A 60820-nucleotide genomic window follows, 5' to 3' on the forward strand; every position below is an offset into this window, starting at 1 on the left:
CACAGGGCCTCTCATCTAGTTGCAATCATACATTCCTCTGCTGGAGCTGTGGTCATCTGAATGCCCATCTGGGCTGGATGTCCAAACTGGCTCACTACTGTGACCTGTGGTTGATGCTACCTGTCAGCTGGGAGCTCAGCTGGGGCTGTTGACTGAGGGCACCTACACGCAGTGCCTCTCGAAGCAAGAAGAACAGGCTGTGAAAAGGAGCATTCCAGGAACAGGAGTTCCAAAACCCCAGGTAGAACCCGTAAAGCTTCTTATGGCTGAGCTACAGAAGTCCCAGGGCATCACTCTGCCATATTCCATTGGTCGAGCAAGTCATTAAGTGCAGCCCAGATTCAAAGTGGGGAGGAGTAGACCCTTCCGCCCCGTTTCAATGGGAAGATTAGCAAAGAATTTATGGCCATCTTTAATTTACCACATTTATTAAACAATAAAATATATATTGAGCACCTACTACATGCCAGGTGCTACTGTACGTGCTGGGGATGCAGAGGCAACAAGACAAAGTTCCTGCTCTTTTGGAACTTACTTTCTAGTGTGGGGACACAGACAACAGACAAACCAGGAAATAAGTAAAGCTAAACAAAAATATTTAAATTAATTAATGGATTAGGTGATATCCCTGTTTCTCTAAAGTCCTGGGAGCTTTTTAAAATTTTATTTATTTATTTATCTATTTTTGGCTGCGTTGGGTCTTCGTTGTTGCACGGGCTTTCTCTAGTTGCAGCGAGCGGGGGCTACTCTTCATTGCGGTGCGCGGGCTTCTCATTGCGGTGCCTTCTCTTGTTGTGGAGCACGGGCAGTAATTGTGGCTCGCGGGCTCTAGAGCGCAGGCTCAGCAGTTGTGGCGCACGGGCTTAGTTGCTCTGTGGCATGTGGGATCTTCCCGGACCAGGGCTCAAACCTGTGTTCCCTGCACTGGTAGGCGGATTCTTAAGCACTGCGCCACTAGGAAATCCCAAAGTCCTGGGAGCTTCATCGGTCCTTGGCTGTGGGCACCCTTGCCTTTGTGCCTTGGGCTTCAGGTGTTACTGTTACAGCTCGTATCTTTGGGGGGATAGGCCGTTTCCATCTTAGCCATCTCTGAGGGTTCCACGTAGAGTGACATTCAACAGCGACTGTACAGCAAGGTGGTTAAGAACATGGGGGCTTTGGAGACGGATGTCGTAGGTTCAAATCTCACCTCTGCCAACCTTCTCATTTTGTGGCCTCAGCAAATAACTGAATTTCCCTGTGCCCCATTTCCCCCATCTGTAAGCTGAGGAACTAGGGCCAATAACTGAACCTACTTCCTAGAGTTGCTGTGAGAAGTAACACTTGAGAGCCTCTCGTAAAGGTGGCACATAGTAGGTGTTTTATCAGTGCGTGTTGAATGAGCTGACGTCTCCTCAGGCCTCTGACTCAGCTCTTCCGCTGCAGGCGCTCCAGCCGCCCACCCACCCACAGCTGACGGGGCTCCATGGTGCTTGTTCACACACAGGCTTTAAGTGGTGGTGATGAGCAGGCCCACTTCACCTGTCACTTCAGGACAACTAAGCAGATGTTCCCCTCAGGGGCTGTTCGCTCACTAATTAGCTCAGCCCCGGGGAAGGCCTCCGGGTGCTGGCTTAGTCCTCCCATGGCCGAGCTTCACGGTGCAGAGTCTGAGCTCACGGCCACACGAGCCCTTAGCCTCACAGGCTGCAGCTTCCCGGCCTGTGAAACGGGATGCCAGCGCCCCCCGTTCCGGGTGGGGCGGGCTGGTGGCGCGCTGTGGCTCCTGCGCCTGGCCACTCTGTGGTTAAGCCCAGTGGCTTACCTCGTGTGCCTTCCAGCCCCGGCAAGTAGGTTAAGGCCAGCCTGGGAAGATTATTTGCAGGGAATTAGAGCAGGATTAGGACACACTTCTGACTGCTGGTTCAGGTGGCTCATCCGTAGCTGCCATCTGCAAAGGGCTGGTGCTACATTTAGCTGACAGCGAGCACTGACGGGGGGGTGGAAAGGGTCTCTTATGGGCTAGAGAAGCCACTTGAGCAGGGCCCTCGGGACTTGGGGTTGCTGCCCTGCTCCCCGCTCCCCCTCAGGCCCTCTGACCAGCTGCACCAGTTCAGCAGAGGATGGGCGGGGTGGGGGGAGGGGAGCTGGGAACGAGGACACCTGAGTGGGTGCTTGTCCTGTCACTCACTGTGCGACCCGGGTGAGCCACCTTGCCTTTCTAGGCCTCTGTCTCCTCACCTGTCTGGGCCTATGACCCGTCAGAACTCCCTGCCTCTAATGTTTGAGAGACCATTCAAATCAGAAGGCAGGAGGTTGAGGAGGAAAGATCAGCTGGGGATTCCTAGTGGGTGTGAAGGCGACAACAGCAGAGAAAAGCCGAATTGACACTGACAGGGAGACAGTGAGAATTCAATGTTGAGTGAATGAATAAGGAATGAATGAATGAATGAATGAATGAAATGGTAAATGTGATTGATATATAGGACATTTAAAGAGCAACAGTTTCCTCCCAAGGCTGTGAAAATAATATAACTAAATTTGCTTCTGAGGGCGAATTATATAATCCCCATAAAATGGATAAAATCAGAATTATTCATATACTTAAACAATATGAACAGTAGCCCTTATCGAGCACTTACCAGACATCGTTCTTTGTGTGTTACAACTATAACCTCATTTAGTCCTCACAGTAATATAAAGTAGTTAATATTATAACCCCCAATTTAAAGATGCGGAAACCGAGGCACAGAAATGTCCGAGGCTAACCCTGTAGTCTTGCTTCAGAGCCCTTAGGCGAACATTCCCCAGGTTAGCCTCATAGTAGCTAGAAAGGCTCTTAGGTCAGAGCAAGCCCTGGCCACATGTCCCTGAGGTGTGTACTGTTTACCTGAGACCCGCCTCCATCACCCCTTCCAGATTAAGAGTCCTCCACACTGAGTGGGGTAAGACGTCTGAGCTTCGGACTCCCCAGCTTGTCCAGTTAGAAACCTTCGGGTTCCCCAGTGTCCTGCGCCAGCTCTGCCAGGCACCAGGTTCACAACCCAGCTGCTTGCTGCCTGGAACCGGTCCACAGTGCTGCCTTCCAGTCACCAGCAGGGCTGTGGGGCAGGACGGTGTCCCCCGACCCTTCCTGTGCCACATGCAGGCCTGGACTCACTCCAGAGCCCTTACCTCACCGCCAGCAGAACATTTCCTCAGGATGAAAACTCAGGGGCAGGTGCCAGGCTTCCTACAGGATGATCCCATTGACAGACCCCAAATCCTGCACGACGCAGGGGCCTAGAAGTTTGGGAACGAGTTTGTGGGGAGCTCAGGTCCTCAGGCTGGTTCCACTACTTAAAAATGACCTCAAACAGATCACGGCCTTTACTCATTCCCCATAGCCTCATAGTAGCCAGAAAGACTCTTAAGTCAGAGCAAGCCTTGGCTACACGTCCAGGACGCACGCTCCTGGTTGGCAGCAGAGGGCTGGAATATCAGATGAATTTTTTTTCTGTCACAGGCACATGACTTCCAGCCCACACAGTAGCCCACAGAGGTAAATACACTATTTTTCATCAGTTCTAAGACATGCCATTATTTTATAAGCCACTAAGAAGGGGGAAATACTACTAGTGAAATTTTGACGTGCAGACAATTTTAAGACTCATCCCAATTTCAGAGGCGTTAAAATGTGGGAAAATGTGCTTTTCGGAATCAATGAAATATGCTATAATCCTCATTTGAGAGGTCAGAAAACCAGGGCCTTGGTGTAGGTGAACGTATTCGAAGTCACATGGTAAGTGAGGACGTGTGGTTTTCAAGACCTGTTCTGACAACAAATCCTGTTTCTGCTATGTGTCCCACTTCTCTGAGAGGTCATGGAAGGAAAGGAAGTGGGAGGGCCAGCCTTGCAGAGACGCACATTGATCAGCAAAGGATTGTTTATGGGATCAAACTTTGCCTCATGCCCCTTCGGGATCCTCTAATTGCAGGGAGCGCAGAGGGTCACAGGAAGACCTGTCCCTGTTCAGGAGGCAGGGCGGGGGAGGGACACTGGAAAGGCAGGCAAGCCCCAGTGAGGGGAGCAAAGAAGGAGGGTGGAGACCCCCAAATCTCAACCCTCCTACTCATCACCTGGGTGGTCCCTGCCCTGACCCCATTAACAGAAGAGGAAACCATTTCTGAGGCAGATCGTCAGCGAGATGTATGTTGAATAACAATGCACTTTGAAAACTGTGAAGCACTAATATTTAATTTCCTAATATTACAAGTGAAATTTAATTTCCTACTATTACAAGTGAAAATACACAAACCCGGGCTGCTGTGCAGTTCCATCTCAGCATGCTATGACCTTCAGAAGAAACCCCAAAATGACTGGAAAGCAATTTAACTCTTTATTTATGCTAGTCTCTTCAAAAATTCCAAAATGGGATTCAATGTCTCTTGTGTTTGTCCTATGTGATACAAGGTGTATCTCTTACAGCATCACCCAGTAGCTGCCTTGAAACTGCATTCAGGCAGTTCAATCTCTCTTCCTCCCTCCCCTTTCTCTCTCCCCAAGAATTCCCAAAACAAAGGACAGAGGGGGAGGGGGAGAGAGAGAGAAAAAGAAAGCCTAGCCCACAATGGCCTTTCTCTTTTCTCTCAGTTCCTCCCATTTCGGTATTTACCCCTTTTCTCTTGTATGCAGATCTCTGCCCCTTTGGAAATAACTCAACCTACATTTTCTTTGCCCTTAAAAATTCTGCAGTTCTATTCCCCATCATCATTAGCACACCACCACCCGCCCAGGCCCAGGAGCTGCCCACATAGCAAAGGATTAGTTCTCTTGTGGGTGGAGTATGGGGAGGATGTTAATACTTTTTTTCTGGCATATAAATAACCATCAATGACCTACCTCTTCACCTATCACATAGCAGCTGTTGGATTCATGATGGGCAGGTAAATATAATGCAAAGTATAAGTTCTCCTGGTGACTAAGCTCTTATTATATACATACAAATATTCGTCAAGATTCTCCCCAAAATTATCCCTCAGAAAAGGGAGCTGCCTTAGGTCCTTACAAATGTTACAGGAAGCTCTCCTTCCCATGTTACAGGAAGCTCTCTTATTTAAAATATTAAAATACTGTTTAGAGAAGACACATCAGTCTGAAAAAAAGTCGGTGCTGATTAGGGATGCTTCTAAGCTCCTGATAATCACCTGATAGAAACAATAACAAAGGAGACACTTAACACAGATTTATTTAGTCCGTAAGGGGAAGGGCCTTGCAATTATGTGAAATGTTGTTTTTTAAAAAAAGCTTTTTTAAAAAAAAAATTATTTATTTATTTATGGCTGTGTTAGGTCTTCATTGCTGCGCACGGGCTTTCTCCAGTTGTGGCGAGCGGGGGGCTACTCTTCATTGCGGTGCACGGGCTTCTCATTGCAGTGGCTTCTCTTGTTGCGGAGCATGGGCTCTAGGTGCGTGGGCTTCAGTAGTTGTGGCACGCAGGCTCAGTAGTTGTGGCACACAGGCTCTAGAGCGCAGGCTCAGTAGTTGTGGCACACGGGCTTAGTTGCTCCATGGCATGTGGGATCTTTCTGGACCAGGGCTCGAACCTGTGTCCCCTGCACTGGCAGGCAGATTCTTAACCACTGAGCCACCAGGGAAGTCCCCCCAAAAAGCTTTTTTACAGACCACTAAAAAGCAATGCATTTACCAAGGCTGGGCACCTGCTGGGTCCCCACCAATCTCTGGCATCCTGGATGCCTCTCCCCCTCTCTTGGGCTTTCACACGCAACTCCACATTGCGCTGGGGGATGAGCTCACCCAGAGGAGGCTGAGGTCTTGCAGCCTCTACACTCCCTCTCTGTGGGGGGCAGAACAATGGCCCTGAGATGTCTGTGTCCTAATCCCCAGAATCTATGAATATGGTACCTTACGTGGCAAAAGGGACATTGCAGGTGTGATGAAGGATCCTGAGATGGGAGATTATCCAGGTGGGCCCAAAGTCATCACAAGGGACCTTTTAAGAGAGAGGCAGGAGGTCAGAGAAGATGTGACAGCAAAAGCAGAGGTTGGTGTGATGCAACGCAGCTGCAGACCATGGGCCCAGCAATGCAGCAGCCTCTAGAGGCTGGAAAAGGCAAGGAAATAGATTTTCCCCCTCAAGCCTCTAGAAGGAACGCAGCTCTGCCAACACCTTGACAGTGAGACTCTGTCAGATTTCTGACCTCCAGAACACTAAGATAATAAATTCGTTAGTTTAAGGGGGAAAAAAGGCAAGGCATTTAGTACTTATAATGCAGAGGTCATGAATATGTGTCCACAGGAGGAATTGTTCCCTGTGTTTCCAATGACAGCGTCACACACAGTTTCAAAAGAGTTTGCATCTCTACCGACATGGGCTGAGGTGGTAAACTGTCAGAGGACTCGAACGAGTAAGGACAGAGATACAGATGTCAATGAACCTCCAGCAGAGCTTGGATGAAATTGCTCCATGAAACCAGATAGGGCAAAAAAGCCAATTTCTAAATTAAGATATCCTTTTTATATAATGTGTGACTTTTAGATATGGAGGGTACAATAAAAATTGAATCATAATATGTATAACTGATTCACTTTGTTATAAACAGAAACTAACACACCATTGTAAAGCAATTATACCCCAATAAAGATGTTAAAAAAAACTGGAATCATAAATACATAACTATTTTATTTATTTCTCCAGAAGTTTATATATTCAAGTTAGCCAAAAACATTGGTCTTTGTTTCCTTGGTTGTTTGGTTGGCTGGTTTTGTTTGAGCATGTTTTAAATGTTTTCATTGGGATAATGGGAAATTGCTTTATACTTAGAGTTATATGAATTGGGCATATATGGGCATAATAGGAACAGAATTAATGGGCCTAGAGTTTATGTTTTAGTCTGAAGGGAACTAAAACCTGCACTTACCTGCAATTTTAGGTTGATGGCTCCATATTTGGAGGGATGCATATTTGTTTCCTGGGCTGTGACTTGAAGAACAGTCGTTGAAACATTTGAGACACGCAACCGGCAGGTGAGCCCCTTACCATTGTCACTGGAAGCATTAGGCTGGGAATTCCTTCTCTCTGTAAGATCTACAGAAGACCTTATTGGAGGGGGAGGGAAAGGCAAATTCAACTAGCGTTGTCCTTTTCCATCAGAGTTTTTTTTTTAGATAAGAATATTGTTATTGTTTAATACTTGGAAGAGTTCTAAGTATTTGCAGATATCAGTAACCAAGGTACTTTCTTTTTTTTTTATTTTTATTGGAGTATAGTTCATTTACAATGTTGTGTTAGTTTCAGTTGTACAGCAAAGTGAATCAGTTATACATATGCGTATATCCACCCGTTTTTTAGATTCTTTTCCCATATAGGTCATTACAGAGTATTGAGTAGAGTTCCCTGTGCTATACAGCAGGTTCTTATTAGTTATCTATTTTATATATAGTAGTAGTGTGTCAATCCCAATCTTCCAATTTATCCCTCCCCACCCCTTACCCCCTGGTAACCATAAGTTCGTTTTCTACATCTGTAAATCTCGACTTCATAGATAAGTTCATTTGTACCCATTTTTTAGATTCCACATATAAACGAAATCATATTTGTCTTTCTCTGTCTGACAGCTTCACTCAGTATGACAATCTCTAGGTCCATCCATGTCGCTGCAAATGGCATTATTTCATTCTTTTTATGGCCAAGTAATATTCCATTGTATATATGTACCACATCTTCTTTATCCATTCTTCTGTTGATGGACATTTAGGTTGCTTCCATGTCCTGGCTATTGTCAATAGAGCTGTAATGAACATTGGGGTGCATATATCTTTTTGAATTATGGTTTTCTCTGGATAATCCCAGTAGTGGGATTGCTGGGTCATATGGTAGTTCTATTTTTAGTTTTTTAAAGAACCTCCATACTGTTCTCCATAGTGGCTGTACCAGTTCACATTCACACCAGCAGTGTAGGATTCCCTCATCAGAGATTAATTCTAAAGAGAAAATGTCTTACCTGTGAGATCAAAGCCCTGGCTTTCCCAGGGTCCTTCAGAGAAGAGCAGAGTGGTGTAGGGCAGGAAGCTGGGGGAGAGTAATGACGCCCCCCCCCCCCCTGCAGTGGAGGCCTGAGTTCCCCATGCTCTGCCTATTCCCTGCCTTCAAAGAAGTAACCAATGGGGCTTCCCTGGTGGCGCAGTAGTTGAGAGTCCGCCTGCCGATGCAGGGGACACAGGTTCATGCCCCGGTCTGGGAAGATCCCACATGCCGCGGAGCGGCTGGGCCCGTGAGCCATGGCCGCTGAGCCTGCATGTCCGGAGCCTGTGCTCTGCAACGGGAGAGGCCACAACAGTGAGACGCCCCCCTACCGCAAAAAAAAAAAAAAAGATGTAACAATGACAATCTATCTCCCGGGATTCAATGTCTAAAGAATTTTCCAGATCAAGCATTAACAAATTCTAATCCAAGCTACACCCTACCTCTTTCCAATAATTCATCATCTTCCCTATCATTAAGGAACTTTTAGAAATCCAAACCGAACTTGCTTTCCCCTCTACAGGGCCTGGTTAGTGTTTCTCTTGATGACAAGAAACAAAAGGAAAAAAAAAAAATTAAGGAATTTGGTGCCATATTTTGAAATACTAAAAAAATTTAGGAAAATCTCTGATTTAGCAACATTTCTACTCAGACTTCCCCAAAGAGTCTTGATTTGAGAGAAGAGTTGACTAAAAATTATTCAGTGGTACAGTTGTGTAGTGTTTTGATTTTCAAAGGGCTTGTCGATCTATCCTGTTTGATCCCCTCAATGACCCCTCGAGGTAAGCAGGGCAAGTATTACCTCCAATTTAGAGATCAGAGAAGATTTAGGTTTAGAGAAAAATGAGAACTAACAAATATTTGTTTGGCTCTTACAATTGTTTGGTCCTATGGGGTGGGCCCTCTTTTGTTAGAACTCTTCTAGTGCAAGTTTCAGAAAAACCAGCTCAAACCAGCTTAAACAAATGAACAAACCAAAAAAAAAAGGAATTCATTGGTTCGTATAAGAAGTGCAAGGGGTGAATTCAGAGGAATTCAGCTCTCTCCTCTCCCTCCTCTTGAAACGGAGCAGGACCCTGTGGTCCTCGCCCCCCATGTCCTCAGCCTGCCTTTTGTCTGTGGAAAAACTTTAGCCAGACAATAAGTTTAATCAGAGAAGTGAGAAAATGCAGAAACAAAGGAAAACAGTCAAACAAGACTAAGTAATAACAGTCATTAAAGCAAAGTCAAGGACCTTAATTCCTCCTCGAGGGCTCTAGATCATATTCTGAACCGTATCCCGTGAGCTGTCATATAGATACTGAGATCCCCACCAGGCGGAAGAAGTTACCTACATGATGACCAGACTGCTGCCATGATATCAGCTGCCACAATTCTGAGAACTGGCCTCAAAGAAATGGGAACAAACCGACCCTGGCACTGAGGACTAACTGTACTTAAAACAGTCAAGGTGATGCTGATCAGACCACTGCAGGACCAATTTCAAGATGATGGTCAGAGCTGACTGTGCTCTTTCTGCGTGCAGCCCCCTCCCTCCGTCTATAAATCCCCCCCCCCCAATTGTCAGTGGCGGGAGTCAGCCTTCAGACAGGCGTCCGCCCCATGCCCAGCTCCCACAACAGGTTGCCAGCCTGTGAAATAAAGCAGACTTTCCTTTCCACCAAGCTTGCCTTTCTTGGCTTTAGAGCAGCGAGCAGCCGGACCCCACTTTTGGTTACACACACACACTCTCTCTCTCTCTCTGTTCCCCTCACCCCTTCTGTTTCCAACTTTAGCTTTCTTCTGTGTTGCCTTCATTCTCAGGCAGGCTGTCCCCCAAGAAGCAGAGATGACCGCCCCAGGATTAGATGCTACCAGTTTAGCAGTCCAGTGGAAAGCAAAGTCCTTTCTCACCACTGTTTCAATAAAAGTCGGATGCTGGGCCTCTTCAGCCTGACCTGAGTCACATTCCCAACCCTGAACCAATTACTGTGGCTCTGCCTTGTGTCAATTGCTCCCGGGGGCATGGTCATTCCCCTTCCAGTCAAATGACAGGAGACCCAGGAGAGGATGAGTCTCTCAAAGGCAACCTGGCGTTGTTACTAGCAGAAGGGGGAATGGTTGCTGGGTAGACAAAAACTACAGAAGTCTATTCCATTCATCATTTTCATTATTCAGTTGAGAAAAGTGAAGTACAGAGGCATTGTCCTGGGTCTTATAGCCAGATCTCAGACCACAGAGCCCCTGGCCTCTTTGCACATTGGTGGAGACAAATCCATTGACATGCCTTAAAGTGGTTGAACTGATACCTGAACTTGGGCCATCTGCTGTTCGGCTCTAAACTCATGCTCATTGCCAGAAATACGAGCTTATATAGTCCTACTATGCCTCACATTGTTAGCTCACCTCCCACCACCATCCCAATAAAGCAACCTACCGTTTAAAGAGAACATATTCTCAGGTCCAGAGTAAGTCAACCGTCAAGCCTCTGCATGCTCTTCCTTTAGACCTGCTGGGAGGCAACGGGAAAGCCAGCCAGGCCCCAGCCTCCATTTCTTCCTGAGGTTGGCCCTGCTCCACCTTTGCTCCCCAGCCAGTAGGAGGAGCTCAGTAGTGTTCCCCCACTTCCTTCTTTCTCTCCACCACTCTGCTCTTGGGTGTCTATCCAATCAATACAGTTCTGATCTATCTAAGAGACTGCCATACCTGTGCTCTTGAACATATAACTATTTAATGCCGGGGATGGGACCTTATTTCTTTTCTCCCCGCACCCTGAAGGTAGTCAGCTTTCCGTAAATGATTCTGACTTGCACTAACCCCACTTTGGTGGTATCTTGAGGGTTAACATTCAGTAGATTAAGAGATGGCATAATGATAGGTATTACTCATTTCTCTTTCCAAATTTTCTGATCACAGATTTTCCCAGAAGCCACAGATTGCTCCAGAGTGGATGGGAACAATTCCATAAGCATTACATTGGGTATGAATTGGTCTTAGGGTTATTTTTCTAATCAAAGCATCTTTCAGTTGCTTTACAGTGTATTTTTTAGCAAACAATTTCTCCAAATCATGTCTTTTCTTAGCCTAGTTCCTCACAGTAAAAAAGCCCCTCTTTTACGTTTCTCTTTCCATTCTTTGAGATACTCATTTTTTTCTATAGATAGATATAAATGAATTAAATATATTTCATTTTCCTCAAATTTTAATGTGTCTTCTTTAAATTCTATCCCCTAGTTCAGGCTGAGAATAGGGAGTTAGAATATCCAGAGCATTAAAGATTTATCACTTCCATCGTAATTTATAGGACTTCTCTTATTTCTAAGGAATATCTCATTTGCTTAGGTGATTTTGCAGAAGAAAGGGGAATTAATATTTTCTGAAGCTCTGTATGAGTTTTCAAAAATCTGTTGGATGGTGAGTTTTTAATAACTCCAACTAATTACCCTTTTTAAGATTAGATGTTAGGTAGAAGCCTTTAGGTTTCCCACCATTGAAAACTACTAATAAAACCAATTTATAATGAACAAAATGTGGTTTCAATACGAAGATGCCTCCAGGGGACAGCCATTTGTACAAGAAAGATTTTCTGCAATTCAGGTCTGAGGAGATCTATAGTAAATCCTTCCAACAAAGGAATGTTGGTTGGAAGTACTAAAATTACGCGAGCAGTTTTCCCCTTTGCTGAGAGCAGTGGGCTGAATTAATGTGATATTTTTTTCTACCTACTGGGTTGTAATGGTAATGAGTATGGGGAGGGCCTTGTGGAGGATGAGAGCTGTGGGGACCCCGGAAAGTCTTCATTTGCCAGGTCTTACTTTTATTACCTATCCCCCACAGTGCCCTGGATCTAAAAAGTAGAATGTCGTGCCCTAGGCAGCGCAATATGTTTGACTTGGGTGATACAGTCATAATACAGGCAGGGTCTTGTAAATTATGCAGACTAATCCCACCCCAGGTCCATTTTATGGATAAATAAAGTGAGGATCACAGAGGACCAGAGACTTGGCCAGGGTCCCCTAGAAAGTGGCAGTACCCAGCTTTCCAAGTCTCCAATCAGCATTCTTCCTACACTGAGACTCATTTGTTCTCACTCATCATGCTTGTCATCCATTTTGGGTGGGCAAGCTGAGGACAAGACCCAGATTTTTTGAACATGTCACCTGAAACCACACTTAATATCAGAACTTGTCCAGACTTTAGCGTATATTGGAAATGAGATGGCCATAGATGGACAGGGGTCCATTAGCTGCAAGAGTAGAAATGGGAGGGCAATGAAGCCAAGGGCAGTGATGTTCCAGGAGAAATGCTTCCATGCAGCCTCTCTACCTTCATGCTCTTTCCTCCTCCCCTCTTTCCCCAGTACCTCCCCTACTGCCTCTCTGCAGCTCCTCTGTACACTGGCACTGAGGATTGCTGAAGAATGGGGAGGTGGGAATTTTCATGTGACACCCATACAGTGTCCTTTTAGACGGAGTACTCACTGAGGCAAAGAATTAATAAAACTCATGAATCAAAAACTGGGAAATTTTTCATCTTCAGTGCAGACCTAGGTTAAAATCCTCCCTCAGCCATTTGCATATATGGTTTTACAAAAATGTAGTCATACCTTATATATTACTCTGCAACTTATTTTTTCTCATTTTAATAATGTGAACATCTTTCCAGGTCAGTATGTAACATAAATGTCAATCAAAGTTATTTTTTTAATGGGTGCTAAATATTCCACACTGTGGAATAATCAATTCAACACCATAATCAACTCAACCGCTCCCTTTACATGGATGTCCAGTGTTAATCAGGTTTGCTATTCAAAAAAATGCAGTAATAAAGTGCTTAGGCCAGTGCCTGCGGTAAAGGCACACCAAACGTCAGGCTCCCTGTCTTCCTTAGCTATTGGTGCCTTCACAACCAGAAATGGAATTAAAACAGGAGTCAAAGGTAACAACTCCAAAGACTCACTAATCATCTTGTACATCTCTGCTTCCTGAGTTCGTAAGTTTTTCTTACTTTCTGAATTTGCACTTGACACCAGTCCTTTTCCTACTGTATTTCAAAGGAGGACATCTCAAAATGTTAAATCTGTCTGGAGCAGCTCTATCAGCAGCAGAAAAGTGCTCCAAAGATGGGACAGGGGAAGCAGCAGCATGCTGTGGAAACATTTTTTTTTTTAACATCTTTATTAGTATGGAGGTCCCTTAAAAAACTAAAAAAATGGAAACATTTAAAACAAGGGAAACATCGCATGATTCTGGATTAAATATCAGCTTTAAGCTGAACGCTATTTCTATTTTGAAATAGTGGTGAGGAAAGCAAGTTGAAGACCTGGGAATAAACAGATCCTAAAGTTTCAACCCAATGGACAGAGAAACATGGAGGCTTCCTTCTCTGAAAGATAGGAAATACACTTGTTTTATATCTTCGCATTCTTTCAATCCATACAACTGTTTCCTTCCTCTTTCCTCAATATCTATTTGTTGCCATGTTGGGATAGGCCTACAGGTGTAGTCAATCTTTTGAAGTCTTTAATCTATCATAGGAGTGTAGACTTTGGAATACTCAGAAAATCTGGATTCATATCCTGGCTATGGTTGTTATTTACTAGTGATTGACATCTGGGAAATTCTTAGCGTTGAGTCTTCACTTCCTCATCTGTACAGGGGGGTAACTTGTTAAATCTGGCTGCTGCGAGGGTTAAATAAAAGTAATGCAGAGCAAGTGTGTGACACATAGTAAGTGTTCAATAATAGTCCTCTTCATTCTGGATCGATGGAAACACAGATCCTTTCTCTCCCTGGTGTACTAGTGTATAGCATACTATTGTTAACAGCTTATATTTCTGTTGTCCTTCATCAATTTCCATAGGATTGCCAAAAGATATTAATCCTTTCTGAGCAATTGGAAGAAAAATATGCTTATACTGACCTGATTTTTCAGGAAACCAAAGTCATGGAATGAAGAATTCACCCAAGACTAAAGCACTGCCGCTTCTAGGAGTGGCTGCAGGAGGCTGATGTTTGTGGGTAAGTTTGGTACAGTTGCTCGTGTGCTCTGCCTTTTCCCACTGTGAAACATGGTTTTGTTAATTTATTTTATTTTTGGCTGCATTGGGTCTTTGTTGCTGTGCTCAGGCTTTCTCTAGTTGCGGCAAGCAGGGGCTCCTCTTGGTTGTGGTGCGGGCTTCTCATTGCGGTGGTTTCTTTTGTTGTGGAGCACGGGCTCTAGGCACACGGGCTTCAGTAGTTGTGGCACCCAGGCTCAGTGGTTGTGGCTCGTGGGCTCTAGAGCGCAGGCTCAGTAGTTGTGGCCACGGGCTTAGCTGCTCCGTGGCATGTGGGTCTTCCCGGACCAGGGCTCGAACCTGTCTCCCATGCACTGACAGGCGGATTCTTAACCACTGTGCCACCAGGGAAGCCCGTGAAACATATTTTTAATAATTACTAGCAATAATGTAGAGAGTGACAGTTCTAACAAATCTTAAAAAAAAATTTTCCTGGTTCCCCCAGGACGGTCAGGGTCAAATGTAATGTCATAAGTTTTGAGAGAGAAACCTTGGGAGGGGGAAAGGCAGCAAGAGAAGGAAAGATAGATAATTCACATAGCAGATGCTGGCACTGGAAGCAAATTCTTGGAACAGTTATGTTTGGGGGTTGGTGGTGGGTATACCACTGATGCTCTCATTTAGTTGTTCAATGTTGAAGACGTTACTTTTCTTCTCCAAAGAAAAGGCGTTGACTGCACATTGAGTACATAAAGCCAGGTCACTACTGGGAAACTGAAGAACACAGCAACTTACCTGATAGTCAGTTGACTTGGATGCTTTTAGTAAGATCCTTAGCTCATTTCTTTGTAAGGTACCCTCTTTTCCAAAAAATGAGCCCTATTGCATACTCCAACCCATAGTCTCAGTTTCTATTTGCAGTGGTTTCCAGGCCATTCAACAAGCTGGTTTCTCTCCTCTGGACCTAATTCAGATATTAATGTCCGTAAAGAGTGGTACTTAGGCTGTTTGCAATTATGAGCTAGTATTAATATCATCACCATGATGCATGACTTTATGAATAAATCTGTATACATTTCAGATTATAGAGAAAAATTGGAAACCATCCAAAAACTGGGAAGAGCTAAGTAAATAATGATACAGCCATATGATGGAATATTTGCAGCCATTAAAAGATGTTTATACAGACTTCCCCGGTGGCGCAGTGGTTGAGGGTCCACCTGCTGATGCAGGGGACACAGGTTCGTGCCCCGGTCCCAGAGGATCCCACATGCCGTGGAGCGGCTGGGCCCGTGAGCCATGGGCCCAGCCTGTGAGCCTGTACATCCGGAGCCTCTGCTCCGCAATGGGAGAGGCCACAACAGTGAGAGGCCCGCGTACCGCAAAAAAAAAAAAAAAAAAAAAAAAAAAAGGGAAAAAAAAAGATGTTTATAAACCTGGGAAATTCTTCTCTAAAGACAAGGGCAAAATTGTATACGTATTACATAAACATTTTATTGAAAGACATGGAAATAGGCCAAAATGATAAAAGTACTACATTTAGTATAGGGCTTTTTCCTGTTTATGCTTTTCTGAACCCTCCAAATTTCCTATCATGTGCATTTATTAAATAGTAGAAGGGAAAGTAAAAAAAAAAGGGGGGGAGGGAGAAAAATGTATTCTGAAGTAAGTGGAGTCTTACCAGTAGAATGAAGTAGTAGGTCCATCACCATCTTTATTTTAAACACTGTCTTAGTAATTACAAAGTCCATGTGTCTATTAGTAATACGGCCCTAAGTCATTACCTTTTTTGACAGTTATCTTTATACTCAGCTTATAGTCCACTGAAATGCCATTTTTTTTTTTTTTTGGCCGCGCTGTGCAGCATGCAGGATTTTAGTTCCCCAACCAGGGATCGAACCCGTGCCTCCTGCATTGGGAGCTCAGAGTCTTAACAACTGGACTGCCAGGGAAATCCCTGAAAAGCTTCTTTATAAACTTAGAATCCTAGGCTAGGGTTTTCTCTCCATTATATATTTGTGCCATTGGTTTAGAAAGACAGGTGAAATTTCATTTTCTCAGATTTCACTCATTGTCCAAACTTGTCAGGATCCCTTTAGGTACCAATGTTATCTTATCATACAAGAGCTATTTCTTCTAGTGGCAGGTCATTTGCAAATTGTCTTAACCTACCACCAATATCCTGAACCAGAAAATTTATAAAAATGGCATGTAAGATGAGGACAGAGCCTGCTAATTCAGACTAGCACATGTCCATCAATGAGCAGCTTTTAGAAATGGCTACAGAAGGGTTAGAAACCCACTTGACTAAATCTCACCCAACCCCCATCTCTCCCACTTATCCATAAAGATTTTAAAGTAAAGTGTTAAGTGGCTTTTTGGAATCAATATATAAGCATTCCTGGATAAATATATCCCAAGATTCTCATGCAGCTTGTGGGTTTTCTCATTTTGACCAAGGGAAGTCTGTTTTCTGTAATTCTATGGGGAATAACATCACCAGTAAAGATAAGAAAAGATTCAGTATCTTTAGATTAATGCATTATCACCTTGACCAAATCAGAAAGTCTGCTGCATTTAAATTGTCTTAGAAAATGTCTAAAGATAAAAACGTCTTTGATCTACATTAGGTCATGTAGTATAAATTCCACTGTTATTTAGAGTAACCTGTGAGTAATACATTAGAAGTTACTTTGAAGGATCCTTCTCTAGAAGCTAAATGGATAAGTATTAGAGCACTTTTTGTAGATCAAGTGGTAAAAGCACCCGATTCACTACTGATCAGCTATGTGACTTTAAATAAGCCACTTAGACACCCCAGAGCCAGTTTCTTTTTCTGTAAAAATGAGGTGATAGGTGGCCTTTAGGGTTGTAATAAAGATTGAATGAGGTGATGGATGTGAAAGTGGCACTAAATAATTATTAACATGTATTGAGGTGCTTACCATGTGCCAGACACGCCACATGCTTTGCATGGTTCATATTATTTAATCCTCATGCAACCCTAGGCAATGGTACCATTACCATCCCCATGTATTTGAAGCGCTAAGATTTAAAGTAACTGGCCCAATCCACACAAAGTGGTACTCAAAACTAAAGAACTCTGGGGCTTCCCTGGCGGCGCAGTGGTTGGGAGTCCGCCTGCCGATGCAGGGGACATGGGTTCGTTCCCCGGTCTGGGAGGATCCCACATGCCACGGAGCGGCTGGGCCCGTGAGCCATGGCCGCTGAGCCTGCGCGTCCGGAGCCTGTGCTCCGCAACGGGAGAGGCCACAACAGTGAGAGGCCCGCGTACCGCAAAACAAAAAAACACTAAAGAACTCAAATGATATATCTGTAATGCCTATTATGTGTCAGAATTGGGAGACTAATAACAGACCATAAACTTAAGTTTGCACATCTGTAAAATGGGGTAATGACAGTGTCCATCCTGACCATGATCATTATGGTTAAATGAGACAATGCATTTAAAGTACTTGGCACAGTATTTGGTACATAGAAAATACTTAGTGTCAGCTACTACGACAGGGGCTCAGTTATTTTTTAGTAAAAAAGCACTTGTGCAATTATTCCCATTAGATGAACCACATCTCTAAAATGGAAATAATTATGGCCATAGACTCCATTTTCCCATTGGTAGGATTAAGTTCTAGTAATTATTACACAGGTTCCACATTTGTTACATAACTGGACTACATCTTAAGCTTACTGAGGAATCGTTTGTCCAGGGGCATATTATTCCTCCCACTCCAAATTGTTAAGATTGAAGAATAACTGACTGTTTAATAAAAGAACACCTCAGCACTACTCAGTATAGTGAACTTGGTCATGACACTCCTAAAGCTTAAGAGTTAAGGGCGTGGATGATCCAAATGATGAAATGACAGGCAAAGTTTTTTTTGCAAGGACAGTTCTAAAATAATATTAACACAGATCTTAAGAGCTTTAACTGCTAATGTGTTTTGCTTAGACAGCATTTTGGATTGTGATCGCCATATGTGGTATCCTCTTGCCAGACCCGCTACTCCCCTGAGATGGGGTTTCCACCTCCTTCCTTTTCATCCTCTCCTCCACTAACCCCACTCCACAGTGATCATTACTTTGGCTTAACTCTAGAGTAGGAAATAATGAGGAAAATATTGTAGCAAAATAACCAAGACAAATACCCAAAGACTATAGAGTCCCATTCAAAGTAGAAACCCTCGGAATCTGTGCTTATTTCACCATTGCTGGACCATCATGTAAATTGGAACAGAACATCTGTCGAGGCCAAAGGTGCCTTCTTTAAAATACCTGCTATGGGGTTCAATTGGCAGGTGCTGCCACGGAGCGAGGAATAGAAGGAAACTCTGTTCTTGTGGCAGCTGTGTGCAGGGGGCTTCAAGCAAATCAGCCAGCCCCATGGTCAAAAACTGATTAATTACAGGGGAGTGAACAAATAAGTGACTATATTGAAGATTATGGGAGCCCCTGTTTTTAGTATAGGGTAAAGGAGGTACAAATATGAAGAGAGGGAAGGCTAGAATAAACCTTGTGGAGTAGAGGTGGAACTGGAGATCAGTGTGAACTTGTGGTTTTTAACATAGAGGGAGGGATGATGAGGAAACAAGCATAGATGTAGATATTTCCTAATTGTATACTGAGGACCTGGTAGCAATGATAGCACCGTGGCAATGAGCACAAGTGAGCACCCAAATCTTGGTTCTAAGTGACATTCTCCACTAAAGTGAACCAGGACTCTGGAGAAATGGCTGATCCCAGGACTGGGGTAGTGAAAATGCAAGATGGAATATCTTGTGGTGACTGAAAGTTAGGAAGTGCTCATAGAACCATGGGGACGTGCAGCCATTATGGAAATCAGTATGGAAATCCTTGCAAAATTAAAAATGGAATTACCATATGACCCAGCAGCCTCATCGGATATGTATCCAAAAGATGTGAAAGCAGGATCTCAAGGAGATATTTGCACACCCATGTTCACTGCAGCATGATTCACAAGAACCAAGTGGTGGAAACAACCCAAATGTCCATCAACAAATGAATGGATAAAGAACATGTGGTACAACCAGACGGTGGAATATTATGCGGCCTTTAAAAGGAAGGAAATCCTGTCACATGCTACAACACGGATGAACCTTGAGGACAGTATGCTGAGTCAAATAAGCCACTCACAAAAGGACACCTACTGTACTGTTCCACTCATTAGGTATCTAAAGCAATCAGAACCACAGAAACAGAAAGTAGGAAGGTGATTACCAAGGGCTGGGGGAAGGCAAGCGAGAACATTAGTGCTCAGCAGGTATAGAGTTTCAGTGTTGCAAAATAAAAAAGTTCTAGATCTGTTGCACAACAACGTGAATATACGTAACACTACTGAACTTGTACACTTAAGAAAGGTTAAGATGGTAAACTTAATGTTATGTTTTTTACCACAACTAAAACAAACAAAAAAGAACCTGAGACCATGTCAAAAGAGCACAGAAGCCAGCTTAAAAGTGCTCCCACTTAGCCAAATCTAGGAAAAGTGTAGCATCAACATGAATCACGACAGTTTGTAGATTATAAAACAGAATCCATGTTCCACACCGATATAAATAATGAACAAACAAATGGGGGAGAAGAGAATGTGCTTACACTAGAATGTCAAGTAAATGTAGAAGCCACAGTGTAATACGAAAATCACCTTTTGGCAATCTTATCTGATTTCTTCAGATAAGAATCATCAATAGATTCTAAAACTAGAGGATAAATATTTATAAAGAACAGGATATTGACATAGTCTCAAAGTAGCTCCCCACAAAATATTTATTAACTTGACAGTGGAGAAACCTTGGAAACATAACCATGAAAAATTAACATCACCAGTAATGGGGAAAATTGACACTATGTACTTCCTGATATAATGCAGAGAAGAACAAAGCATCATTTACTTCTCTAGTATTCCTGTCAAAAACCCATAACCTGAATCTAATCATGAGGAAACATCAGACAAACTCAAAGGAAGGGCCATTTACAAAGTAACTGATCAGCACTCTTCAAAATGTCAAGGTCATAAAAAAATAAATTTTAAAAAAGGAAAAACTGAGGAAGTCTTCCAGATTGAGGAAGACTGAAGGGAAAACATAACTAAACACATGCATCATCCTGGACTGGATCCTAGACCAAAAAGGAAAGGGTTATTTTAGGGACATTTTGGACTAACTGGTAACATGTGAACGGGGTTTGTGGATTAAATGGTAGAATTTCAACAACATTGGTTTCCTGACTTTGATGGAAGTAGTGTAGTTATGCAGGAGAGTCCTTGTTTTTAAAAAATACACACTGTAGTGCTTATGGCTAATGGGACGTCATAACTGCTACTTAGTATCAAACCATTCAAAAAATATGTATATATAGATAGAATGATAAATAAATACGGCAAAATGTTAACAACAGGGGAACCTAGGGAATGATATATAGGATCTTTTAAACTATCCTTGTAACTTTTCTGTCAGTTTAAAATTATTTCAAAATAATAAGTTAGAAAATAAGACACACACAAGTGGTCTTTTAGCTATTATGAATTTATTACACTGGTTTTTATACTAGAAAAATCTCTGCTTAATGGTTTCCTTATCTCAGGTAAAACTATTCAAAAGGATATTTGAAATAAATGTGAAAGAAGTTTTTTTAAATGGGCAATAATGTAGCTATAAGATTCTGCTTAATAGTTAAAAATGCACAATGTTCTGAATCTTTCTCATTAAACACAACTTCTTTCTTCCTACAATAGTCTGTCTCCTTGAAAAAAATTACATATGGGAGATATTGAAAAACCTTTAGAATCTGAATCCTATACGTTTAGGTAATTTGTTTTTCTTATAACTGATAGAGGATTTCCATAATCTCATTAGAGACATACATCCTTTGATACTTGAGTAGGAAATTTAACCTGAACAATGACCTACTGATGATGTTGGGAATGACAGCATCTTTATGATTTCTGGTATATTCCACTGCTTTTATTTTTATTATAGTTTGGTATTTAATAGGTAACTTTTTAATATAAAAAATCTCCTATGATACCAAATGTCTGTCCATAAAAGAAGAGTTTTTAAATATTGGGGGGTGGTCATTTAGAGTCAAATGGTAATGGCTGGGCCAAGACCACATGTGTTTCTAAGATAAATTACATTTCTCATAAGCTCGGTAAATGAATCTGAAGAGAAATGAGAGCTCCAAAAATATTTAAAACAAGGACAGCAGGCAGCACCCTTAGAATAAAAACAGCTTCCCATAGAGATTTGTTTGAAGGACTTCACTAGTTTTGAATGTACAATTAGAGGTGCCTTTAAAAAAAAAAAAAAAATTGTGTCAAGAAGAAAAAGGAAATGCACACAATAAATTGGATATTGAACATTAAAATAACCTCAGAAAGCGATGTAGTACGTCCTTATGAATCCTTTGTGTATTCTCTGCTTGAAACTATCACTCAGTATCAAATGTTTGAGTAGGATCCATAGAATTCCATTAACAATGTCACAAAAGAAGCACATACACTTTTGGTTCTCTTCAACTACAATGAGGAGAGATTTAAAACTCTCCAAACTCCTATTTTGCTCCTCGAAATCACATTTTGACTTCAAGAACTAAAATGAAATGGGCTTGAGTAGTGAAGGAAAAAGCACCAAAAAAATAGAGCTGTGTGGGAATGGGGCGGGGAGGAGGGGGGACCAACAGGAGAGAGAAGCCAAGATACCCTCATTTCCAGCAAAGTCCTGGGTTTTTACTGTGACAATTTGGGGTATTTTCTCACAAACACAATTCACGTGGTTAGAGTGAAAGAAAAGCAAAAGAAGAAGGAAAAAAAACCTTTCCTTGATCCCTGCCCAGGTAGGCAGATCTGAAGATTCCTTCTCTAGTTCGCACTGCATCGTCACTTAGCCATCCACTCTGTAGTTATCAAATGGCTGAATAAAGAAGGGGTTAGGGGTGGCAGAGAACAACCACCACGCAAACAAACAAGCAAACAATCAACCTCTCAATCACTGAATTACTAACCACTATTTACACCCTTTGACTTAAGTGGTAATGAGTTCATCAATACTTAAAGGACAATAACCGTGTGATAAAACTCTAGAACCTTAAAACCAAAGAAAAGTACAGAAGGTGACATTTACCCTTTCTCTCCCTGCCCTCCCCACCTTCACTGGCCATCACACAGAATGGAAGCAGTCTCTCTCTCAGCAGGCTATTGTCCTAAGTAACAGCTGCCAGATGCTGTTCTTAGAGCAGATAAACTGAACATATTCCCCCTAAGCAAAGTGAATATAACTAAGGAAGCGAAGCAGCACAGCAGTGCAAGGAAAAAAGTAGTTGAAATTTACAGCTTAAAATCTCAGAATGTTATGCCTGAGAGGAACTGCAGAACTCATGTAGTTCAACATACTTATTTTAGTATTGAATCAATGGATTCTATAAGGATTCTAGATTCATTCATTTAATATAAAATGAACAGACTCTATGAAGGCTAGGTTCCAATTCCAACTCTGTCTCTGACCAGCTATCTGACTCAAGCAAACCCCTTACCTCCCATAGGCCCATTCATTCAATACTAAAATAAGCGTGTTGAACTAGATGAATTCTATAGTCCCTCTCAGCCATAACATTCTAAGATTTTAAGCTCTAAATTTCAAGTACTTTTTTTTTCCTATTAAAAGTGAGTGGCCTTTTTACAGAAATTGATAAACTGATTCTAAAATTCATATGAAAATGTTAGGGAACCAGAACAGCCTAAACAATCTTGAAAGAGAAAAAAGGTGGAGGATGTACACTTGCCAATTTCAAAATTTAATACATAGTTACAGTATTAAAAACAATACTGGCATAAGGATAGATGTATACATCAGTGAGATAGAATTGAGAATCCAAGAAGAAAGCCATATACTCATGGGCAACTGATTTTCAACAAAGGTGGCAAGAAAATTTGATGAGGAAATAGTCTTTTCAACAAATGATGCTGGGCTACTGGATATCTAAATGCAAAAGAATGAAATCAGACCCCTACCTCACATCATACATAAAAGTTAACTCAAAATGGATCAAAGACTTAAATGTAAGAACTATATTAAACCATAAAGCTCTCCGGGAAAAAAAAGCAATGGGTTTCTAAGATATGACACCAATAGCACAAGGGACCAGAGAATGAAACAGATAAATTAAGACTTCATCAAAATTAAAAACTTTTGTGTTTCAAAGGATACTATCAAGGTAGTGAAAAAACAAACAGAATGGGAAAAAACATTTGCAAATCATAAATATGATAAGGATTTAGTATCCAGAGTGTATAAAAAACTCTTTAACTCAACAATAAAAAGATAAATGACCCAATTTAAAAATAGGCAAAGGATCTGAACAGACATTTGTCCGAAGAAGATATACAAACAGCCAATGAGTACAGAAAAGAAGCTCAAAATCATCAGTCATTAGAGAAATGCAAATCGAAACCACAATGAGATACCTCTTCACACACACTAAAACGGCTAAAATAAAAAAGATGGTGAGTAACCAGTGTTGCCGAGGACATAGGAATGTAAAATGGTGCAGTCACTTTGGAAAACAGTCTGGCAATTTCCCAAACGGTTACACAGAGTTACCATATGACCCAGCAATTCTACTCTTAACGTATATGCCTCCCCAAATCGAAAACATATGCCCATACAAAAAACCTGTACACAAATGTTCATAACAGCATTATTCATAATAGCCAAAAAGTGGAAACAAACCAAATGTCTCTCAACTGATGAGTGGATAAACAAAATGCAGTATATCCATATGGAATATTATTCAGCCATAAAAAGAATACTGATACATGCTACAGCATCGATGAATCTTAAAAGTTATGCTAAGTGAAAGAAGTCAGACACAAAAGGCCACATACTGTATGATTCCATTTTTATGAACTGTCCAGAATAGGTAAATTCATAGAGACAGAAGATAGATTAATGCTTGCCTGGGGCTGAGGAGAAGCGAGAATGGGGAGTGACTGCTAACGGGTACGGAGTTTCTTTTCGGGGCGATGAAGTATTCTGGAATTAGATGGTGGTAATGGTTGCACAACTCTGTAAATATACTAAAAAATAATAATAAATGTAACTTTAAAAGAGTGAACTTTAAAAGTATGGGAATCGTATCTCAAATTTTTTTAAAAAGGCAAAGGCCCTCCTTAGAAAACTGATTTTCTCACTTCTGTTTCAGGCCACCTACTGGTTCATGAAAATATAGAAAGTTTGCAATGATACTTGACATTTATAATCCCACTGCCACAAATATTACAACAAAATTTCTTTTTAACCAAATTATAGCTATCAGCTGATGGTCCATTGTATTTACTTTGCCTCTGCACAATGACGACCTGAAAGTGCCTCTGAGTTCATGATTTACCTCAGAGTCCTTTTTAAATTTATATTTTTCTTAAGTAACTGAGACTAAACAAATGCATTCATTTTAGAAATTTTAGTAATACTGTCATCTAGAAACAGGTAAAAATATTGCTCCTGCATTGACATTAGTTAGCACAGCCATCTTCAAGCAGTACTTTAAAATTTAATTCCTGTGCATAGGACAATAAAAACGCTAGGCAAGAGACAATTTTTCAATATCACTATTGCAATGTAATATGTATAACCAGATGCTTTAAGCCATGAAACAAATGCAGACTTTCTTTCCCCTGGAATATAAATAGGATTCTAGGCTTACTCTATTCAGTAGTAAGAGTTTAAGTGATTTTTTTTTCAAAGCTCTGCAAAGAAAACATACTCTTTATCTTCATCGTCTGTAACTTGTTTTGTGTGTCTGGTTTTCAGTACCAGAAGGCTGTAAACTTTGCATTAGCAATTTAACTCACAATAAAAGCTTTCTAAGCATTTGAAATAGAGTGAAATATTAATTCTTGTCTGATATCACTGGGTTGTATTATACATAGTTCCATATAAGTTAAACAAGAAATCTGACCCTTCTAAAAATGCTTAAGTGTAAAGAGTAGGGTTTAAATAAGAAATAAACATCAAGGTCTGTCGTGATTAAGCTACATTCTAAAAAAGCACCCACAGATTACAATAGGGTGACATGACTTTCATTTTTAAGTTCAATGAGAACTGCATATACTGTTTTTACTCTTAAACACAAGTGGTTTATACTGTATCAGGGATGCTAGCCCCAAGAAAGAAATGAACATAGAATGGATGGCCTTACTCAACTTCAGTATTATTTCTGTAGTAATGTATATAAACTCCAACCACTGCTTGGGCAACCTTAGGAGAAAGCAAGCCTAAGAGATGAAGACCTTTACACCCTTTAATTATACTGCTACCTTATAAAAATATGAGGTTCAACATTTGTTTCCCTAAAAGCAAAGCACAAAACAGTCTCCAGTACAGTAACCTAGCTGATAGTTAAGATGTGTTTAAAATGTATGCAGGACCTTTAACACTAGAACACGTCAAGGAGTTTTTCTGAATTATGTATATTCAAATGATGGTGTTATAATTCAAGCTGAACAACAACAACAACAAAATCTTGATAAAAAAGGAAATGGGAGAAATAAAAACTGGTTTCTGAACCAAATGTGTACCATCTCACAGTAGAGTGAATCACTGGGAAACGTAGGCATGGAGTAGATAAGCTCCCTGTGAAGAAAACTGCATACAGGAATTCAAAAGAATTACAGCACACACTCTGTTTTTTTTGTTTTTTAAATATATAGGCTCAAAAAACTGTTTCATCAGGGTTTTCTTATAGTGCATCTTTTTAAGATAAATTCTCATTTTTCATTCCAGAAAATGTAAGAAACAGTTTGCAAGAATTCATGCAAACATGTTTCTCTAAGGCCATGAACTGGTTTGCTAAGTTGCATTGTTTTATTCAAGTAATAAGCCCTTCTAGAATAAGGGGTCTCTAAAAGAAGCCAATCACCTTCAACTCCAGGGCCTGCACACTTGTAAGGATCTCTCACTCTGAAAGCCAAAAGGTAGCATGCTCATTTCAGCATTAGCAATATGGTTTCTATTTACATTTTAAAAAATCTAATGCATGTTAAGTTTTTCTGGCAGATTCTTTTTGTATGTTACAAAACGAAAATGCAAAAGCTTAGAGTAAGAATCCTTTTTTCTTAGAAAGGTCAAACAGATACTTCTTGACATCATGTCCTTTACACAATGGCATACTGTTCATATAAAAGGTCTCTTATCCTATAAAAATCTTGACAAAGGCAGCCTTCTAATCCAATGCGTCCAGTTTCCGTCTAGAAACCAAGTAAAAAAATAAGTTATTTAGCAGACTTTCTATCCATTAATATGCAGACATAATAACCAAAATATATTAACTAGATTGCTCTATGACTGATTAGGAAATGGACTGCTGTGATTCACAGAATATGGATGTAATATTCAAGTCATGAATTTTACATAGACACATAAATGTCACAGGAGTCAAATAATAAAAATTTACAATAAAACTATATATCACATCTTTGAGAGTCACTTTTAAAAGCCATCAAGGTCACCACTATAAATGTGATGTCTTTACTATAAATTACTGATCTCCAGTTTGTAAAATTAATTCAATCAAGAATTACAGAATTCAAAATAACTAAACATCAGGAGCATCTGTTCAATTCAGCCCTTCTTAAAAACACACTTACTCTACGGACTGCTACTTGATTGTTGCAAACGAGTACACCTCCTACGAACTCAGCTTGGATCCCCTCCCTTAGAAGAACTTGTTTGAAGTCCGACAGTCTTGGTTCATTCATAAAAACTGACTGATGTCCAGGAACCTTAGATAAGGTTAAAGGGGAAAGAAGAACTTCAAATAAAACACCAGACACACAGTTGTACTGAATAAAGTGAAATAACACGTGATCTCTAAGATATTTCCTGTTATCCCCTGAATTCCTTTGACAGATCATTTCAAGACTATAAATCACATTCCAAGTTGTTAGTCTGAATTTTACCTCATTATTTTACATTACAAAGCCCTTCACATTTTCTGAATGTTTCACAATCAATTTTATTAGTCGTGCCTCACAATAACAGAACGCCGTCTGATAATGTTATGCTCTTCACTCCCCCACTTGCCTAAGGGGGTCAACTAGAGTGCGAGTAGGCAGAACTGAACAAAAAAATTCATTTTCCAGATCCCAGTCCTTTGTATACAGTTCAGAGGATAATTCTCCCCTGATCCCACTTCCACTTTCCTTCCTCCCTCACAGTGAATGCGTGGGTTTTAGAATCAGAAAGGCAAGCGGTTCAACCTAATGCCGCTGCTTTGAATATATTCTCTAGCCATAGAGGACATACGCTCTGAAGTTGCTTTGACGCGCGCCAGCTTTAGCACAGAGAGGAGAAAGTTCCTATTTCCTCCCCACAATTTTGTTGTACTTGAAGGGAATCCAATGACAGAGGCCGTCTCTCCATTCTTTATTGCATAGAAGGGCCAAAGACATCACTTGACAGTCGTGTCAGACTCTCATAATATAGTTTTAATATTGCTGTAAGTTAATTACCTGGAAGCTCTGCCAGTTAACTAGCTATCTCTTGAGAACACGTAAATAAAATACTAGACTAAAACTATTCCTATAGGAAATAAATCATTTCTAACTGCATCAAAACCAAAAGTGGTTAAGTTGAATCAATAACACACAAAAATGGAGTACAAGAGTATGACATTCTTAGAAAATTATAAATCTCCTGACTGGAAGCAGGTAGATGACCCTCACAATCATCAAACTTAATATTTAAAAATCCATACCGAAAAACAAATCATGAAACAATTATGTATCTTATAAGAAGATCTGCTACAGGTTTCCTTACTATCGTTATCATTCTCTAGCCATAGAGGACATACGCACGCACACTGAGACATATCTTGAGTAATTTTTTTAAAACTCCAAAATGAGCCTATATATGACATATTTTAAATGGTTAAAAACATTTAAAAAAACATTCAAAGGATGACAAATTAAAGGAGAGAGAGAAGCAGCACATGCTTTTTACCTCATGAGGTGGTAAGGGTTCCAAAGTAGGAATGATCTCACTTTCTTCACCTGTTTCTTTATCATCGTCTCCAAACAGACTTTTCATGGCCTTCTGCTGTGCTATAACGCTAGAATCTGAAGGAGCATCCACTTGCATTTCTGAGTCTTCTCCGTCATCCTTTAGTTCTCCTTCTTCTAAAATAACTCCTGTGTCCACTTTGGAAACTCTCATGTCTAAGACACCATCTATCCAAGCTAATTCAGCATCTTTTGCCTTACAAAACTGAAGGGAGCTGACAAGTGAATCTTTTAATCTCACCTAGAAATGATGCAAAGGGGAGGGAGAGAAACAATGCCCAAAGAGTATAACTTAACAATTAAATATGACCTATTATTATTTTCTAACTCTAGTACTGTGTATTAAAATTTGAAAATCTTTCATTCATCTGATCTTCACTGTAACTGGTAATGACCTAATGGCCTGTAAAATCATAGGGCCCCTGTCTACTTTCTTAAGGTTCTTAACCTTGACTGTACATTGGGACCACACGGGAATTTTTTTTTTTTTTTTTTAACATTAATGCCAGGGTCCCACCTCCAGTGATTCTAATATAACTGGTGAGACTAAGGCCAGAACATTGAGCCCCTTGACTCCCCCAAAGCTCTCCAGATGTGTAGCCGGGGTGGAGAACCACTGATCAGTCTCATCCCCTAGGACCTGATGCTACTTCAGGAGTACTGAATGGCTTAGGGTTTCCTCAATATACCACGCAGTTTCACACCTCCATATTCCTGGAACGCTGCTTCCTCTTGTTCTGCCCAGAATGACGCTGCTGCCTGGTGAATTCCAATCCATTTTTTCCAAACAAATATAGACACCACTCTTGCCTTACCTGATACCATCTCCCACTACCAGATATGAGTTAATCAAGCCTTCCTCTGTGCCATTCCTGTTTTCTATACCTGTCTCCATTTTTTTCAATTAGGAATAGAACCTTAACATCTGTGAATTTTTAGAAAACTTCTGAATTCCTAAACACTCCCCATTCCCCTCACCTCTATACTTTCACAAATGTTGTTCCCTCTGCCTGGAACACTTTTTCTTCCTCTCTTTACCACTCTATATACCACCCTGACAACCCATCTAAATAGCCGTCGGGATTCAGCCTAGTTATCCCTTCCTCTGGGAAACTGTTTCTAAACCTCCCAAATTTGGGTTGGAATCTCCCTCTTTATATACTCATAGCATCCTGTACTTCCTCTATCAGAGGTATAACAGTATGATAAATGCTATTTCCTTGTTACAAGCCCCACAGACTATAAAATCTGCTAGGACAAGGGACCACATTTGTTTCACTCACCACTGTATTCCTAATCTATCTGTCCTAATCTGCAACAAAAAGTACTTATTTCTATGTGGCTCAAATGCCAGCATACTTACCTGGTAGATATGAGTTTCACTAGTGGCATCGACTGTTTCATGTAGCTTTGGCATGTACACTTTAATATCTTTCCCACCAAACCCACGGCAGCACTCTGCAAGATCCTGACTGGCCTCTGGTGGTCCATGGACAATGATCAACTGTCGTGGTTTCATCTGATTGATGATTTTTTTAATGGAATCCCCATCAGAGCGTCCTTCATAGTCTATGTAAGTAACCCTGGCTCTGTAATTACATGATTATTCAAGCTTACTTTTCTGGTAAGTTAATTCTAAAATTAGGTTTTTAATGGCTTTTATCATCAGGAAAGAAATGTATCAATATGTAGAATGAGGATTTGAGGAATACACGTGTTACATTGTTAATATGTATTTTTGAGCTCTTAGCCATACCCAAGAATGTATACTAGATGATACCACTAGACAAAAAGCCACTTTGCTCTCTGATAACTTTAAAAATTATATTCCAAAATTATCATTTACTGGTGTTAACTGCACTAAACAGAGAAAAAAAGGTTCACAATTTTTAAGGCACACTGGTTATTTTTAAGACACAGTGGTATTTTTAAGATGTTAATGCACTCGCAGAGATGTTTGAGTCAAGGAGTTTATTTTATTAAACAAGAGTTTAGAAAAATTAAACTTGGAATTATATAAGCTCACCTGCTACTAGACTTACTAGAAAGACCAGAAAGAATGTTTTTTCACATACATGTACAATTTAAAGTTTAACCCCCTCCTCACCACCAATTCATTTTGGCATTCAAATATCATTAATGAAGGGAAAAAAAACACCATACTTCACAAGAAGAAAAAAATTACATTTTAAAAGCACAAACTTACTAGAGGATATTCAGAAATCTCACTTTTGAAACAATGTAAATTATGTGACTCAAGCGCTTGAAATTTTACCTCCTAATCTATGCTCAAAATGCAACAAGAGCACTTACTTTATTTCTATAGATTCTGTTGTAGAAATACACTTAGTAGGAACATCAGATAAATCCTGATCCATGGGTTCATCTCCATTTGTCAGGCCAGACTCTAATTTGCTTTTTTCTTCTTCAGTAGCTTGAAGTTCTGGCACTAAGAAATCCTCTGGTCTAAATAAAAAGTCTCTAATTAGAAGCAGTAACAAGCAAGCCAATATTATTTAATACATACAACTAATTAGTAGATGGCATAATTTTTAGACTCCTCACATATATCAAGATTCAAATACACATTTGATCCAAAGTCAGTGCAACTTCACAATATCAATTATCAGATGACTGCATGTATTACGTTCTTCATGACCATCAAGGAGTACACTTTAAAACACACCATGTGGGTGAGTGAAAAGGCCCTACCTACACACGTCATTAGAAGACCTTAGTGGCTATCATAAGGATTCTTGCAACCTGGCCCTGCATTTGTTTCAGTAATTCTTTTTCTCAATTTCTGTGGTTTCTCTTGTCAATTTCCAGTCCTTATAAATCTCAGATCTCCTTTGGTTTCCTTAAGACACCCACATTATTCCTTCCCTGCCCGACGAAAGCAGATGACTCTCCATTTTTGCACATTACAGAGAAACCTGAGATACAAAATCATTAGCTCCCTCAAGAGCCTTCATCTTTATTTCAACAAACTACTAGCACAACTATTTTCCAATATCAGAGTTCTACATTAAAATTAAAAAGCAAACTTTTTTTAATGTTCTCTCTAATCTCTATATTTACCATGCCCTACCCCCAAATCCCCTCACACTCCTGAGAATCCAGGCCTCTGTCACCCAACATCTAGATTGCTGCAGGAGCCCAACATCTCCAACTGTAATCCACATAACAACTGTAGTAGCAACCACTTAAAGTGCATTTACTATGAGTCAGGTTCTATGCTAAGTGCCTTCAAAAGCATAACCTCGTTGTATTCTTACCCCCATTTTTCAGATAAGAAAATTGAAGCTAAAGAGCACTGTCCATATGATAAACAGATTGGCCATTAATTAAGTGAAATGGTAAGCAAACTCACCAATACGGTTTAGATTGTTAGTTTTTCTCCCTACTATTTTAGAGGGCCAAGTAAACAGTAGAATTTTCCTAATTAAATTCAAGGATGACCTAAGACCATAGGCTCAAGATATTTACAAAGAAAGTAAAAGAGAGGGAACTAACTGTGTTGCGGTGGCAAGGGAGAGACAGGAAAGTTTTCCAGTGGTTTGTGAGGCCAGATTCAGCAGCCTGAAAGCTTGGGATGGGAAGGTAGAACCAAGCTGAAGGAAGAACATGGGTAAAGGCATGACATGAAAAAGCTGAGCAGGGGGAAACTGAGAGAAGGCTGGAACCACCAGAGTGGAGAACACACACTGCTGTAAGAGAAATATAGAGAAATATAACAGAAAAGTAGGGAGAAACCAAATTGTGAAAGACAGCGTGCATTATGCTAAAAGGCAGTTGACATTTACTGATCTTTATTCAGGATAGTAGTGTTTTCAAATCTGTGATTAGAATGTGTGATTTCAGTTGTTTTTCTAATAGTGGGTATAGATTTGGTAGATTTTCTATGGTTCCACTCACACTATCTCCTATTCCTCTTGTAACTAAAACATGTGTGCAACACTACTTGAGACATAACCCATTTCCCAAACTTAACATAACCTTAGCCATCAAAAGTTCTTCCTATCATATGTTTTTCTCCAATGCACATCCCTTACCTCTTTTTAAGTGGGGAGGGCATGAAAGAGTCCTGATCATCATTTTAAACATTTCACATACCTAAGTAATAAAACTACCAGTTTTCCTTTATTATTAACTCTCTATATGTTTCTCAACCTTTCTATTTTTATATTTCAAACTACAAGCTGAGATACTCAGAAACTAAGTACCTGATGACCAGAAAGACCAAATTCTTTGAGCTAAAATGACAATACAGTTACTACCTCCAATCTGTAAGAAAGAAAAACTTGTTTTGCTCACATACTTGATAATTTCTCCATATTCGTCCCATTTAATTCTTTCTTCTGGGGCAGGAAACATAGGATAAGACTTTTTAGCCTGTTTGAAGAAACTTCCTTTACGACTACCTTCACCTTTCATCATGAGGTCATGCTTAGTCTTATGAGCTGATGGCTGGTCAATATCTTCCTCAACGTCACTCTCATCACTGGAATCTATGTCTGCCCTAAGGGAGTTTGGGAAAAGATAAAGGTCATAAAGTCCCCAAAAGACTTTTAATTAATATTTATAAAATTATTAATGAATTAACATTCACTATTAATTCAATGATAATGCTAATATTACTGGATTGATATTTTGTGACATAGAGCATTAACAGCCAGTTAGTAAATTAACGTTAGCACTGAAAGGATTTAGTATTCTAGCACCACTGGAAAGATGTAATAAGAGTAATGAAGTCAAAAGAAAATTTAAATATTTTCAATTAAACGTTTCTGTCCAGAAATAAGTTATCAAATTACTTAGATAAACTTCTAATCTGTCTGAAAACAACTTACTCTTTTGACTGTTCAAGTTTTTTAGCAGCTTCTTTCTTTAGTTTCTCTTTTTCCAAGTATTCTTCAAGTTCTTTCCCTTCAAGTTTCACACGTTTCCTCAACTACAGAAAAATAGCAGATGAAAGGAAATATCAATATTAGGGGGTTAAGGCAGTGGGGTGTGAGATACATCACATCTCTAAATTGATTCATCATCTTTAAACTAAATTTTCCTCTGAAATTATTTAAGTTTCCGTTATGTGCAATTACAGATCCTATTTAGATTAGGACTAAAACTGAGCTGTCACATTTCCAGGATGGGTTTAATTTAAATCAAACTGGCTAAAAATCACCAATCAGGCAAAGAAAATACAGAGAAGTATTTTTATAATTTGGTGTAGGTGAGACCTACACATGACATAAAACCCAAAAGAAAACGTGAATAAATATGGTGACAGGGAAAAAAATATTCTGACATTTTAAATCTCATGAAATTTAAAGAAACTGAGAAAATTATTTGCAGCACTATTTGACTATCAGAAGCCACTCTGTCCCAAGAGCTCTTCCAAATCAGTTAAGAAAAAGATCAAAAAAAGGACAAAATGATATACAAGCAATTTATAAAATAAGAAAAATAACTAATAGCCAAAAAAAGATATATAACTTTACTAATGATTTTTGAAAAAAATTTAAATGTAATACCATCTTTTAATTTATGAAATTGGCAATGCTAATTACTAATGGGGAAAGGGTACTTTCATCTGCTCTGGGAAAATTAGTGCAACTATGTTAGAAGGCAGTTTGTCAACATCTAAAACTAAAAATGTGCTTGTCGTTTAACACAGCATTTCTACTTCTAGGAATTTATCCTACTGAAATGATCACACAAACATGAAGAAAAAAAGTACATGGCAGCAATGTTTGTAATAGTAAAAAACTGGACATAACTTTAAAATCCATCAACATGGAATGATTAAATCAGTAGTTCCCAAACTTTTTGATCTCTTTTAGACTCTTAAAAATTACTGAGGGCTTCCCTGGTGGCGCAGTGGTTGAGAATCTGCCTGCCAATGCAGGGGACACGGGTCCGAGCCCTGGTCTGGGAAGATCCCACATGCCGCGGAGCAACTAGGCCCGTGAGCCACAACTACCGAGCCTGCGCGTCTGGAGTCTGTGCTCCGCAACAAGAGAGGCCGCGATAGTGAGAGGCGTGCACCCCCATGAAGAGTGGCCCCCGCTTGCCGCAACTACAGAAAGCCCTCGCACAGAAACGAAGACCCAACACAGCCAAAAAAAAAAATTCTGAGAACCTCAAATAATTTTTGGGTTTCGTGGGTTATATTTATTAATATTTACCATATCAGAAATTAAAACTGAGAGATTTAAAAAATATTTATCTGTTCATTAAAAAGTAATAAAACCATTCATTACATGTTAACATTAACATCATTTTTTACAAAAGATAATTATAGTTTCCAAAGCAAAAAAAATTAGTAAGATGTATGGCATTATTTTACATTTCTGCAAGTCTCTTTAATATCTAGCTCAATAGAAGACAGCTGGATTCTCACATCTGCTTCTGCATTCAATCTCTTGCAATATATTGTTTTGGTTAAAGTATATGAAGAAAATCCAGCCTCACACAGATGAATAGTTGGAAAAAATTTTTAAATAGCCTTTTCATGAATATTCTTCTTTGATATTACATTAAAACTCAGAAAGTGGTAGTTTCTTAAAGGTTAGTTGTAATGTGGAATCTGTAACCATACCGATAACTTTTATACTCTGTTACTAAAATTTACTGATTTATCTTACACTTTGACTGCATCTTTTATTTGTACATTATTTTGCAACTTCATGCAGTAGTTATTTGGAAAATACTAGTTCACTAAGTTACACAGATCTTACAAATATTGACAATATTTTTAAAAATCACATTTGCAAATATCACCACCAATCTCATCAGAAAAGTCTTTTAAGATGTCAGTCTCACAGTGACGGGCGTAAGTTTTCCAAAATTCTAATTTTCACTTGAAAGTTTCAATTTTATCAGATTGAGGCAAGAAATGCTGTCAATTGTTTTCCTTAGATCCACAAGCACAATTATTTATTTTTGGGAAAATATTTGCCAAATAGCCAAGTCTGAATAACTATGTCATTACTTCAAGTAAAACCAGTGTTTCAGGAAAAAAAAAGTGTCTAGTTTAACTCAACAACTCAAACAATTACACAAGTGGTTTTCTTCAGGACAAACATCATATTTCAGTATGCAACACAAGTGCTTTTGTATATTTCACATATTGGCACTCAGATTATTTTAAAAAACCTTTTTACTAAAAGGATTTAATTAAGCTAGTAACTTTTACTGCTTCATCAAGGACATTCTTAAGTGAAACTGACTTTTTTGAACTACAAGTGTGTGGTAATGAAAAATGCAGTGATTAATACAGTTTGGTGCCACTGCCCTGATTTATGCTAAGGCACCAGCACTTTACCCACCATTGCTTTCACTCGTCAATATAAATGTAGACACAGTAAAAGGCAAATAACATCTTAATATTATCATGAAAAACAGTCTGTGGACTCCATGAAAGCATCTCAGGTAGTCCCCAGGGGTCCTTACACCATACTTTTGGGAATCACTGGATTAAATAAAGTACGTATACATAATGTATTATTAAAGAATTATTAAAAAGAATTCATTCACTTATTCAAAAACATTTGAAAATTTATTAATACCAAGTATTAAATACAGTAAATCTGTATCTACTTTCACTGTTCAAAAATATGTGGATAATTTGGCCCCATTTCTTTTTTAAAAAAAATCATATAGATATTTGTATGTAAAAAGAAAAAGAAATCTAGAACATATATGCTTCAAAAATGTCAAGTCATGACAACTAAATGCAATGTGTAATCCTGGATGGGATTCCGAACAAAAAAGGAAAGGGTTGGGCTTCCCTGGTGGCGCAGTGCTTGAGAGTCCGCTTGCCGACGCAGGGGACACGGGTTCGTGGCCCGGTCTGGGAAGATCCGCCACATACCGCGGAGCGGCTGGGCCCGTGAGCCATGGCCGCTGGGCCTGCGCGTCCGGAGTCTGTGCTCCGCAACGAGAGGGGCCACAACAGTGAGAGGCCCGCGTACCACAAAAAAAAAAAAAAAAGGAAAGGATAATTATAAAGGACATTGTTGGAGCATTCACCAAAAGTCAAGGGGAGTCAGTGGATGAAATGGTAGTATCATATCGGTGCTTATTTCCTTATTTCAATGGATGTATTATGCAACAGTTTTGCAGGAGAGTCCTTGTTTCTAGGTAATACACACTGCTGTGTTTAGAGGTAATGATGGAATACCTGCAGCTTACTTTCAAAAAAATATCTAATATTGTGTCTATATGTATAAAAAGAAGTCATAAGGCAAATCCAGTAAAATGTTGACAACTGGGAAATCTGGGCATACTATTTTTTATAACTTTTCTGTTAACACTGAAATTATTTTAAAATAAAAAGCAACAAAAAAAATTAAACCAAAATCAAGTGTTTCTACTATATAGGATGAAAGAGTGATTTACATGTTACACCTGGCATCCCACATTTGCTTACTTGGAAATAAGTTCAATTTAGAAAAATGTCATTATTTTCCTGTAGTACACACTCTCAGCAATTTACATAGATCTCTATCTTAACCACAAATAAACTTTGACAGAACATTTACCTCAGGATTTAGTTTATGCCTGTTGCTATAATAAATTTTACTCTCCATCTTATTTTTCATTTAAGGTATCTAAAGTTAATGACTATATTCAAAAACAGATTTCTAGAATAGTCAACCCTAAGATGTTTTTCTCCCTAGTCCTTCACTGTATTACCTCCAAGTTATTCCTTTTTCCTAATCAAATTTACTCCAATTCATTAATCCTTATTCATATACTGTTTTTGCTCTTCTTAAATGAGTAAGATTTGACTCTAGAGAATGATAAATGTAGATGAAAAAATACCATACACAGTAAACTCTTATCTAACATGATAAGAAATCTGGTTTATTGCCTATTCACCTATTTGGTCATTCATGAATTCAACCAACACATTTATTGAGGACCTTCAATGTACCAAGCACTGTTCTGGGTGCTAGGGATATAAAAAAACAAGATCCCTTTCTCATGGAACTTGTATTCTAGTTGGTAGTAGGAAAAGGAAGACAACAAACAAAGGAAAACATCAGATAGTAATGGGAGCTAGGAAAAATAAAGTAATGTGATGGGTTGGCAACTAACTGAGTAGTAGGCTGGTAGTCAGAGAAGCCCTACCTGAGGAGGTGACCTTTAAACTGATACTTGAATGACAAGGAGTGACCAAGTGCAAAGCTGGGAAGAACATCAGAGGCAGGAGACCCTGATGCAGTGAAGCAGTGTTGAGCATAAAGACAATGGAATGAGATATGGTCAGAAAAGTGGGTGGAGATCAGATCAGTGGGATCTTGAAAGCCCAGGTAAGGAGTGTGAATTTTATTCAAAGAGTAGAAGGAAGCCACCTGAGGGTTTAAGCAAGGGAATGACATGAAATGATGAATTTTTAAAAGATGCCTTTGGGAGTTGTTCAATGGGTACAGAACTTTTTGCAAGATGAAAAGTTCTAGAGATCTATTGTACACCAATGTTCATATAGTTAACACTGCTGTGCTGGACCCTTAAAAATGGTTCAGATGGTAAATTTAATGTTATGTGGCTTTACCACAATAAAATGAGAGACAGAGACAGAGTGAAAGGGAAAGATATGTCTTTGGCCGCTATGAGAAGAAAGGATTAAGGGAGTATAAAAGTAAAAACAGTGAAACCAATTAGAAAACCACTGCACAGTCCAGGCAACACCACTTAGCATGGGCTAGGATGATTGGGAGTGGAGATGGAGAAAAGTAGGCGGATTTAGGATATATCTGGAGGTTGAGTCAATAGGACTTGCTCCTGGATTAGATATGGGTAGTGAGAGAAAAGTAAGGAACTGAAAATAAATTTTAATAATCTGGGCATTAGAAGCCTGGATAGTGGTTACCCTTGGAAGGATAGGGAGGATCAGAAAGGGGGTATCTGGGGTACTGGTAATAGTCTGTTTCTTGATCTGGGTATAAGCTAGACAGGTGTGTTCAATTTGGGAAAATTCATCACGCTGTACACTTACAATATGCAAACTTTTCAGTATATATTACACTTCAATGAACCTTTTTATAATTTCTGTATTTGGGGCTTGAATAAATATGTGGAAAGCACTGCTAGTCCATGACATGAGGAAGACTCAGAGAAGAACAAGTTTGGGAGTAGAGGAGGAATAGTAAAAATTATTTTGGATGTCACCAAGTAGAGGGAAAAGGTGATAGATAATGGAGAGAAAAAGAATAACTACAGAAGAAATACCCCTAACAAGGTGAGAGGGCAAAGAACCCTAGACATATGGGGCTTCCCTGGTGGCGCAGTGGCTGGGAGTCCGCCTGCCAATGCAGGGGACACGGGTTCGAGCCCTGGTCTGGGAGGATCCCACATGCCGCAGAGCAACTATGCCCATGCGCCACAACTACCAAGCCTGCGCTCTAGAGCCCGCGAGCCACAACTACTGAGCCCATGCGCCACAACTGCTGAAGTCCGCGCGCCTAGAGCCTGTGCCCCGCAAGAGAGAAGCCACCGCAATGAGAAGCCCACTCACCGCAACGAAGAGCAGCCCCCGCTCACCGCAACTAGAGAAAGGCTGTGCGCAGCAATGAAGACCCAACACAGCCAGAAGATGGAACAATGATGATTAGCAGAAGTGGTGAGGTTCATGAATTGAAAGTCCCAATGGGACCAAAGAATTGTTGGCATGAGAGTACTAGAGAAAGTCAGCTATGAGACCAGAGTGGGATGCTTGAGAGATCTGGAGATCATAACAAGGTTAAAGGTATGACCATGGGAGTGGACAGCGTGATCATGGGAAGGGATGGCTGAGGTGGAGTGGAGGAAAAGATCATTAAGAAATAAGGTGTCAAGGAACTGAGAGGGCCAAAAACTGGATAAATCATACATATGGATGCTAAAGTCATCAAGAATAGAGTCCTGAGTATGAGTGGACTGGAAGACTGTGAACCAGGGTCTAAAGTCACCGAGGAACAACAAAGAATGACCAAGAGATCAGTGTCTGAAACAGGGAGGGGTCAGTGTATTTTCAAGTCTGACAGCATGAACTACAGAGGGAAGAGAAATGGCTTGAAAGCTGCAACACAGAACAAGGATACCTACCCCGCCCAAAGTACACGAAGCATGAAAGAGAAGGTTACAGGAAAAAGAAATCATTAGGAAATAGCCAGATTTCAATTACAGGAAGGATGTAAAAGGAATTTTTCAAAGAGCAAATAAGAATACAGCATATATGCATACTCTCTGGGTATGGTTCCAGAGGGTACCATGGAAGGGTTCAATACTGAGAGTTTCCAATTAAGGAGCTCTGAAATATGTGCTATTAAAGCTTCTCTACTGTTAGTCAGATAAAAATCCTGAAACAACTTCAAGTTTTATTTTGGGTCACTGTTATAAACATCTTGTATAATGTACCCCCCAAACAATTTTAAGATAAGGTTCATGGACTTCCATGGCAGTCCAGTGGTTAAGACTCCGTGCTTCCACTGCAAGGGGCATGGGTTCAATCCCTGGTCAGGGAACTAAGATTTCACACACCACACAGTGCGGCCAAAAAAGAAAAAAGATAAAGTTCAGATACAAGCACTTACCTCTATTTCTGTAATTTTTTCAGAAGGATTATCAATTAGGAAACGTGCTAAAGTCCCAGGAGTAGTTCTGTAAGTTAGAATGATCGAGTTTTTAGGGTCCTGGCACCACTGAATAAAGAGATCCCTTGAAAATCCACATTCTAGGTCAGGCTGGCTGGCAAGTACCACTTTAGGGCTAGGTACTCGAGCCAAGTCAGAAAGACCATGACATAGAGAGAGATGACGAAACTGAAATGGATTATTTCTTTTGTCTTCAAAACATCTCATCAATTTATCACTCATCCATTCTACCTAATATGGGGGGAAAAGGTGACAATAATTAGAAAATACTGTATTAAAACCTCAATGTATCCTACAACAGTCAAGGAGTTCAAATTCCATCTTGTTTAAAGTCTTTTTTCCACCAATGGCTGCTTATATTTGTGCCATGTTAATAAGCAGCTTATTGTCTGTTTCTATTCCCCATCAGATCTTCCCAGAAATTCATCCCTAGAAATCTCATTTTGCATTATGTTTCAGTTATAAGTCACCTTAAATCTTATTCAGAAGGCGGTATATAAGTTCTAAATGAATATCTTACCCCAGACATTGCTACTTCAAGAGAAAGAGCTTATCCAAAAGGAAGAGAAAAACAGATTCTAACAATTATATCCTATGAAGTAGGTTCTACTTTTGCCGTCATTTTACAGATTGTGATACTAAACATTAGAGAACCAAGTTGCCCAGTCTGTAAAATGGGGACAAAAACAGAACCTACTTCATAGGATATATAAGGATTAAATGAAAATAATACACAAAATGTACAGAAGAGTAAGTGGTTGATTTTTAGTTTTTATCATCATCATCATCACTACCAACATTATTATCATCAACCCCAAGAGAAAAAGGAAATCCAAAGGGCAATTAACACATTGTTTTCCATAAGCCCAATCTCTGCAGCAAACATCTTTATTACAAATGATAACATGAAAACAAACCTGGGACTTAGAAAACTCCACCACATTATAACTGACATTATTTAGGAGTGCCAGTGAGTAAACACCCAATCCTGCATCTTTAGTTCTCCAAATCTGATCAAGGAGTTGAGCAAGTTCCAAAACCCTGCCAGCAGTGTCCACTGCTATTAACACATTTCCATCCCCTCGAAGTGTTTCCAGGACATTTGCTAGAAAACAAGAATGTAAAATCCTTATAGAACATAACAATACTTTGCTATAAAATTAAAGATAACTTTATCTCCATGTTTTTACTATGAAGACTATAATTTATAGGAATGTCATTAACTCTCAATTTTTTTTTCCATTGAAAAATTATAAATCGGTGGTTTCCAACCCTTTCCCCCACAGTATACATAGAAAATGACATTTGTATAGTATACTGGGAAAATTGGGTGAATAGGGCAAATGCAATCAGCCTTGGGTTTCCAGCTCACTCTGGTCTTACCTGCCTACCTCAATGAACTTCATTATAAAACATAATTCCCAAATTTATACACACACATTTATAGTTTAGATTAATACATACATGTTTTGTATGTATGTATGCCTGTAGAATAAAAGATAAATAATATTCCCTCTTCCAATAAAAGACTTTCTAGATGAAAGTCTGCTTGGAAATATTTAGTCAAATCAAACTCTAGCAAAAACAAACAACAAAAAAATACCAAGAATTGAAAACTTCTTAAAAGTTAGAGTAACACAGTATATAAGTCATACTTTTAAGTAGAAAAATGAAGGCAGTGGTATCAAACATGTTGAAAGTGGAATCCAATTTTCCCTGTTGAATTCCCATGCAGCTTACAAAAAAAGAATGTAAGGTAATAGGGCTCAAGCCAAAGCAGAAGCAACCAGGGATGGCCGAGATACATCTCTTTAGAATCAAGACTACTAGATTAGAGCATAAAACACCCAAACACCAAAATCAGCAGACTATTTGCACCCTCATTTACCTCCTTTGTTCATTTTTCTTTTCGAGTGTAAATGTTTTTCTAGTAGATTTATACGAGATCTTTATATATTTTGATGTTCCCTAGACATATACCAGTGAGAGCTAGCTATGTGCTGAATGGCAGGAAGAAACCAATCTTTATACCTATCCCACAGAAGTTAAATTCAAACCAATTAAAGCATCTTTTTGTAAAAATATTGATATGGTCACATAATATTTTTTCAAAAATACTAGAGTTAGCCAATCTCATATGACAAGAAAATGTCAAACAGAACAGAATAAACAGTAATTCATACTACCATGTACTTCCACAGCTCTGTACAAAGGACAGTATGCAATACATACTCAGAAGTTGCTCGTCTCTTTGTTTTCTCCTCGGCTGCACATACGTAGCATTAAATGAATCTGTGATAAGTAGAGAGGGTCTGCTTAGCATTTCCAGGGAACATCCATTTAAGTGGCTATAACGAAGTTGAAGAAGAGGAATACTTTATATCATTTCAAATAAACAATAGCTTTTCTTACCTAAAAAATAACTTCTTTTATAAGGTTTTTTCCTTTTCTAACTATAAAAGTATACATGTTCCTTGATAAGAAAATCTGGTAAATTCAAAAAAGGAAAATTAAGCTCTTCCAGAGTACCATCGCTCAAAAGATAATCGAGGGCTTCCCTGGTGGCACAGTGGTTGAGAGTCCGCCTGCCGATGCAGGGGACACGGGTTCATGCCCTGGTCCAGGAAGATACCACATGCCGCGAAGCAGCTAGGCCCGTGAGCCATGGCCGCTGAGCCTGCGCGTCCAGAGCCTGTGCTCCGCAACGGGAGAGGCCACAACAGTGAGAGGCCCGAGTACCGCAAAAAAAAAAAAATAAAAAAAATAATCGATATACTATTTTGGGGTATATCTTCTAAGTACATAAATTTTTCTATGTGTATATAGGTATATGTGTTTTACAAAGGTGATATCCCATGTATATGATTATATACTCAGTTCTATATCCTACTTTTCTCCCATGACATTAAAATCATTTTCTAAATCTGATTTTTAACAATTATAAAAGCTTTCTGTTGTGTTTGTACAATGTTTATTTGGTCATTTCCCTTTATTGATATTTAGGTTACCTTTTTTTTTTTTGCCATTATAAATAATCTGTCAAAGAAAACTTTTGCAAAAAGCTTCAATTGCATTTCTAGTTGTTTCTTTAGGACACATTCCTAGAAATGTATTTACTAGAATATATGATATTGCTAAATGGCTTTCCAGAAAGGTTTAACCTTTTTCAGAAAGCTCTCCCTTTTCCAGAAAGGTTCAACCAGAAAGAATGACCAACTCACTAAATATTTCCCAGAAGAATACTACCATTTAAAAACAATTTTAACAGTATTTAATTTAAAAAATCATTATCATTTAAATTTTCTCTTTTTTGACTTTATAACTTTTGTCCATTTTGCAACTGGTATCTTTTTGATTGATTAATACCTGGTCTTATAAATAAGTCTTTGCTCAACTTGATGTAAATATTTTCCCTCATTTATAGGTCTTTAATTTAGTTTCTTTCAGACATTTTAAACCTGTATGTAATCAAATCTAGCAGTCTTCCTTTGCAACTTGGTCCACTGCCTCTCTGCTTACAAAGTCTTTTCCAAATCAAGAGATCAGACTCACCAATACTGTTTCATTTTCTATTTAATTCTAATCCAACTGAAATTTATTTCATTATGTGGTAAAAAAAAAAAACACAAACCAAGTTTTTTCCCAAAATGTTTGAATACCATTTACTCAAATACCCATCTTTCCTCATTAACCTGTGATTACAAGAGCCTAAAATTCAACTTATTAGTCTTAAATATTTCTTAATAAGATACAAAAGATCTTGAGGATACTGTAATCTAATATAGAATAGCTATGTACTTGATGTACAGAAATTACAAAAGAAGCCAAAACAATTTTATAGAAATGCTATAAGTACAAAATGAAGTTTTAAAATTAAACTACTGTGTCCCCTTTTAAAGGGAGTCTGACTTTAAATATAGTTATATTAGATGGTATTAATGACTTTATCAAAAACAGAAAAAACAAAAAAACCCCACCTGCAAAGTTCCTCTAAATAGGTCAAGAACATATAAAATATAATTTGTTGTACAAAAATTAATCTCCTTTGCAACATCTCCAGAGAGAAATCTGTTTTATAAGTGGATATTTGCATGTAAATTTCAAAACAATGTCTTTTATCTCATATCAAACTTTTTCCCTTACAATGCAAATAACTCTGAAAACATTCACGGTTTGATGTTTTTAAATTGCTCTAGATTTCCAGTTAAAAAAATAACTTTGTTTCTAATTTTCCCTCCAAAGAATGAAATAATACGAATTGCATTTCCATTAGCTTTTGTCTTGATATACCTACATCTCCCTCTTGTGGTTGAAGTCAACTGCATAAACAATTTCTTCTTCTCCATCTTTGACTATCTTCCATATTGTTCCACCTATCATATGACCAGCTGGTAGAGGTGTGATAGACAAGCCATGTCCTTTACCTATGTCAACAAGATAACGACAGTACTCAGATTTCTTTTTACAACCCTAAAGAAAGGTTACTTATTTTTAGCTATTTTTAAATAGGCAACATATGCAATGATACAAAATTCAAAAGTAAAAAGGCATACAGTGAAATGCAAGTCTCACCCGCCTGTCCCCCAGCTACCCCATACCTTTATGCAGGCACTCTTATCATTTTATTATATATTCTTGCAGATATATTTGTGCTGATAAATAGGAGGCTAGAGACTGCCATTACTATTTAATAACTTAGCATGAACTAATAAATTTTAATATTTCTATTGTGCACATAATTATCAAGTGTTTCCATCTTCGCTAACCTCTAAACTGACAATTCTTATCTCATTATGGTAAAGAATTATCGTACAGAAAACAAGTACAAGCAAAACTGCTAAGACCATTGTTACTTCCTGGCTAATCTTCAGAGTCCATTTTGTGCCATTTTTTCATATTTATGGGTTCAAATTTATGAGAATGTTTTAATATAATTCTCTCTATAGATGAAAAATGTATACTTAATATATGACTTCCTGACCTAATTAAATGACAATTTTCTTTTAATGTTCAATTCTAGAATTCAGGCATGTTCTACTCTGTGCTGCCATAGCACTTCATTGACTTCAATCACTACATTTAGTCATCTGAGCTACTCAACCTACATCTGATCTACTGTCCTCAACCTAACTACGAGCTCTTAGGAAGAGAATCTGGCCACATTTACCTTTGTGCACTATATACAGTAAACACTAAATAAGTGTTTCCCAAATTAAATGTGAAAAGGCTTGAGCTGTTACATTTTGTTAGAATATAGTCTGGAATATTTTAAAATTCAAATGACTTTGGGGAATTTCATAGTTCCCTATGAAAAAATGCTAATTTTTTATTCTTCAGACAATAGTGCCTATAATTTTTATGACAAATTCCCCTTGTACTTTTCAGTAGTTTAAACCCCATTAGTCCAATTATTTGCTACTGGAAACAGGTTTTACCTTTCAAATTCACAATCTGAGAGAATTTTAACTGCTGTATTTTATCAAAGGCTGCATCCACATCATCTAGTGTAAAGAGTGTAAAATCTTCTGTATTGTGTCGGGACTAAAAGAACAACACAAATAAAAGGTTAAAAATGCTCACTGCAGGAGTGTTAAAAATTTTTTTTTAATTGCTTAAATTACCTGATAAAGATCATACATGAACATCTGCCCCATTTTATAAACAGGAATGGTTGCATAGATAGCACAGTTCAGACCCAACTTTCCGACAGCATACGGAAGGGCGCCAAGATGGAGAGGATCGGGGTGAGACAACAGTACTGCATCAATCTGGTGAACATGCCTAGAACACAATCAAAATGACTATTTCTCAGTCTTGTTCCCAAGGGTAAAGGCTGGATACTCAAAATTAATTTGCCAGTTCTGATTCCTCTCAGTACTCTGAATCGAAGACTATGCTGGGGTAAAAGAAAAAAACTGAGAGCTAAAATTATGTTACCTATGAATTTCAATTATTACTACCCCTGTCCTACATAGAGATCAAAACTATGGGATAAGTTGCACATAAATATATAGTGTCTAGACACATTTTTTTAAAAAAAGGAAAAAGAAAGGGAAACAGTAGACACCACACATAAGCTGATTTCAAGTGGCTATCTTGTATACTATTAATTTAAGTTCAAGAACTCAGCTTAGAATTTAAGAAATTGTTAAGGAAAGGATATTTAAGAGGCCACATATTTATTACGGATTTTTGTCTCAGCTTTTTAGCATGGTGACTGACAGTATATTCATGATAGTAAAACTTCAATTAGTCAATGAATAATATGTTCTCATCAACAAAAAAATAAGAAAAAAATTTTTTGCTACAAGTTCTAAGTGTTTTAAATGTTTAAGTCCTGGTTCCTTCCATAATTAGTACAATACTGCTAACGTAACTAAATTTTTCTTCGATGGATTAGTATCCTTTTGTATCTCACGGTCTTTATTCTAAGTATCAGTTCTCAAATTGAATCAAAAGATAACAGGAATTGTGTCAAAAGATAATAGAAAATAAGCTAATGTGATCTGACTGAAGAACTTTTACAAGGAAGGTTTTTCCTCTCTTCAAATTCTTATAAACTTAATCTTACTCTTTTTCTAAAATTAGGGTGCAAAAATTTCTACTAAGTTCCATCGAGCAAGTAACAATTAACTTAATATTTTGCTGAATTTCAATAAACACAGCTTGAGTCAATCAAAACTACACAAATAAAAACAGTATTTGGCTCTTCAGCATAAGTAAAACTAAATATTTTACTATCAACTAAATTAGAGCAAAAAAGCAAATACTATGTAACATCAAAATGGTATAACAGTGTAAAAAAGAGAAGTTGATTTACTAAAAGTGTGGAAATATTAACAGCAACTTACTTCCTCAGGGAATCTATAATATCCATAGAAAAGTGCTCATCCCAGCCACAGTCCAATAAAAATCTAAACTCATCGACTTGGAGAAGATAGCAAAGAGCAGACTCTTCTTGGACCCCAGAAAGGGTAGTTAATTTGATAATAGATGTCATTTTTTCGGTCCAATAACAACAATCCAAAAGGTTCTTTCAATAGAAATAAAAACATAGTTAAACATAAAAGTCATTTTAAAGACCTATTTCCATCATTGCTAAGCGTAAAGGTACAAACATAATCTTACACACTCCTGTTTACAAAGAGTCCTTCTGTGGCTCCCCAGTGTGGTTTAATGAAAAGTAGCAGATTTTGGAATCAGACAGACCTGTATTTGAATCTACTCCTATGTGGTTCTGGGCAAGTTAATTAACTTTTCCTCACTTATGTATCCTAGTCTATAAATCATGAGTATTAATATATACATAAAAAGGATGTTGGAAGATTTCAAATAATGTGTAAATTACCTAGAATGGAGGCTACAAAGTTCCTCAATAAATAAATGTATACTAAATTAGTGAACCTATTCTTCACGGTAAATTTCTTCCTCCTTTATTTTGCTCTGTGATGACAGTAATTACCGCATTACAGTTATTAGTTTATGGGTCTTTCTCTACTAGTAGACCAGTGGTTCTTAAATAAAGGGACCCCCGCCCCTGAGAATCTGATAAAAGGCTATGGACCTTTCCTTCTCCCCCCAGTCCTTAAAAAAAGATGAAAAGGCCCATATATGTGTAAAAATTCATGTATTTTTCAGGGAGTTTAATGTTAAGAACTCTTGCACTGGAATGCAACTGAAAAACAGAGGTAGCACCTTATGTTTGTAATTTCTAAAAGAGAACCTGACACATAGTAGGTGCTCAACACATACTTCATAGAATATAGTCAGGATGCCTACTACATATTTCAAGAAGATACAACATGAACACATGTACTGGAATTTAGGACCTAGAATTTGTGTGCTATTAAACAGATGTTATTAAAAACACTGATTAGCAAAGTACAACTCCACAGCTACATTTCAGATCTTAGCTTTAGCCTTTCCTGGCTAACTACGCAAGTAAGAGAGGTCACTGCATATCTCACGATCCCTCACCATCTGCCCAAGGTCATCTCAACAAACTAAGGTAAACCGCCCACCTTTCTTAACAGGCTGTCAGGGGGCTAATCCTGCCATATCATATCTCCCATCCTTGTTTACCTCGGTCATAGCCAAACATCCAAGACTCCTAGGTTATCCATAATCACTGATGTGTACATCTAATTGGACCCAATCCACTACCTCTTCTCCCTCCGAAATCCTTTCAGTATGCCCTCTGGAACTACTGCACTAACCTGGAACTTCAACCTCTTCTCTGAACATTCTCCTCACCTGCAAATCTTCACAGAAACCTAGTTTCTCCTGCAGGCTTCTCCAGAGGCCTTTTTTCCTCTTGTACTCCCTGACCTCCGAAGCAGGAAGGATGTGCTCCTTCTTCCTCACTGCAGCTTCCAACCTGTCTTCTCCTTCCTCCTCAAAATACTCCAGTCCCATTGAAGGTCACGCTGCCCAGCCAGCTCACTGTGAGCCTTTCCTATTCTTCCTTACTGCTGGCATCTATTAATCTGACCTCACTCACTGAGGACTTTTAGTTCCTGACTCAGTCTTCCTCTGAGTAGCTTCAATACTGACCTCTTAGTTCCTTGACTTTCTCAACTCCAATAATCTTCATTTCACTTCAGCTACCCACCACCACAGTCACAACCATGACCTTATCATGGCCAATAAGCTGCAGCACTTTCAAAATATCACCTTCAACTATCTCCCTCTCTCACTCCCGCCTTCCTTACTCTAGAATTCTTCCTTACTCTAGAATTCCCACTGCAAAAATCCTTTAGCCTCACTGGTATCTCTATCACTGACCACTTTTTCACTGTCCATGACCCCCTCCTGTCTCCACTCATGTCTTACCATTGATCAGCGATCCATCATGATTATTTTGCAAAATACTCTCAAGTATCTTGCTGCTCTAATCCTTCTTTGTACGAGGCTGGCAAAATCCCAACCCTCATTGATTCCAATGACTCACTTTGTCTATTCCAGCAGCTCAATGTTGCCAGAAGGGGAAAAAAAGAACAATCACAAAACTATGCTATTTGCTCTTCAAATTCATGGCCAAAGATCTCCAACAGGCACTATGTCCTACCTATCAATCTGATTTTTCTTAGTAGGTTGACTTTCCATCTCTGAGACCATCATTTCACATCTCCTCTTCTCTGCTCAAGTATCACGCACCCTTCTCTCCACCCTACTCTCTGTTGATAATCTCACCTCATTCCTCAATTATAAAATAAAAGTAATCAGACAGTAACCCCTCATTTTCCAAATACCCTGTTAACCTATCTGCATGTATACTGTTGTGTCTCCTATCATAAGGAACAAATAGCTCAGCTCTCATCCAAGGCCAATCCCCTGTATGTGCTCTGAATCCCACTCTCGTTTCTCTTCTAAAGATAACTTCTTCAGTCATCTCCTCCTTCTCCTGTATCATCAACGTGTCACTGATGTACCATTCCTATTAGCATACAAAGATACTCTAGAATTTCCCAACTTAAAAGAACCCTCTCTTAATTCTCCAATCCCCTGCAACTGCTTCATCATTTCTACACTCCCCTTTCACAGCAAAATTTCTCAGAATATTTGTCCACAGATGTGTCTCCACCTTCTCACCTCCCATTCACACTACTATATCTGACTTCTTTCTCTACCCTATCACTACAAGAGCTTTCATCAAGGTCACTGACAAACCTCTATACAACTGAAGCCAACAGACATTTCTGTGGTCCCAAATTACTGGAAATCGTAGCAGCAATCAACAAAAGTAACAGCTCCATCCTCCCAGAAACACCTTCCTCTTCTCCTCTGTCAACCCTCTCCTGTTTTTCTTTATATCTAACTGGCCATTCCTCACTCACCTTAGTTAATACCTCTTTCTCCCCTCAACCTCTACATGAGGCAGTGCTTTTCAGCAGGACTTTCTTTCCTCTCTTCTCTCTAGGCAATCTTACCCAATCCCACAGCATTAAGACCATCTGGCCTCTGATGGCGTCATCCTTGATTCCTTCCTTAACTTGCTGCTCGCATCCAATCCATCAATAAGTCCTGCATTTTTACTTCTATTGTATTTCTCAAGTATAATAATTTCTCAAGTATTTCTTTCTATCTCCACTGTCACCAAGATCTCTAACTAGTTTGAGCTATTATTTTCCCTGCCTCAAATTTATTCTCTCAGGAACATTTTCTGACCACCCTAAAGTCCATCCCCACCTCAGTTACATCCTATAATGTGTATCTTCCTTCTATTTTCCTCAAAATAGTTCGTGCCCACCTGCACTTGCTGCTTATTTACTTACTCACTTTGTCCATCCCCTTCTCTCCTCTTAACCTCCACACCAGAATAATGACTCCACGAAAGTAGAGACTTGGTCTATTTTGATCATAGTTATATTCCAACACCCCACGGTGCCTAACACATAGTGGTGGTCAGTAAATGCTTCTTAAATGAATAAATGAAGATGGCTGGTATTAAATGAGCTTAATGCTGTTACCATACCATTAACAGCTACCTATTTACATGTATTTCCTCTGGCTTGCAAGAGCTCTCTGAATGCAGGACTAGGTTTGATCTATTTTTGTATCCTTACTATTTTAGCACATCTTACACGTAGTGGTTGTTTAACAAATAGTTACTGAAACAAAGAAGTTAAAATTAAAAATATATTGACTTAGGGACTTCCCTGGTGGTCCAGTGGTTAAGAATCCGCCTTCCAATGCAAGGAACGCAGGTTCGATCCCTGGTTGGGGAACTAACATCCCATATGCCACGGGGCAACTAAGCCTGCGTGCCGCTAACTAATGAGCCCACATGCCACAGTTAGAGAGAAGCCTGTGTGCTCTGGAGCCCGCGCAGCGCAACTAGAGAAGCCTGCGCCCGCCCACGCACCACAACAAAGATCCTGTGTGCTGCAACTAAGACCTGACGCAGTCAAATTAATTAATTAATTAATTTAAAAAAATATATTGACTTGGTGTGTTCCTATTTGTAAGGTATGAGATATACAAAGATACTAATTCTCTATCTGATGAAAAATGAAAAATTAAAAATATTTGTAAGTACAGTTTTGGATAGGACTTGAATCTCCCTGTACCACAATTATATTAATGGCCTAAGAGAAACTTTTCCTACTCAAATCTACCTTACCCCCCACTTTCCTTATTTAGAGTATGAAGTGAAAATACAAAGCTTCTTGCAGGTACAACTGAATGAGCTCATGTTAAAACTTTTTTGCAGACAGACCCAGATTTCAATAGATGAAAAGATTTTTATTACAACTGCTTGTAATATAATAAAGCTGTATCTTTATTAGACAGTCTTTACTTACTGGTATCTCAGTCGTATATAGGATGAAACACCATGAATTCAAAGAAAGAGTTCTTTAAAATCTAAAAAATAAATAAGAGTCTCATGAATGCGGTATAATGATTTACTTCTGTTTTTAATTACAGTATTTAACGTCTATGTCTTGCCCTAAGGTGAAAACCTTGAGCAAATAGAATAACATATGCTCCTTTTTTTTTTTTTTTTTTTTTTGGCCGTGTGGCGAGGCATGCAGGATCTTAGTTCCCTGACCAGGGATGGAACCAGTGCCCCCTGCAGTGGAAGTGCAGAGTCTTAACCACTGGCCCACCAGGGAAGTCCCTATATGATTCTTTGTTAAAAAAAATAAATTTGTCGGGCTTCCCTGGTGGCGCAGTGGTTGAGAGTCCGCCTGCCAATGCAGGGGACACGGGTTCGTGCCCCAGTCCGGGAAGATCCCACATGCTGCAGAGCGGCTAGGCCTGTGAGCCGTGGCCGCTGAGCCTGCGCGTCTGGAGCCTGTGCTCCGCAACGGGAGAGGCCACAACAGTGAGAGGCCTGCGTACCGCAATAAATAAATAAATAAATAAATAAATAATAAATTTGTCATAATTTTAGGAAGCCTAAAACTTACATAAAAAAATAGGACTAAGATAATAAAAGACAAAAATAAATAACATGAAATTGGCTCTAATCAGGGGCTGAAATATGCGGCTTAGGAAATAAGATTTTAAAAACTGACATTAGCTTATGTTATTGAGAATCAGAAAAGAGGTGGGATCATAAATTATTCGATAGGTAAGGACTGGTAGGCCGTGGGCAGAAAGAGACAAAGAGAAAAAGCTATTCAAACAGGGGAATAACATGATAAAAGGCATAAAACAAAAACTTAGAGTACCAGTGACAAAAGTAGCCTGGCACACTTTCATATAAGCAAAAAATGAAAGAAAAGTCCTAATAAATAGAAAAGGGCCAGCTAATGAAAGGCCTTAGAAACTTTGGACCCAGTTCTAATTGTTGAACAGAGAACAGGCAACAGAGAGACATTTTAAGATCACTTATCAAGTAAGATGACGTGATACAGGTAGTTCTGTATTTTAGAAAAACTAGCTGGGGTACATGATTAGATAAAGAAGATAGAGAAAGCAAGGAGATAAAAAAGGAGAGTATTTAGGTATTTAGCAGCACACTTCCTCCTTTCAACTTTGCTGGTTCTATTTTGAGACTAAATTTCTTTAGACTCAAATGTACCTTATAACTCTATGACATGACTTCTTAATTGTTATCTAAATAACCAAGGCTTGAAACACTCCTTCTTTTATTCCTTCCTTTACTTCTTGAACAGACTATTACCAACTCCTGATTATTTCCCCCTGAGAATGCCTTGTACATTTATCATTCCCTTTCCATTCCTACTGGAAGTACCTTAATACAGGGCCTCATTACCTTACATTTCGGTTTCTGTTTCTTTGCCTCCAGCCTTTCCTTCCTTCATCTCAACGTATACCTTACTACCAGATTAATCTTCCAAAACACCCCTGCACTTAGGATCCCTTGCTCAGAAATCTCTGAAGGCCTCCTACTGCTTGAAAAAGCAGAACCTGAATGCCTTAACTGGCAATGGAGGGAGCCGGCAAGCTGCTCTGACATCACCATTGACTATCATCATTTTAAGGCCCAGCTCAAATCCCACTTCCTCACTAACCCCTCTATCATTAGTCTAGACTAGAACAGCTCTGTCCAACAAAAATATAATGCAAGCCAGATATATAATTTAAAAATTTTTTCACAACCACATTGAAGTTTCACAGGTGAAATTACTTTTATTTAACCCAATATATCCAAAATATTATCATCTCAACATGTAATAATTAAAGAAATTATTGAGTTTTTTTTGGTACTGAGCCTTCAAAATCTAGTGTGTATTTTATAATTACAGCACATCACAATTCGAACTAACCACAATTTCAAGTGTGCAATAGCGACATGTAGCTAGAGGCTACTGTAATAGCAGAGATTTCTAGAATCTAAAATCAAGGTTTTGGACTGTAGAGCATTGTGCTTTGCCACTCCTAAAGTGCAAGTTGGCACCATACTATTTTGTACATGTCTTAGGCTTTATTTAATGGTATCACCAACCACTTAGTCTCCCAGACTAAAAATTCTGAAGTCACCCTCTTATCATCATTTTGGCTGCCACCAGTTGAATTCTATTTGATATTTCAGAAATGTCTGACATCCTTTACTATCCTGCCTCAAAGGAGGCATTCATTACCTTACCTGAATGATTGCAATTTCCTCTCATCTAGTTTTCCTGTTCCAAGTTGATCTTCCACACAGCTATCAGAGAGACCACCCTAAAAAACAAATTTCCTCATGCCCTTTCCTTGTGCAAAGCAGTCCTTGACTTCCGGCTAAATACCGAATAAAATCTAAACACCTTCCTTGGAAAGCAAGGTCCTTCACAACTTTACCTCAATCTCCCTATTGCTTCACCAACCGCCCTTACACTGCATGCTCAAGCGCATTCATTCGCCAGCTCTCCCTAAGCATGCCAAAACTTCTCAAGTCTCTGCATCTCTGTACTGCAGCCAGGGATGACCTTCTCCTGAGCTTAGTACATTCCTTCTGACCCTTCCTGACCCAGCTCAAATATTTACTCCTTTATAAAGCTATTTTGGTGTCTCCAGGCAATGTTATTTATTTTTAGCTAGCACAAGTGGGCACAAAGAATATATGTTGAATGGACGTTAAACGTATGGGGGAAGAGTAAAAGTGAATCTTTTTAACTCCAATACCAAGCACAGCGCTCAAAGCAACATAAATGTGTACTGAAAGGAATGAACTTTCACCATATTATAAATTCCTTCCGGGCAGTGACTTCTGACGGATACCATTTCACCTTAATTATCTATCAGTTAATTGCTCTCTCAATGCATGTTGAGATGTGCATGTTGATGACAACTGAGGGGAACCACGCAAAATCTACGGGAAAACGAAAGAGTCTGGGTTAGCACTGGAGCTCAAGTGAGAAAAGTCTCCTCCTGGTCAATTCCGGGAGAGCACGGGTTTCACAACACGGTCAAAGGGGCTCTAAAATTAAAACTAAGGGCATGGGCAATGATAACGCAGGCTCGCCTGGTCACAGGAAGCCAGCCTTGCCGGAGTTAAAATTATTCTGACCTCCTGTTTACTGAAGAGCATGTAAATAGAGTAATGATGCTGGAAGCGCTCAAAGGAGATGCTGGGGCGGGGGGGGGGGTGCGGAGGGCCGAGGCTGTTTTAACAAAGCACTGTAATGTCTTAAAGGTCTTTGGAGTCGATTAACTAAAAAGAACGTCTAATTTGTGCCCAGTAGTCTCGTGATCTCTCAACCCGAAATGACGGGAAGACCTCGAGCAAGGAAGCTGAGAACAAGGTAGCCACAATGCTAAGAAGCCAAAGCTAGCGTCGGATTAACTCCTCCAGCGACGAGAGACTGAAAGGCCGGAGGGAAACAACAAAAAGGAGGAAAGGAGAGTCTGGGAGTGAATCGTAGGAACTGCCACAAAAGACCGAGAGCTTTAGACACTTGGAGAAGTCACTCTCTTTCCCTCGCTGAACACTTCTGCCAGAAACGACCAGGACAGTCGCACCCGCAACCCTGGGGGAACGTCCGCGGCAGAGACCGGGTCGGAGTCGGAGCCAGGCTCTCCCCGAGGGCCGAGACGTTCCCTCCCCCATGCAAAGGCGCACTACTTTCTTCCGCCCCCACTTGCCTCGTCAGTCCTCCCCCAACGCCGTCCACTGCCCTTCCCAACCCTTAGTCGCATCCAGGTTCAAGAGCGAGAAAAGATGAGGTTAGCTCAGCAGCGCCGGTGACGATCAGGCAGCAGAAGCCCCGCAATGGCAGCCGCCATTTTGAAACTGGAGGCGATCCGCGGAGGCGGGGAAACCCAGGGTGATACCATCTTCGGGGGTGGGAGGGACTAAGCTGGAGGAAGGAGGTAGCATTTACACCGAGTCTCGTCACCTGGGGCCGAAGTTTTATTTTTAAAGAATTTACAATGTGTTGAAGCTAAAAGAAATATGAGAAGAGTCAAGCAGTGAAGGAAGAAGAGGAATAATTTATCGGAGCCACCCCTCCCTTCGAGCGGGCGCGGCGAATGGTGGGTACCGAGGCCGCAGCTTCCGCCGGCGCCGGTGGCTGGGCTCACCGCCGCCCTAGGTCGTGGTCTCGTTGTTGTTCCCGAGGCTTCAGGTGGGTCCGGGGTCTCGGGAGGTCGAGGCGGCGAGAGTCCTCTTTGTTCAGGCGGGGAGGGTGCACCTCTAGGAAAGCCCTCAGCGGCGGTGTGTACCTGCGGGTGGGGGTGGTCTGGGCCTCCCCGAGACTGCAGCGGCCCACCTTCCCGAGGCTTCCAGCGAAGGAGAGAGGGAAAGGCGAGGAAATAGGGATTGCTTTGATGTGGGCGGCTGCACTCACGGTTCCCGCCTGGCGCCTTTGGGAACGGGTACTCTGAGGCTGCCCTAACTGAAAAATATCTTTAGGTTCACGGCTCCTAGGCTGCAGCGGGGAAGGGACTGCTTCTTCGCGAGCATCTCCGATTGGTCCAAGTTTCAGAGTTCTGCCTTCCTCGTTATTCAGGATTGGAAGCTAACCTTGCTCTCTTCTAAGTCTCCAACCGTCTTGAGCCGACCATTCCACAAAATACACACTTTTTCAAAACTTAAGTTTTAAAAAAGTAATACTTATGCTTGATTTCTCGGGCGTATACGTCATTAAGACGAGGTTCCAGACCTCAAGGAGTTCCATTTCTCCATGCATCCAGAACTGCTTTTTATAGGTTAAGTCGACACTTTTTGATCACTACATATAAAGTGCTGTAGGGACTAATTAGAGTAGAATTTATTTTTTTAATGTCTAGTCGTCTGTATTATTCCAGCGTGAATTCAGAGGGGCTTACAAAAATGCACACTATATACAATTTTCTTTTTAGAAGTTAAGCGGAAAATAATTGGGTTGAAGAAAAGGTAATACAGGCATATCAAATTTTATCGTGCTTCACAGATAATGCATTTTTAACAAACTGAAGGTGTGTGGCAACCCTGCATTGTCAGATGTTGGTTAGCATTTTTAAACAATAATGTGTTTTTTAGTTAAGGTATGTACATTGTATTTTTAGACACAATGCTATTGCACACTTTAAATAGACTCTAGTGTAAACCTAATTTTTATGTGCACTGGGAAACCAAAAATTTCTTGTGACTCGCTTTATCTCTATGTTATGTTCGCTTTATCTCTATGTTATGTTCGCTTTATCGCGGTGGCCTGGAACCAAACTCATGATATCTCCAAGTTATGTCCTTATTAGGAAAAACGAGATAAAGCCAAAAGTAAGGTTAATATAAATGTTGACCTTTATACTTACTGTAAGAGACAGTAAAGCACCAATGAGCTTGGACCAAGAATCCAGACTGCCTGGGTTTTAATACCAGTCTGCCACTTACTGCATCTGTGACCTTAAGCAAGTTGATTGTCCCTGGATTTCCTCATCTGAAAAAAATATTCCTACTGCATTGGGGACATTGTATTAGTTAATACGTGTATAGTAATGTGAGGATTACATGAATTGGTGATTGTGAAAAGCATTAAGAACCATGCCTTACAGAGAGTACTCTAAGAGTCAGCTCTTTCTAAAGGTAGGGAAAAAATTTTGGATCATTTTGGTATCAAAGGATACATCATCCGTTACTCAATTCCCTAAGTCCATAAGATAAAAACTAGTTTGTTTTGTTTGTTTCAGGAATAGCATAGCTACTCCCCAGTTCCGAAGTAAAAAGAAAATTTTTCTTGAGAGATCTTCATATAAAGAAGACACTAATAATATGTACAGTGACGTTGAGGGCACCCCTGTGGATGTCACTCTTTATCCAAGCCTAGACCTGTCTCATTAGAGATTGGCCCAGGTGCTTGCTGCCCTTTGCCCGTCAGATGAAGCCATTTTACTGTCTTGAGCCGGTGATCAGGAGCCTGTCTACGTTCCCCCTCCTATCCTTTCTCTAGGGAATCATTCTTGCTCACTTTTTATGTCCATCAATCTTTGTCTTCCCTGGTCATCCCTTTGTCTTTGCAGTGACATATGCAGGATAAATTATGCTGAGTGCCACTGGGTCCCAAAGTCCACTTAGTAGTAGACTGTACAGTTGTAATATGAAATGCCTGTGGGGCTAAGATTTGCCATTTATGTCTTTGGGATGGAATCAGGCTTCCATCATGGTAGTTGAATCCTGTAGAGTTTCTGTGAGAGCCTGTGTACAGCAGGAGTCTCAAGGTCTTGGCTCATCTCTTCTGCTTAGAGTAAAGCCAGACAGAATTGCCTTCTGGCCCTGTTAGAGGAGTGCCAACAGTAATGGCTTATAGCCCACAGGTGGCCATGGGCTTATTTAAAAAGTCTTGGGCTGAGAGTCAGCAGTTACTTTTTTTGTTGGTTAAATACAGTTACCTTACAGTCAGCTGTGCTGAGTGTTAGAATTGACACCTCTTAAGAAACTTGAGGAATCTAATAAGGACAGGTGGGAGAATAGATGACCCCCAGACTTCTCTAGAAACCTGTATTGTCTAGTATTTTGTAGTTTAGTGCTTTCCAGGTTACATCATTTGATTAAGGCATGCATTGTTATTCCCATACTTGACTGGCTCAAGTTTATAAAACAAGTGGCTAACTTGATCGGAATCACAAAAAGTACCTAAATGTTTATCAAACAGTATTTAAGGATCTAAATGCAAATAATGCTACTTAGGGAACGTACAATGCTAAGAGAACCACCATCTTCTAGGAATAAGGTAAGATTGGTTACCCTTACATTTATATGTCCAAGAACTATTTGCAGCAAATCAGCTGAGGAGTTATTTCAAACATCTCATTTACTTACATCATAATTTTCTAGATCAGTGATATTCAGACTGGAATCTGCTGTGTGTAATATTACACTCTGTGAAAGACAGTATGTTGTAATTGTGTGACTTAACTTCATGTCTATTTCCTAACCCAGTGCCTTTAGATAGTAAAGCTTGAGAAATAAAGAATTAGAATGTGTGTGAGAACCAGTATCCTAGAAAGAGCAGCAGGAATCCAGTCTACATAATCCTAGCAGAGTTCAGTGCTAAGCCCTTTTGTTAGCAGTAATGTATTATCTTTCTATGATGTTGTCCTGTCTTCTCAGCCATAATATAGGATTTATTTATTATAGATTCATGTGCATGCATATGTATTTTTATTTCATCTTTAGATACAAATTTTTACAGAAAATTGATGATTCAACTGTGTTTTTATTGAATTACTGCAAATTCATTTTCCATATGATGACTTCTAGATCTTCTATGAAGAAGTCCTCCTCTTCTGCCTTTTAGAAACTCTTCCTAACACTTAAAAAGTCTTAAGTACCATAAATATCAATTAGGGGAAGGTTCTCTACAAGAGGCATTTGGATATGATAGAAGGAGCTAGAGCTTTGGAATGAACCTGAGTTTGAATTCCAGATCTACACGTAATACCTATTTGGGTTAAACTGTATTCTTACCTGTAAAATAACGATAACAGTGTTTCGTGTTATATATTGGACTATATGATGGCTCTGGTACCTAGTAGTCATTCTACAAAAGTAAGTTCCTCTGTCCCCATATGTTTTGTAGAGTCATTTAATTGATATTCAGATCTGTTGTGACAGTATTCAATAGGATTTTTTAAAATTTCTCATATGTTTTCATTTCCTTTCAAAAATTAGTTTTAAAAAAATAGTTTTCAATAATTACAGCTTGAAAGAATTCTGCTTCTGACAAAATACTATTATATTTGGTTTAACATTGTGAGAGGTTCTAAAAATATTTTACAAATGTAAAGGTTCTAAATCAATACTAGGAGGGTGCAAATACTCAGCTTTTGCAGGTAGAATTTTTTTAATACTCTCTCCATTCCTGTGTTATATCAGATCACTGGTGGAGCTAGAAATAAAAGGTAGTAAATTGACTTCAGTGCAGTATAATTTTTATACTAATCATTGTACCTATATAATCTTCATCAAGTAGATTTTAAGTAGTATACTACATTCTGATACCAAACAAATGTAAAGAGGCTTATTATGCTTTCAACATCTATATCCTTCCTGTTTCAGATGTGATTTAAAAGATACTTCAAAGGCAGTTATATTTCTGGTCATTTCTTTTTTTATAGCATTCATGATGAACTTACTTCAGATTGTGCGTGACCACTGGGTACATATACTTGTCCCTGTGGGATTTGTCGTTGGATGTTACCTAGACAGAAAGAATGATGAAAAGCTAATTGCCTTCCGGAACAAGAGTCTGTTATATAAAAGGTTAGTTTTTGTATTTTTTTATTAAACCAACAGTCAGGTTTTAGAAGTATTCTTCTTAATGTCATTTGTGCCAAAATAAACAGAAGGGGTAATTTCCCCCCCCCTGAGGATTTAGTTTTAAGTGATATTATTTTGTAGTCTTGTTTGTTGCTTAATCCTTAGACAAAACTCTATGATTACTTTTAGCATGTAAATAAGTCTTTAGTTTCTGAACAGGCTATTTCACATCTTTGAAAGTCTTTTTTTTTTTTTTAAGTCAGGGTACATTTTAACCTAGAAACAGTCTTAAACCAGCTTGCCAAAGCCTCCCCTATGTACTTTAACATATATGATCATACACTGTCTTACTTAGGCCATGATGTAGCTGAAAACAATGGCACTAATTGTGGCTTGGTGCTGTGTTCTCAGCAACACTGGTTGAGACCTTTAGACATGGTGGTTGGGTGATCAAATAGCACCTGGCAGCTGCCTGGTCCCACTGTGTCTCTGGAGATGGCACCAGACTTAGAGTTAGCAAGACAGGGTGTCTGCCACTGACTGTGCAGCCAGGCAGGAGGAAGCTCAAGGGACAAGAGAACCAAGCAGCAGCCAAAGGCGTTGTGTAGAGGAGGTTCCAGCCAGGGATTTCAAGAAAGATAAAATGAGCTGGAAAGAATATAAAAAACATTCAATGAACTCACTGAGAGGATAATTGCTTTCATATAAAGATAGACTAAGAAATTACAGTTCTTTAATCTGGAAAAATTAAGAGATGGTAAAACTTTAAAATCATGAGAGAATAGAATGAATACGTTGAGTCTCATAAAAACTTCTAAATGGGTCAGTTTAATACAATATGAAATACTGAATCCATATTCTTCTGACTTTCCCTTTCATCCTCTCATAAAAGTTTTATTTACACTTTTGCTTTTTCTTCCTTTTTTTTCTTTCCATGCAGGGAATTAACACCCAGTGAAGAAGTCACCTGGAAATAAAGGCTGCTGCTGAATTACAGAATGTTCACAGTTTTTAAATTATAAGAGAAGTAAAAACACATTCATTACTTAATTTGAAGACTTTGAAGTGTGATTCTTTTTGTGCTGAAATAATCTTTCCCATTTCAAATAACAGACACTTAGTAATTAAAAAATAATCACTGAATCATATGGCTCAATTTTTCAGAAAAATTTTTCAAACATGTTCTTCAAAGGCACTCTAAAAGGATGATGCTAGGATTTTATTTGGCAGAAATCAATAGCTGAAAATTTTAGTGACCTTGAATTTAGCAAAGATTTCTTAAATACAATACATAACGCATGAACCAGTTTTAAAAACCAAGACATTGTACTTTATGAAAATTAAAACTTCTTCAAAAAACACAGTTAAGGGAAGGAAAATGCAGCCATAGACTAGGAGAAAATATTTGCAAAACATACACACAACAAAGAACTTATATTTAGAATATGTAAACGCATAACTTACTAATAAGACAAC

General features: G+C 39.3%; 2 protein-coding genes across 2 annotated transcripts; one reads left to right on the forward strand and one right to left on the reverse strand.

The window, feature by feature from the left end:
- Positions 1–23929: 23929 nt before the first annotated feature.
- On the reverse strand, positions 23930–53428 carry CPSF2 (cleavage and polyadenylation specific factor 2). The gene is made up of 16 exons (XM_082841821.1): positions 53273–53428; positions 51018–51078; positions 46566–46747; positions 45336–45495; positions 45150–45255; positions 44009–44138; positions 41947–42062; positions 40632–40819; positions 39655–39945; positions 32926–33026; positions 32394–32594; positions 30386–30538; positions 29436–29661; positions 28014–28313; positions 26660–26794; positions 23930–26260 (listed from the first exon to the last, which is right to left on the reverse strand). Exons 3-16 carry the CDS (start codon positions 46712–46714, stop codon positions 26168–26170), a joined length of 2349 nt encoding a protein of 782 aa, XP_082697947.1. The 5' UTR covers positions 46715–46747; positions 51018–51078; positions 53273–53428; the 3' UTR covers positions 23930–26167.
- A 1699-nt stretch (positions 53429–55127) lies between these two features.
- On the forward strand, positions 55128–60394 carry NDUFB1 (NADH:ubiquinone oxidoreductase subunit B1). The gene is made up of 3 exons (XM_082842015.1): positions 55128–55232; positions 59203–59347; positions 60285–60394. Exons 2-3 carry the CDS (start codon positions 59208–59210, stop codon positions 60319–60321), a joined length of 177 nt encoding a protein of 58 aa, XP_082698141.1. The 5' UTR covers positions 55128–55232; positions 59203–59207; the 3' UTR covers positions 60322–60394.
- Positions 60395–60820: the final 426 nt, after the last annotated feature.

This window comes from Leucopleurus acutus (genome assembly GCF_964270905.1).
Source record: "Leucopleurus acutus genome assembly, chromosome: 1".
NCBI lineage: Eukaryota > Metazoa > Chordata > Mammalia > Artiodactyla > Delphinidae > Leucopleurus > Leucopleurus acutus.

Bases quoted from the DNA above. Each gene is read 5' to 3' on its own strand.
- NDUFB1 (XM_082842015.1), top strand. From the start codon at position 59,208: ATGATGAACTTACTTCAGATTGTGCGTGACCACTGGGTACATATACTT. The intron at 59,348-60,284 runs GTTAGTTTTTGT...CTTTCCATGCAG, and splicing joins AAGAGTCTGTTATATAAAAG to GGAATTAACACCCAGTGAAG.
- CPSF2 (XM_082841821.1), bottom strand. From the start codon at position 46,714: ATGACATCTATTATCAAATTAACTACCCTTTCTGGGGTCCAAGAAGAG. The intron at 44,139-45,149 runs GTAAAACCTGTT...TTGTTGACATAG, and splicing joins TCAGATTGTGAATTTGAAAG to GTAAAGGACATGGCTTGTCT. The intron at 30,539-32,393 runs GTATGTGAGCAA...CTTTTTATTTAG, and splicing joins GAATATGGAGAAATTATCAA to ACCAGAGGATTTCTTAGTGC.